This window comes from Melospiza melodia, chromosome Z (assembly GCF_035770615.1).
Source record: "Melospiza melodia melodia isolate bMelMel2 chromosome Z, bMelMel2.pri, whole genome shotgun sequence".
Lineage (NCBI taxonomy): Eukaryota > Metazoa > Chordata > Aves > Passeriformes > Passerellidae > Melospiza > Melospiza melodia.
In genome coordinates this window covers 43,188,764-43,260,852 of record NC_086226.1, presented here as the reverse complement: position 1 = coordinate 43,260,852, position 72,089 = coordinate 43,188,764, and the positions used below count along the sequence as shown (strand labels likewise).

Sequence of the window (72,089 nt, the reverse complement as noted above, 5' to 3'; positions counted from 1 at the left end):
TGTAGCTTTCTTGCACTATGGTTTAAAATAGCTGTTCCAGGTACCAGAACACACACCACAATATGAGTATTTGTAGCTCTCCTCTCCATACCAAATAAACCTTGTTACCACGAACTCACTCCCACATCTTTGGGCAGACAGCTGGGCCAGAAACGGTATTGCAACTCTCATTTTAAATTATGTGTGTGGGCTGGACCAACCAGTATGTTGGTACAGGATATCAAACAGGCAGAAACTATTCCTTCCTTTGATCAGTTCCAACATTTCCTCATAAGCAGAGCCCCTCTTCTGTACATGGCTCCCTCCTGTTTTATCTCAAGACTTGGATTTTGTTATCTTTTGGAGACCCTCATGTGTCAGTTAGATTTGACTGCAGCTGACTAACATGTTGAAAACTATCAGAAAGAGAATAGCAGAGGATTTGGCATCCAGGCAGACCATGAGCACACAGAATCTCTTCAGAAGGAAAACAGGCCAGGACTTTGCCAGCAGATTGCTGACAAAGGTGTATGTAAGCCATAAGACATATGTTCTGTACTCAGGAGGGCTGAACTTCAGAAGATACAGCCCCACATACCTACTTTCCTGTTGGCTCAGAGATTTTATTATGAGATAATGAATTTACAGTTATCGTTGCAGGTGTAAGTATTAAGGTTTAAATCACAATTCAGTATATAACTGTACTACAATCTGCTCAGAACAATACACAGTAAAATATTATTCAAGAAAATAACTAGTATTTAATTTGACTGTGGGCAGGAGCTTTAATAGAGAGAAGAAGCATTTTGAATGTGCATATAACAGATATTCCTGCACGAGATCTTCCTTTAGTACATAGTACTGAAGAGTTAATGTTTGCAAGATTACCAAACAGATCTTATGAAAACAAACAGACCGAGGTAACTGTCGGAGTAATAGACAATGAATGTGTTATGAGTATAAAATTCTGGTGTTCAGACCAGTTGTGTTTTCAGGTTTTCCTCTGCAATAATTAGGAAACATAGTGTGGTGCAATACTAGAGCTGAACTTGCGCAGCAACATTTGAGTGCTGACTTAGACAAGTGGCTGGGAAGCCCCGTTTATGGAAGACACTGTAAAAACTTTCGGCGTTGTGCAATCACAGTAGTATGTGGGGTCGTGGAAGGGTATGTGTATGTCAAAGAGGCAGACTGAGAGGATTGTTTTCATGAGGATTGAGAGAAGACCATGAGTTCCAAGAGCAGAAGACACAAAACAGGTCCATAAGCAAAGTTTGTATCAAGAACATGCTTTTCTAAATGGTCTATAAGCTTTAGAAATTGGGTGAAAAGTATCAGCTTTCACTGTTTAATAAAAAAGTAGCTAATGCTTACAGTCAAGGAGATAGAACTGCAGCACAATTAGAGATTGCTACTGTAACTTGTTGGGGTGCTCACAGCCATGAACAGATGTGCAGTGGTCTTCTTGCCACGACAACTGGCCACACATCAAAGAATTATAGAATACAGTGGTTTGGGTTGGGAGTACTCTCCTCTGGACCTGTTCCAACAGGTCCATGCCTTTCTGGCATGAGGGCTCCAGAGCTGGATATAGAAGCCAGAGGGGAAGAATCATCTTCTTCAACCTGCAGGCCTCATGATTTTTGATGCAGCCCAGTATGCAATTGTCTTTCTGGGCTGCAAATGCACCTTGGCAGATCAAGTCCCGCTTTTCATACACCAGTACCGCCAAGTCCTTTTTCAGAGGGCTGTTCACAATCCGTTCACTCAATCCATTGGGAAGACCCTGCGTATGCACTTCCATTACCTGCCTAAGATGAAAGCCAGGATACGGTACCTTTGCCGTCAGCCTCATATTTTATTTTCTGTTCTTTTTTTTTTGGCTCATGTGTCAGACACTTCCTGTAGAGCAGCTGCAGCCGGAGGGCTGCGGGCGTGAGGGGCTGCGGGGAGAGGGGGCCGGCCTGGGGAGCCTGGCGCAGCCCAGGGAAAGGATTCCTGGGAGGAGCCCGTTCGTGCTGGGGGACCGTGAGGGGGCAGGCGGGACCGGGCGGCCATTTCAGCGCCGCTCCATCCCGCCCGCCGTTGCCAGGGTGAGCGGGGCAGCGGCGCCCCCGCCCCCGGCCCCGCCCCGCGGCCAATCGAGGGGCGGCGGCGGCCGAGCGAGGTTCCCTTTGTTCAGCCATTTCGGGGGCCGGAGCGGCGCCGCGCGGAGCTGTGGAGGGAGAGGTCGGGCCGCTCCCTCGCCACTCCCCTGCCGCCGGGCTCTGGGATGGTGTGGGTACGTGTCCGGGTTGTGAGGGGCGGGGTGGGACGTCCCATCCCCGGTAGTCGCCAGCGCCGCCGCGTGCCCCGGCCGATGTCAGGGGCCTCCGCGCTGCTGTTGGGCTGGGAGCCGTGGGGACTCGGCCGTGGGCTGCCTCTGCCGCTCGTACCGGGCATGGATGGATGGAGATGGATGGATGGATGGATGGATGGATGGATGGATGGATGGATGGATGGATGGATGGATGGATGGATGGATGGATGGATGGATGGATGGATGGATGGATGGATGGATGGATGGATGGATGGATGGATGGATGGATGGATGGATGGATGGAGATGCGGGGCAGGCAGCGGCTGGAAGCTGAGGATCCGGGCAGACCCCCGAGATACCCCCTCCAGGTCCCCCTTTCCGCCGGCTCCTCCCGGTGTCACGGCTGGCGCCGTCTCCGCAGCATTGTGCCAAAAAGTGAAAGTCGCTTCAGGATAAAGGAACGTGGTGCTATTTCCTACCGTGTTTTCTGGCGTGTGTAGGGTCCCTGCTGTACAGATTTGCTTAGGCGGGGTTTTAAATTTTTGTTCCGAAGAATTAGAGAGGCGAGAAATCTCGTGATTGTCTAGTACTGTCGTTTGCATGGGAAGGTCGTTAATTTAGGCACTCAGTGGAAATTGACAAGTGGAACTTGTGAACATTCTGTGGGGCGACTGTACAGAGGACAGGAACGCTTTCTGGGTTGATTAGTCTGCAAGATATTTGTCTCCTTGCTGTGAAGGTTACAATTCCTCTCACTTGACTTTCTGCTCAAGACCTGAGAAACTCTCCTACTACTGTGAGGATTGTTCTGCGATGAATTCAGGCCACCACATCTTCTTAACCTGTTTGCTTGTCCTCTTGCATAGTTAAGTAGTCCTTAATGTGGCATTCGAATACATCAAAGGGGTGGTTAAATTCTTACAACCCACATTGAATAAAAATTGACTTTGTTCCTTCTGGAAATTAGTAACTGAACAGAAAAAAAAAATAGACATATACCCAAACTCTTAAAAGGAGCCTTTGATAGAATTGGAAACTGAGCCCATAAGTCTTCATTCTACATCTGCTGTGTGAACTGTTGTTATTTTTGAGTGGTATGTGGGAGGATGGAGGAAAGGTGCCTACAGTTGGGAAGAATAGTTTCTGTATGATCAAAATTATTTAAGAATGCATTTTTCAAGATTTAGCTAGCTTATACTCAAAGCAGGATAAGACAAAAGAATAGTTATGATGGTGTAGAGACAGATTACAAAAGCAGTTCATTGACTGTGTTAAAGGAGGAGAGCTTAGGTTAGAATTAGTATTGACTAAGGACCATGATTACTGTTGGATACAGGCGATGACACGTTTCATTGACTAATACAGGTGCAAGCACAGCTGCTTTATGAATGTAGACTTTTACTGGATTATGTGACACACTTTTTCCATTATATTTATTTAGAATCCAGTATAGAAGTCCTGGTATGTGGATATTCCATAAAGCAGATATGTGTGCCTAATTTTTAGCTTCAGGGGTGGGGCCTGAAACCTCTTGTAGTCAGGTGATAGGTATGCACAGAACTGTTCAGCAGACTGGCAGAGCTGTGGTAGAGTATATCCTGTTCATACTTCAGGCACACCCAAGATGCTGTGGCTACAAATGAGAGTGGAGGGAAGGCCAAGTATAATCCTCCTCCATCAAAGCTGATGTTCAGAATCTTTCCAGTTAAAGATCAGGGCTGAAATAGAGACTGATATTTTATCTTTTAAATGTCTATTAATAATAAAGATCTTCTGTCATGGATCCAATGTTGTCAGAGTCATAAAAAAGGTTTTTGTCATAAAAAGTTTTACAACAGTTTTATGAACTTGATATGCACTAATCAGTGCGTTAATATCAAGTTGTGCTGGTAACATGAAATAGGAAGGATTTTTTCTTTGTTTTGTGTTTGAAAGGCTAGGACTGCTTTTCCATTACTTTCATGCCTTAATATGTTGTGATCAGTTTTGATCACAGAAATAAATTTTACCCATTAATTTGGTTCCATATTCTACAAGTATTTAAGTACATGTAACAGTAGTATGTTTCAATCACTGAATCCACTGCTTTCCACTCACTGTTTTACAGTATTGATTTGGATAATTGAATTAGCTTTTCTACATACATTGATAGATTTCAGATATATACTATACAAGGTTTTTATTGCATGTATTGTACATATATAAATAATAATATATTCATATACAGAAAGATACTAATATAGCTATATTATGCAAGTCATACTGAAATTATTTTAAATGTCTCATTGAAAGAGATATAGTTGTATAGATCCACTGTTTGGTTTATGTATCTGACCTGTCATGTACATGATAAAACACTGTTCATATTTATGCATGTATACATGGATGCCTTGGAATATGGCTATTTTTAGTAACAATATGAAATAAACCTCCAAATATCACTTTTAACCTTTAGGGGGTTTTCTTTTCCAAACCAGGCTCCAGAATGAAATTTAAACAATTTAAAAACAATTGTTTGTTAATTTCCCATGTACTAAATGCATTTGAAATTTTGAGTTTGTATATATGTCTGCATTTAGTGTGTATGTCCTTGTCTATGTGAGTCAAATCTCAAGGCATAAAATCAAATAAAATTTGTGTTTAAAGAAAATTTTTGCTTTTTAAACCTTGACTATAGAACAGAATCATACTCTTAAATTATTCTCCTATTAAGTAATTTAATTTTGTAGAGTATTTTCTACAAGTCATTGTGAGATACCCTTAAACACTGAAAATGTGCTGCTTATGGTGAGCCTTCCACTAAGTGCATTAGTATAAATATTAGGTCAGTTCTATATATGAAAGAAGAAAAGACAAGACAAAATGTTTTTGTCAAAGAATAGAAAATAGATAGCTGGTGGTACAAAGATGCAAGAAATTTTATTGTCTTATAATTAAAAAAGAACATACTTGCAGGAATGATGGTGTGATAGTACAGACCAGACATTCCCAATCCTAGTGGGTATATGATCACCGTCAGTTACTTCTGGCATCCTGGGTCATGCTTTTCCAACCATGCCAAACCAGAGCCTCATCTATGGCTCTTCTCCCACCTTCCCTACTGCATGTTCCTATCATTCAAGCTAGGATTGCAGTCCAATGCTCACATTTAAGCTTTTCTTGCACCCATAAAAGTTTAGTCTCTATTTCAGACTTCAGTCACATAATTTCTCTTCCACATGCCCGTGTCAACAACCTTCACTTCCAGAAGGAAAAGTGGAACCTTGGCTTCCCTTGCATTCATGTACCTCCTTAATCCTGTTCCTCCTACTTTACCAGTCGTGGTCCTCTTCCTCTGTCGTGAACCAGAAGCGCACTCTGTGTGGGGACAGCAGAGTTATTCATTGTGTGTGGAGTGGGGGTGGTGGCTGCAGTGGTTCCGAACTGTTTCCTTGGGTTTTGCGGAGGCCAGGGGGCCATTGCTGTGCTGGCTGTATAGGAGCAGTGAGACCCAGAACCTGTGGCTCAGTTAAGCTTTCAAACAGTCATAAGTGGCATTTGTGCTACACTTTGGCCACTTTTTTAATAGGCCAGGAAGAAAAATCAGTAGCAAACAAGCATGGAAAGGCCAGAGTAATTTTCATCAGAGACTAAAAAGCACACATTGCTGCTTCTACTAGATAAGCTAAATCAGTGCAAAAATCCAAACAGATATTTCAGTCTGTTTTACATCAGTTTTGTTTGAGTCAATTTATCAGGAAAAAAAGCCAAACTTAAATTAAAATAAATTATTTTTTCTTGTGCAGACAGGCCCCAAGACATGTCTTTGGAAATCATGAGTGACTGCAGTCCATTAAATGTAATGCAAATAGATGAATTTTGCATAGGAGGCAGAAGCTTCAGTTGTTGAATCTGGCCCATGAAAAGTAGTTAAAATCAAACAAGACAAGCTTTGAATGAGAGCTTTTGAACAAATGGGTATCATATTAACAAGAACACAAGATTCATGTAATTGCATTCTTTGCTTGCATGTGAGAAAACAGACTCCACATTAGTGTCTGGAGCAGAGATACTTTTGGAGCTCCTTGAAAAAGAAATGGAAGTAGGTCAATTGATGAGGGGAAATGGTTGGTTTGAAAAAACTTAATTCTTAATTTTGTTTCATTATTCTCTGTAACACAGAGAGCACATATGCCCTAAGTGCAAATATATTTCCGATACCTTCCTGTCTTAACATTTTTTAACCTTCTGTAAGTAAAAATTTTTTGGTCATTTGATTACATTGACAAATGACTTCAGACACCCTCCTTCCAAAATCTTCCATGTATCTGTAGAAGACTTGGTATAGTCTCCTTCTGTTTCTCCACTAAAAAGTAGATAACACACTGTAACTTCACATTCTTTGCTTCTGGAGAATTCCTGTTCCCTCAGGAGATAATTCTGTTCATTTTCTGAGCAAATATGTACTTGCCATATATTTTACAATCCGTGATGGTAGTATGTTTTTCAGTTTAGCAAGGAATCCTATCTCAAGTATTGTCCATTCCAGTGGTTCTCTTAATTTCTTGGTGATTACACAGAATCAAAATAGCAAACAAAAATCAAATACAGCACAATTGGCAGTATTCAAAGCATTTCTCATTTGCATTGTGCATCTCAAGGTATGCTGTGTTTTGGTTGCTACTTCCAGTTGCAGTCTTTCAGATGTGGGATGGAAAAGATGATGCTGATAAGGGAATTCTAGGTTAGTCTTGAATGTAAACACCACTGAGTTCAGCTGTTGGGTGGATTGTTTTGTTTGTTGGTTCTATTTTTATTCTCAGCTATTGTTGCATAATGTTAAAAAAAAATTATTTTAGATATGAGAAAATTAATATACTATTTGAAGATGCATTTGTAATATTTTAAATATTTTTAATAGTTAATAATATGAATTTTTGTATCAGCACATGAGATTGAGAATTACCAATCATTGTGAATACTGTCCTTACCTTGTATCTTTTGTTCTATGTAACACAGCTAATGGATCATAGTGAGGCTTTGACAATTTTGGCTCCATTTTGGGGTGTGATTCTCTCTCTTTTTTTTTATTTTATTTTTTTAAATGAGATAGCAGAGGCTGCCTGTTGACGATCTCTTTGTAGTCCTGCTTTGGGTAATAGTGCCAATTTAATTTAACATAAGGACAATTTCTTAACCGCAATTATTTCTTGGAGCATAGGAGAAATAGTATACCCCAGAAACAAATAACTATTCTGAATTGTATGAGGACATACAAGTTGGACCTAAAATGTGGTGGAAATTTTAAATGTTGACCAGTGAATTACTCATAAACTGATTTGGTATTTTTGCAAATAAAAGGAGGTATTTCTATATATTTGGTTCTAAAATTTTACAAATAGGAAGAACAATAATAGAAAATAATATTTTTTTCTTCACATTTTCTTCTTGCTCTTGTTTTATCAGATATAATAGCAAAAATCCTAAGTCTTAGAATTAAGTGTGATAAAGTGATAAATAAGAAAGTAAGACATTAAAAATTAAGTTGAGAATTTGATATTGCTGATAAAATGTTACATGTCAGAAGGAATTCTAGAGAAGGTGCTGTAGTACATGGTTCTGAGCTCTACAACATCCCTTCTAGTGTCTTCTGTGGAGCTTACAAAGAGGTACCTCAAGTTCAGAGCAGTTAGATATAGTGTAATATTTTCATTGCAATTTAATCCTTGGGTCCTCCAGAAGATGATACCAATGAAAGATAATAAAATTGATTATTCCGTTGCAACAGTAGTATGTAGATTAATTACTTCATCCCTGTTATAGGTTGGTCTGAAAGAAGGCAAACAAATATTTACCTTAGTGAAGTTCAGCTATCCTGTTCACATTTTCTGTAAGTGTTAAATAGAGAAAACTATTTATTATGCAAGCATCCTTTAAGATTATGCTAATTTGGTTGAAAATGTGTTTGAAGCTAACCTCTGTTTTCCTCAGTTAGACTTTTCTGTTCGATTTTGAAATTCTGAAAAAATATTAAAGTCAATATTGGTTTTATCCATGCTGAACGGCCTTAACACTCTTAGTGTTAAAACATCAGGCAAGACGATTTTATATAGAAGTGTTTTCATTTATATATATGACACCTTGTATGTAAGACATTCAGTACATTGTCAAACACTCAGTTTTGTTATTGAAGCTAATTTAAAGGAAGTTAAAAAACTTGGCCGCCTTCTTATGCAGAAAATAGCTTTTTTTTTTCATTTTAATATATAATTTTATATTTAATTTTTACTTATGGTAGTGCCCAGAAGCCAAACATATGTAGCTCTAACATGTCAGATGTGTAACAAAACAGCCCTTTCTGCATATGGTTTACAACTGAATTACAAAATAGCATATAAATGTTTTCCAGTAGGCAAATACAGGGAGAATAAGAAGTATGAAAGAGACTTAAGACCTCTGTGAATATTTCACCTAAAGAGAATTTCCACATAAAATGTGAGAAAGGTTAGAAGGTATCTTGGAATGCCTTTTGCATTACACATTTTAAAGGGTATCATATGAGAAAGCATGGTGCTAGGGTCAATAAATTGATCCTCAAGGTGAAGATCATAAAATCACTAGCAGGGAAAAAAGACTATTATGATAATGTATAAGAACTGTTATATAGGGGAGCGATATTAATTTATTATCATGGCTATAGCCAGTTTAGCCTGTGACTGTAGTTTAAACTTTTCATAAGTTTATGTTTCATGTACTGATTGCATTACTTTTTTAAGACAAAGATGATATGTAGAGTGCGAGTAAATTTATTTAGTGGAGTTGGTGAAGTGATTTGAAACTGGTTTTTATTAAAAATGTATTTAAGCAGCCTTCAATTTATCATATGACCTATGCATTTAAGGCAGATTGAATTATTTTGAATTACAGTTTCTCCACTAAATAAATTTCTTTTATCTTTGTGCAAGGAAAAAGAAAACCAAACCTTTAAAAACCTTTAATTTTTTGTTGTGTATTAGTTGTTTTGTTTGTAGCATTTTAAGGGAATTAATTTACATATGTATCATTTAGACTAAAGAACTGATCTCAGCAAGTAGTCTCTGATTCAAATACATTTTAATATCCTCCACAAACCAACATAAAAGTATTTAAATTACTAAAATATAAAACCTTACAACTTAAATAAGAATTACAAATAAATTCCTCATCAAATAAATTCCTCATCCTCAGCCTGAGTTGTATTTTTACATGTTCAGATTCTTTAAGCTTGTGTTGCTTTTCTAACCCAAATGCATGATGTACTTCTAATTTAATTTTTGGTTTCTAATGTTTCTTCTTTCATGAAATGCTGCATTTTAACCAGAAAGGTAAAAGAATTGCTAAGGAGACTGGCAGCAAGTTGATTAAGGCTGCATTAAACTGCCCAAGGAATTTTATGGGATCATTCATCTGTAGAGTAACAATCTCTCTCTGTGCAGAAACAGCTATGTAGCCACTTCAGCACAGGAGCTTTAGGTAAGGTGAATTGCTTGCCTTCAGACTTGCTTGCAATTTCATTTATACTGGTTTGACATTGCTTCAAAACTGATCTCACAGCTACAGTTGTGAGAATACTTTAAAAAAAAAACAAGGCTAGAAATGAGAGAATACAGTAAGAATTAAACTGTTGTAGTTTTGGTTTTAAATTGCTTCCTGTATTTGTGCCTTTTTTTAAACTAGACAGTGTAAGTCCACAGTCTACCTGTAATTAGTCAGTGATCTCTTAACGCTCATTGCTGGAAAGGGCCATGAAGATGTGTGTAGAGGAACTCCTTCAGTTTTCTTCTGTGATGTCTGTTGGCTTCAAACTATAGCAACTTGAATATCTTGTTTATTTGGAAATCTGAGACCTCTCTAAAACCTCATCTTCAGATGTCATATTCAAGAGCATTTAGAATATGACTTAATATGCTTAAACTGAAAAAGTTTAAGCATTTTTCCAGTGGCCATTCTATTAGATATTCACTGTGCATCTAATAATTGAAACAGTCTTCACTCCTAAGATCTTTCCTTGCCACAATATTCAGTCAGTTTTATTTCTTTGGTCAGATGAAAACTGGAAATTTTCCTTAGGAATTTTTAATACTGTTTTAATTTGTATCAATAATCTGTCTTTAATAAGACAGACATTTCTCTGTTCTTTTGTAGTTGTCTCACAAAATTTCTGCCAAGTTAATCTTGAAGCACTTGGATTCTAACTGTTGTATTAAACAATCATACATTCAACTCATGTAATTTCTTACCATCTGAAAATTCTGATATTCAGAGAAGGCAAAAACATTGGTTTTGTTGTGTCTGCAAATTCCTGTGTATATAGATGCAAAAACTGTGTATATAGATGCAAAAACAGTTTGGGGGTGGCAGTACTTCTGCCTTTATCCACCATTGTTTTATACTCCCTTGTTCATCTGAGGCTTCCAAAGGAGTATGCAGTCATTTTTTAGCATTTTCATTAAGATCAATAGGTCCTATTTCCTTATTTACCTTAAAAGTTTTGCTTCTCTGATTAGGGTGGGTAGTGTGTAATCCTTTTGTTTATGTGTATGATTGGAGCAGTTGAATGCTCTCACTGATGAACACATTCTCTTTTGGAAGACGCTCCATTCCAGATCAGTAATTATTTCCTCACCCTTTTCCACAAGGATGTAATTTCAGAATATTTATCTGACATTAGAGACTAGAGAGCACCCTGAACTCAGGCTTACTGGATAAGATTTAATTCCAGTTTCTTTCTGAGGGTTTCTGTAGATCTTCCATTTGTGTACCTGCCTGCTCATATATGACTCCACCCATTTATTCCTATGCAGGACAGATAACTACATGCAGGGACTAACTAATAGAAACTGAAATACTGCCATTTCTATGAGACAACAGCACCTTAAGAACCTTAGATGAGCCAGTCACTGCAGTAAGGAAATTCATCAGCTATGCAGGGAAAAATACACTAGCATTCCATTACAGTGACCAGTGATGATGTTTCAGCCAGCACTGTTGCTGTCAGTATTGCAAGTATCACCAAAGCACCACTGTTGTTGCCAATGACAGATCAGACAGTGGTGGTGTCACTGACAGGTGCATGTCCTAGTGCATGTTCTGTGTGTAAAGGTTTTAAAACACATAAGAGTGTTCAGAAAAGGACTGGGAGGAAAGTAGATGAGTGTGTGGTTCTGAATTCTGTGTACCCTGGGATGCAAGGTATTTTGCCAAGAAGTAAAAATAACACCTAATCCTGATTAATCAGGTCTTAAGGCTCCCAGTATCATTTTTGCCTTGAACTCTGTACTGAATTCCAAATTATGCCTGATGGGCTTTCCAGAGGAGACTTCTCAGTATCTTGAGTTTTCTTTACAGTTGGTTTCTTTATAGTGGGTGCATACTATGAAAAGACAGTGATATGATTTAAACAGTGTAAAATACCTAATTTTAATAATTTTAATTGGAAGGCCAAAAGATTTAATTTTTTGTATTTGGTTTTAATTTAGCTTTTCCACAATAGATTGTTTTTACCTCATTTATGCATCAAAACATACTTAAAAATACATATGCCATTCGAATTGTATTTGTTACTTCTTTCTACTAGCAAAAGTTCTTCAGCACCTTTACAAGTTCTCTTTCTTATTTAGTGAGATTCCTAATTTTTACCCTCTTATGTGTTATTATTTTTTACAATTGTTAAGACAGCATTGTACAAAAAGGAATTTAAATTAGTGAATTGTTTCATGGGGTATATATCTGTACTTTATATATATTTTGCACAAAACTTGGTTGGTTTATAAGCACCTACATATTGGCAACAATTAGAGAACTATGATGTATTTTGGTTCATCATTGTACAGATTTTTTTTAACACTAACTTAAAAACAGATTGCCACTTACTTAGATTAAGTTTTTTTTAAATAACGGTGAATAACCTTATTTTAAATAAACGATGCATTCTTTTCAGGGCCAAGAACTTCCCCAAATTTGTCACCGTTCCATGATGAAGTGTAATCTCCTTTACATTTGCTGTATTTAATTTTGGCATGATTTTGTCTGCAAACATTATTGTAAAAGAAGAGCAGCAGATGTTTATCATGTGCCTGTGCCACCAGGGCTCATGCACAGGCCCTGTCTGTCTTGCCTAAACCATTGTGAGAGGAAAGGGCACCATGGAGTCTCTCACTGTATGACATACCTTCCAATATTTGCAGGGACCACCTGCTCAACCATGCAGGAAGTCAAAACAGGAATCATGCATCTGTTAGTGTCTTTATTTTTATTAATCTCTGTTAGTTGATAAGAATGAATGTATACCTGAAAGAAAGTGAATGCTAGAATTTCAGGGACTGCATCTCTTTTTTCACAGCCTTATACCCATCCATGCATATGGTTATTTTCAGCTGTAACTTTGTTTGTAAGTTAAATCTACTAATTTCCTCAGATGTTTTCAAAAGTCTGCATTCTGAACTATCACAAGGAATAGGTTCAAAAGCTGTGTATCATTTTGATTTTTGTCTGCATCTTGGGGAAGCCTGAATTACCAAGTGGAAAAACTGAAGTTCAGCAAAAATCCTCCATCAGATACCATTTGCTTTGCCTCTTACAGCTCAGACAAAGAAACCTTACTGTATACTGTAAGCAGGGAGTAGAATAGGGCTCATATGCACTTGACACTAATAATGCTTAAAACAATTTTAAGCAGGCAAAAAGCACATGCTGGATTTCAGACAAAATTTGACAGTAGAGTTTTAAATAAGACTGGACTTGCAAGAATGATGCCTTTCATCCTTTGTACACTCCCTCTACCATTTAAGATTTTAGCTGATTGATCTGGTAGTCTTTGTCACAAATTCATGAGGTGATGTTTTTCTCAAACAGCTCTCCACTGAGTTTTAGGTTGTTTTCTGACTGCCAGCATTAAAAGTATGTATTTCCATTGTAGTATCCAATGTGTGTGATTGTAGTGGGGCAAATCATTTTCCACTTGATATCTCTAGCTGTGGAAATGAAATGATCATAGAATCATAGAATCATCAATATTGGAAGGGATCCAAAAGCTCATCCAGTCCAACCACCTATCCAGCAGAACCACTGTCACCACTAAACTACATCACCCAGTGCCAGGTACAGATGCCTGTTGAACACCTCCAGGAGTGGTGACTACACCACCTCTTTGGGCCACCTGTTACAATACTTGACCACCCTAACAGTGAATTTTTTTTTCTAATATCAGAATCTCACCTGTCTCAGCTTAAGGTAATTTCCTCTTGTCCTCTCATACTGATACATTTGAAGAGATGGTGCATCCTTGTCTAGATTAGTTGATCAAAGGCATTTTAAGTCTAGATCTTTGCAGTTTTGCACTGTCTACAACTTCATTCAGCTGGACATTTCATTAATGATAACAGTGGTGTTATCATTAATGTGTTTCATCCTGTCAAAGCAGAATTTGAAATCATTACAAAATGGTTGTAATGATTTTGTAGTTGGTGAAAGCTTGGCTGATTTTTGTCCCTGTAGCTGAAAATGTTGTGTGTCTAATTGAACCTATGAAACAGCAAGAGATTTGGGTTTCAGTTCTGACCTGTAGTAAGCCTGTGCTATATATTGGTGTTTGTTATCCTAATTTGAATTAAGTCTTAATTGTTCTATGAAACAAGGAATATTAGCACATGCTGAGGCTGGTCATCCATTTTATCTGCATTGGTGTGATGGTTTTGTACCTTCATATATGTGGAAACTGTATTGCTGTGCTCTTTTCTCTATGCTCATTTGATGCATAAGAAGCAGAGGTATTCATTAAATAAAGAGGGAATGTACTTCTGTCAGTAGAGTGGAATTACAGGCTGACGGTTTTCCTGAGTACTATTTCATCTGTTCAATGGGATTCCACAGTGCAGGCTTTTACAGACATTATCTGCAAAAAGAAATACTGCTCCTGAAATCATGGATGGCGACTGCAACAATAATGAGCCACAACAGCTCTTCCTTTCACACCAGAAACAGTGTAACAAATTTCATGAGCAGATACTTTGTTATAACTGTAGATACCCTCAGCAAAAGTCTATCATCAAATTGATGGTATTCTACAGGCAGCAAACCCATTACAGATTTATTTGCCTCGAATATTGAAATCCCAGTGCTCTAGGAAATCTGAGTTCAGCTTCATTATGAGGTGTTGTACTATGGGAACATTTGTACACATACACAATTTCTAGTTTCATACACAACATAAGACAGAATGAACTCTAGCTGGAATTATCTCAGGAGGGTAGAAAGCTAACATTTCTCTCAGTTTCTTCAGCTTATTCAGCTCCTAGACCTACTGACCAGAGAGAATGAATAACAGTAGGAAACAAAGGTCAGTTAACAGTACACAAATCTGAAGTTATATTACTTCAAAGCCCAGATATTTGCTGCTTTGAATGTTGTTGTCAAATTGCTCCTCAGAGGTAGAAGAAGTTCTGTCTATAGGTAATAAAAAAGTTATTTTTTAAGATAGTCTTAATCCTACCAATGAAGCACATTCTTAGTTTGGTACATTTCACAAAACTTTTTTCTTTAGACCAAGGCTTATGATTATATGATGCATCATGTTGAATTTGGTTAATCTTTTGCTAGATGATTTTCCTCTTGGTCTTTTGTCATCCAGTGTGACATTGAAGAGCTCTTAAAAATTAGGGGTTTTTTGCAGCCTTAGTTACGAGGAAGAGATTCCACTCCATTTGGCAAGTTAATACCCTTTGTGCTAGTCTTAACCACAAAGTTCTACCTTCAACAGAATTACACTTGCAGTAGGGGAATTGCTTAGTGTTGCATTAGAAAACAGGAATCTTCTGTCTCTGATTTTTATACAACACAAATTAATGGTGAGACTCCATCTTAAAAATATTGTTCTAAAGTTTGCTTTGTTTCTGTTTAAAACAATCCTTCTATCATAACCAATCAGCCCTGGAAAACTAGAAAATTAATTTCATAGACATTTCAGTGAGGCACACAAAATCCTTTCAAACTGTCTTCATAGTATCTCCTTAGTAACCTCTCTGATGTGCTTCACAGGGTCAAAATGTCTTCTTCCTAAGACTATTCAAATTAATTGTGTAGTAAATGTTAATCTCGTATCATACAGCTGAACTCAGACTACATCAAATGTTTCAGAATGGATGCTTATTTATATGTTGAATGTGAGGTCTACCAGTATTCTTCTTAAGTGAAAGCTTAAGGCATGTCTCCAGGCACAAAGCATTGCAAAATAGTATAGCAATAGCTATTCTGCATGAGCTCCTTCACATAAACACATTTATTCTGTGCTATGAGAGCTTTTTTCCTGCTTTTCTTAATCTACATCACTCTCAGCTTGACATAAGAGGGTTTACACAGAAAGCTATTATGGAATATGTGTTATTTCCTTGGTGCATATAATCCTTTGCAGAAAAACAGAAATTTGTGCAGAAATTCAGAAGGCTGAATTTTAGCAATTGATTGAATGATTGATTACCATTATTAAATACCAATATTATGGGTTACAGTGCCTGAATTTTATGGTAAGAAGAACGCTATTAGAATTCTCTCAAAATTTTAAAAAATATTCTAGTATTACCAATGGAATAAAACTAAAGAATGGGAAAAATTTTCTAAATGATTAAGTGGCAGAAACTGTCTAACAGTTCTGAAATTAGGACTGTTTTGAGAATTAATTTTTCCTAGAGAATAATTACTTGAAACTAGTTTCAAAACCACTGGCAGTGAAAAGTTGTAGTTTCCAAATGTACAGCTTGGAATGATGTCATTTGAGGGATGGAACATCTTTCTAGCAGTGCAGATCTCAGTCTCTTTTCTGGTTGATTTTTGGGAGGGATTTGCACCAGTTTCCTGTTTCTTTTGTAAGTACACTGAGACTGGAGGGATGGGGTGGGTATTCTGTTATGAATCTCCTATTTGTTCTGTCTGTATGTGTTTTGACTGTCAATTAATACATGTGGCTGATCAGAAACCAGATTCTAATCCAAGTTCCTGTTGGCATCTGTTTATAACATTATGAAAAGCAACAGGAGAGATTAAAAGACCTAGAACCAAATGCTTTCCAATGTGATGGTAAGGAGACTTTGCAGAAAAAAAGTTGGGTTAATCATCTTGGGAAGAAGCGAGAATCAAAGCCTGTCTCATGCATTCACAGCTACTACTCTAAGAAACCCTGGATTTTGAATAATTTAGCAGCAGTACATATTGTAGCCATTTCTTTTGTTTCCTTGTATGCCAGGTATGTGTCATTTCAGCCTTAATGGGGAATTCTGGGAGGGAAATGGAAGAGGTCAAGAAAACAGAAGAAAAAAAATTGTATAGGCTTTTTGTGGACACTTATGTAGAAAATTGCAAGGTCTGTGAAGAGATAAATATCTTAAAGATATAGGTGTTTGGGCATGTAATTGTTTTGTTTGTTTTCAGTATCACACATTGTGATAATAGTGGATTATGGTTAGTGCATGACATCTGAAGTCTGGATAACAGAGAAATCAAATATTCCTCAGCATTAATAAGGCTTCTCTCTTCAGAGAGCTTCTGTAATCTTAAATTTTATAGATGAAGTGTGTCAAATTTAATTCTGCTGCATTTTGCTCATCAAGTGGGATGAACCAGGCTGTGTTTTGGAGGGTAGCATTCATGCCTTCGGTACTTTGTTTAACATTTATTCTTATTTCCTTTCTATACAAGAAGATTCTTGCTTGGGGAAAACAGGTAGTAGAAAACAAAAAAGGCATAGCATACAGATATATAAATGCAATACAGAAATAAACCATTTTCTCTCTATTTTTCTGTAGTGCTTTCAACTCAAAGGTTTTTTCCTTGTCTCAGTCAAATTATTTCGATTTCTGCTTCCTTACATAATTTGAACAACTAGAGATAGGTTCCTCTTCCGGCTTCATACAGGTTTCAGAAGCTGAAGGAGACACCTCATCTTGCAGAATACCTCATCTTGATAATGTCTCATAAATTATTCTAACCTGTCTTCGAGGATGGTCATGTAAAGCTTCTGTAGACGCTCCCATTCATACTTCAATTTGTAGGCTTTTTTCTGTCCTTTCCACTGCTGAAGTGGAAATTCTTACCAGGACTGAATTCTAGTTACATTCTTGGAAAGGAAACTTATCTTCTTCTTGGCTATGGATCCATGCCATGCTTCTCTACCTGCTCTTTCCTGTTCTGTCTCTCAATCTTCCTTTCTTTCCCTTGTTTCCCATCTTTAATGTTGTTCTTCTTTAGCACGCTTTGTTTCCAGATAATATTAGATATAATCCTTGTGTCAAAATTTCTGAATAGTAACTTTTGAAGCTCTAATCAAGTTCAAACTTGACAGATGTGGGAGAAGTCTCAAAGAAACATCAAGTTTCTACAACCTTACTTCTAATGCACAGTTAGGTGAATGAGCCCACATTAGCTCTTTCCTGATTTGTTGGACTTCAGCTTTCATCTGTTAGAGCTATGCACACATCCCAGAAAGATCTTTCCTGCCCATACAGTGGGAGCCATTAACATCAGTTTTAATGGTGTGTATCAAAATCCTTTTGTTTTGACATGTTCCTATACTGGGGGGAAATGAGCGAAGATTCACCCTGATCAGAAAAATCTCATGTAAATTTTGTGCCTATTCTTTCCTACTAAGTAGTGGCATGTCTTTATGTACCTGCCTTATTGACTTCATCTTTAGGTACAGCAAACTCTCAAGAGGTGCTCAGCTTTTGTTGTCTCCCAAAAAGTCCTGTGATAACTACAGCACTAGTTGCAATACTGATTTTGTCTCCGTCAATAATATCATCACATAGTAATAGAAGAAAAGTTAGCTAAGGACACTTCTTAGAACCTTGGACTGGACAGTCAGTGTTGGGGAGGTGAGACAAAGAGGCATGCAGCAAATTATCTGGGATGCACCCTAGGAATCAGTAGTGTTCCCTGTCCTCAATGCCTCTGAACAGTTGTTACAGCTGAGATTGTAACGTTTCAACTGAGTTCTGTACTGCAGCAGAAACTAGTTTTCATGTCAAGTGAGGTGCTTACACAGTGACTAAAAGTAAGGTTATAAAAACCAGGGAATTACTGTCTTTCACTTTCACGTTTTAGACCAGTTTTAAACAGCATGTATTATTCTGTTAGTATATTACATTAAAATAACTGCATACATACATGTGTAATGCATATTTTACATATATACATATGTATCTAAATTATCAATTTTAACTCGAGATCTCCCGTGATATATTTTGGGTCTAAGTTTAAGTTACAGTGGATATTCAAAGCAATTTCTCCGGAGTTTGCACGCCCCAACCTCCCCCTACTTCCATGCGTACTTTGTCCTGTTCCCCCTTTACATGCGGAATTGGGAACTTCTGAGATCTGCCCAGCGCTCAGCCAAATGACGTAGATGTGCAGCAGGTACCACGTTCCTGACCCCGGGCGCTGATTTCGCGCCCGCACATCTCTTCCGTGGCAAGGCGGGAGCCTCGCACTCGTTGCCGGGCGCTATCCCAGGGGGCTGGGCCGGGCCCGGGGCGTTCCTCCGCTCTTCGCCTGTCCCGTTCGCTGGAGGTTTCTGTCTGTTCTCGGGTGGGCGGCGTGGGCTCCCCGTTTCCCGTCGGCCAGGATTGAGGTGCTCGCGTTCTGTCGCCCGCAGGCTCCTGGCAGTGTGGGACGCAACGGGGAAAGGCGGACGGCGGCGCCGGCGGCCCCGAGGCGGCCCGGGCGGGCGGAGCCGTGCCCGGCGCTAGGACCCAGCAGGACGCGAGGCGGCTCTTCGGGCCGGATCACAAATTCGTCGTGACTCAGTCTCTGCTCAGCGCGGAAGCAGCGGGAGCAGGTCGGTGGCCTGCGTCTCTCCAGCGGCTGCTGGGGTGCGTGGGGGCACGAGAGCCGGAGCGGAACGGAACGGGCACTGCCGCGCCCCTTCCCTGGCCCGGCCTTCCTTCATCTCCGCCCGCCCCCGCCCGGGCCCTGCCGCGCCGCCAACCGCGGCCGCCTGTTGTCTGCTGTTTTCCAGACAGCCAAGATGGAGTACGAGTGGAAGCCCGACGAGCAGGGGCTCCAGCAGATCCTGCAGCTGCTCAAGGAGTCCCAGTCCCCGGACACCACCACGCAGAGAGCCGTGCAACAAGTATCCTTGGCCGAGGCTGGCGGGGCCCCGAGAGTGGGCCGGGGGTGGCCGTGGGCGGGCGGGGGGAGCGTGGCCTGCGCGGCAGCGGGGCCGGCGCCGCGGCAGCTGGGCCTGCCCGGCTCGGCCCGGCCGGGGAGCCGCCGCAACGCGGGAGGCCGAGCCCTGGCCGGAGCGGGCAGCTGTGGCGCGGCGTTTGAACCGCCGAGGCGGCCTGTGGGCCGCGGAGCCGCCTTCACCCGGCGGGCCCTGGGCACCTGTTGCTAGCCCAGAGACAAGGGCCGCTTTGGGTTTGACCATAGGGGGCCTTTTTTCAAATTTATTTATTTATTTTCAAAGCGGGCGCGTCTCCTCCGATATTCGCCGCTCTTTCGGGTTCCCCCGCCCAGCCCCCAGGGCGGCCAGGCGGGAACGGGGCCCTCGGCCCGGCGGGTCCCGCCGAGGGGCCCGGGAGTGTCCCGCGGGGTGTGCCCGCTGTCCCCGCGGCAGAGAGGGGGCGAGCTGGGGCCTCTCGAAGTAATCTGGCGCCGGGGTTCGAGGTGAAAGCCGTAGCTGGTGGGGGTAGTGCCGCTGGCAGAGCCGCTGCCTGCGCGCCCTCGTGGGCCTGCTGGTTCTGACACTGCGCATTTTGGTGCGTGGTCAGGATGTTTTTATTTGTCTGGAAGCTTGATCCTGCAACTCGGCTCTTTAAAATTCACGAAAATGAGGAGCCTTACAGTATGTAGTTTCTTGTACTGCTTTGATTTGGTGTTGTGGATTGATGTTTTTTCACTCCCATCCCTCCTCTTTCCCTTCCCACCGCGGCCCTCCCCCCCACCCCTCCCTACTGGTTACTCTTCATTGTGGAAGTAATGAATACCAAGGTTTTAAGGGGTAAGGATTGAGAAAGCAAAACCTTAAATTAGGACTGATAGAAGCGTAGGCCTTAAAAAGTAAAGGCCTCATTTATTGTTTCCTGCTCCTTGCACTAGCCATAAGTGCTATGAAATTTATAGAAGTGCTGAAATTCTATGAGGAGTTTGTTATCTGGATCTCTTTTTATTTAACGCATTTTCTTGAAGGTCTCCACAGAAGGCAACAGAGTTTATTTAAGTAAGAACATATGTGTGTCTGTAAACATTTATATTAAGAGTTTAGATTTAAGCCAAATTTGCTCCACTTCTAGACTTTTGTAGCAAATGCAGTGACTGTCAGGAAGGTTTCTGCTCCTGTCTGAAAAGTGAAGGTCAGTTGCATCTTGATCATCTTGTTCTTTCAGCTGTGTTCTAAATTTTTAAAATATGATTGCTTTCTTTAAAAAATCCTAAACAGAAGAGTCTAAAGAAGTAGTCTTCTGATAATGCCTCAAGCTTAAACTGATGCTCTTTAGTATTTAACATATCAAAGTGTTTATAGGAACAATGTTTATAATGTAGCTTTACTGTAAAATTACACTTTAAAGCTTTGCTTCAAGTAATTTAATTACATTTTGTTTGTTTATTGAGCTATAGCATCATATATTCATGATGGGCAGTATAAATGATCCTGTCTGTCTTGATGATGTATAGAACTTAACTGAACAAAAGTCCTTTTAACTGATGCTTGAAATTCTTTTTAAGTGATAGTGAAAACTCCCTGCTATGTTGATATTGGCTAGTAAAAGTTAGTGGTAGAAGGCTTTGTGTGTGTGTGTGATTGTGGTGTCTGTTCCAGGATGCTGTTTAATAGCATGTCCAAGTGGGGTTGCGATTAATGGTTTCAAATTTAAAGTACTTAGTCCATAATTTTTTGTAGAAAAATCAAAAATTTGTGCGTTTATTCTGCAATGCTGTTTCTTTATGATGCTGTTTTAGCACACTTAGGTGTTCAGGTGTCAAATACAATGAAGTGGGAAGTATGCATTAGCTAAAACCGTTTGTTAGTAAAGTTATAAATTAGTATGGTTTCAGATATTTTTCAATTTAATTTATTGTATGTTTCATGGAATGAAAATGGAAAAGTTAAGTGGGTGAAGAAGTTGCTAAGAAAATTGGTCCAAGAACTAGTCTTAATTTCATAGACCAATTAAGTGTTTTCTCATTAAGTTTCTCTTAAATACTGCTCTTTTTGTTCTTTCTTCTCCTTTCTGTTACATTTTGATCCTTTTGACTGCACAGTTGTTGGTAATGTTCAGCTGCCTGTTGCAGTGATACAGCTTTACAGGTATCTTTAAGGATCTGTTAATTTTTATGTCTTCCCATGGATTATTTTTTAGACTTCCCCACAACTAAAAGCTATTGCTTCAGTGAGAAAATTACATAAACTGTTTTTAGGTTGTTCATGTTCTGTATGTAATGAGCTTATAGTCACAGCTGATTGAATTGATGTAGCAGTACATAACAAATATAACAATCTTCGTATCCAGAAAGCTGTAAATATTGTATGTAAAGATTCAACTTCCTTAACAGTTTTTCTCTTCAGAAACTAGAACAACTTAATCAGTACCCAGATTTCAACAACTACCTGATTTTCGTTCTTACAAAGTTGAAGTCTGAAGGTAAGTCCTTGAGAATAGTGACTTTTATTTTAATTTTTTGGTGTTCGAAAAGAAATTTATTGTTTTGCTTCAAATAAAGCAAGAGCTGGCTCTAGTCAGCTTCTGGATTGGTTGACCTGTCTGTAGTCTTGTAGAATTCAGTGCACTCAGTGGTCTTCGTGGGGAAAAAAATCTGGTAACTTATTAGTACTTGCAGTATCAGCCTTAGACTGGAATCCATTCTAAATGGCCTGTGAAATCTTCTGAGAATGTTAGAGCATCATGCCTCTATTGGACTGCAGTAAAGTTGTGGATTAACTGTGGTGAATCATGACTATATACATTCTAAAACATACTGCTAAGTTCAATTATGATAATTATCTCTGTAGTAAGGAGACTGCTAAATACTTTGAAGACTACATATTTAGAGTTGTCCAAAGATGTCTGTCATAATCGTCATTCTGAAGATTTAATTGGAGTAAAAAAAGTTAGAAATCAATCATGTTGTTCTATTGTTATGGACATTACAGTACAGACTGTATGTGACATAGTGTATAGCCTTTACCAGTTGGTAAATCCAACCAATTACTTTGTGTTCAGGGTGTGTGAAAGATTGTCTTCTCAGTGGACTGGAGCTATTGTTTTGAGGTGTCTTTGACAGAGAAAGGAAAATTTGTTTCAAGATCTGCTTTAGCACATCTGTTTCTTTGCGTGTGTTTTTAATTGTGTTTGGTTGTTTGGGTAGTTTTCTAGGTTTTTTTCCTTTAGTGTTTTGCTGCTAGTGCTTTTTCTGCCACTTGATGTTTCACATCTTTGTTTGTGAATGCTTGCTTTTTCCCTTTGAATTAGATTTTACTTATGTGTGGCCCTGTAATGTTCAAAGAATTGTCAAGAATGTTTGTCTACATTTTAAGTGCTGTTTTGGTTGTATCAGCTTGCTTCAGGAGGAGGAAAACAGGAGGACTATGAAAGTATGTTTTCCTGTTTAAAGGCTAGATTATATTTAAGTGCTTTTGTATGTTCTGTGTAGGAAGTCACCTAGTAATCTGTAAAGTCTCTTTAAGTCTGAGAACAAGACTTTTCAAGACTTGAGTCAGCCAGGATACGGTATCTTTGAATAAGGTGCCAGTGTAGATACCATGTCCTTTATACCATTACCAGAAAAATTTAAAGCGAAGCAGTTCCAGTAGTGGGACATGGAATCTGTACAAAGGATGTGACAAGGAGGATGTTTCATTTTTTCTTTTGTCCATGAATTTGTTTTCTGACACTTACACAACTTCCTGATTTCTCTTTCTTCATTCACCATTTGAGCCTGAGATTCTAGATTGTCATAGATGTTTGGTGTTTAGTGGCGTGTCAAAATCTACCTTCCGAACAGAACTATTTTGGTTATTCTGTAGTCATATTTTCCCTTCCTTGTGTTTAATCACATCGACCTCTGTAGAATTTGATAAAGAGTAGGAGCTGTTATGGAGTGTAAAGCTGTTTCATCTGAGGGGAAAACAGCAGTTTGCAGCAGGTTGAGGGGCCAAGCAAGCTGGGAAGAGTAGCAAGTTTGCTTCCAGAGAGCAGTGTTTTGGATCAGATTGCACTGATATCTCTCACAAATACATCAGGTATATTGTGAGACTGTTGAAGAACATCTGATACTCTGGTGATGATCTTGTCCAGCATCATGACATTTTTAGGGTCATAACCTTTTGTCTAAAGCAACAATTTTTTACATCTGTATCTCTGGTTCTGGAAATTTGCAAAATTGGAAGGTACCATAACCAGGTCTGGTTGGTGTTTTTCATAGTGTTTGCCAAATTCCAAATTCTAAATATTTGAATTTGATTGTCTTGCTTAAGTAGGACTAATGAAGAATAGCAGGAGGCTGTTGATTGGATTTGCTTTGAATCCACCAACAGCCCTTCACCTTCCCTCATGCTCAGGTAAGGTAATGAGACTATTAGAACTGCTGACCAGCAGCTGCAATACTTGGACGGACTCATCCCAGTAGATAGCTGACTTCAGTACGACTGAGAAAGCATTCTGTTTTCTTCCCTGCTGAAGTGGTTCTGTTGGCTGTCTGTCTCTACAGCCTTGCCACAGACCAAAGCATGGATATTCATACTGTTACAAGTTTATGTTTTTTTTGTGTGCATACTATTCCAGCAGAAGGAGCCATGAAAATAGTCTTGTAACATATTTGACATCTTTTTCAATAAAAATTAAGGTGTTTTCATAGTCCATGAGAAAAAGATCTTGGCTTGGTAGCAGATGGAACTGAGATTTGATTCAATTTTTGCTACTGTTGAAACTTCTGCTGAGAAAATAGTGCTTAAGGATACATTTAGGTTACAGCTCCTGAATGTGGGAATTCTGTCGTTTGGTTAGTTGAATTGTGTGTTAAACAGTATCATTCTACTGCAGTGAAGATTGGTCTGTCTTTGACCTGAGTTTTGCACCTCTGTGGACAATTTGCAAGAAAACTTCTACAACGCTTCATTTACAAAACTCGCTTTCACTGAGCCCTGCCTTTAAGATACTAAGGTAACCCTTATGTGTAGCTTTACTAAGGTAAACCTTTATTTTAGCGCTGTTACTATTCCGTTGAAAAAAACTGTTACCTTCTTTTCCTCTAGTTATAGTTCCATCAGGCTTCTTTTTCTGAATGCTTATGACTTACTGGTTTAAGACCTATTGTGATAATCCTACATGTAAATAGGGGTTTTCTTGGCTTTGTTTTTAAATTTTTCTGGGCCCTGTCAAAGCTTATTAAGCTTGGGTCTTCCTGGAAGCAGGAATGCCCTGTTGCCATTTCATCAGTGAAAAAACGTGGTGTACTTTGCTGCTACAGCATATAGCCCAAAGTTTAAATACTTCATTTTTTCTTCTTGTTTTTTTTGGGTTTGGTTGATGGATTTTTTGGGGTTGTTTGTTTGTTTTGGTTTTGGTTGTTTGTGGGGGTTTTGTTTGGTTTTTTGTTTGTTAGGGACTTTTTCGTTTTTGTTGAGAGTTTGTTTTGATTATTTTAAAATTATTGTGCATTTCTAAAGACGGAGTTGGGAATTTGAATGAACTTCAGTGCTAAAAATATCACAATATAAAACTTGTTAAGGGCACAGCATTCAGTTAGACAGTGGGCAGGGTGATGAAATAAAATAAGATCCCAAGCCATTAAAATTTAAGATATAGATCTCTAGATTGTAGTTCCCATGAAGTATGATGCTTAGTGATCTTCCTTAGGTAGATAAGATGGAGTCCAGATTAACTGAAAAGTAGTTTGAAAGAAAAAAAGAATTGTTTTGTTAATTTATCTGTAAATGGAGATATTACATGTAGGTGCTGTGAGTCTAGTTGTTCCTTCTTGGACTGGAAGGTAAAAAACCTCACAGGTAATGTAGTAACACTGCGCTGTCGTTAGTGTTTGGTTTGTGGTTGTGTTCTCCAGTGTCATCTGAGGTAAGCTCAGAATTCTCTAGTCTTCTGTATTTTGTTAGTAATTTGTTTTCTGGAGTGTTGTGTGCATGTTGCTTCTCAGATAATTTTCTGGTTTTTGTGTGTTTGACTGAAACAGTTCAGAGTTACATGGAAGCATCAGTTCTGCTTGTTGCTTTTTTCATTTAACTACAGCTTCCCTTCTTTGATCCAAGTCATGCCACCTGTATCCCCCTTTCCTTGTTTGCATTATTGCATCCCTAGTCCAGGTATGTTTCTTTGAAGGAAAGTATGAGAATGTATTTTCCTAATTTCAGCCTCTTTGCTGTCTTGCTGAGGCCTGTTTAGCCTCTGCCTAAGGTGTGCTGAGGTAGTTCTCCAAGATACATGAAGCCTGAGGCAGGTCAGAACCTCTAGATGTCATAATATGGACAATTCATGCTGCAAGCAGAAGCACTGAGTTTGTTTCAGACCTTGCTGACTGCAATGACGAAATTTCCAAAGTTGCCTATATGAAAACTTTCTTTGTATATGCCTTTTCTAAATCAACATTTGTAAGATATTTCTTTCTCCTTCTACTCTAAATAGACAGAATTAGCATCCTTCTTAATTTGCATTGTCCTATTGTAGGACAACTGCATTAGTTGGTGTTTTCTGCTTAGTTTCAGTCCAGAATTACACCACACTTTTATTTCAGACAGCATTCTGAACTTTGGGAATGGGAGATGGATGTGGCTTGCACTAAACTATGAAAAGATTATATCCATTGTTATTTAATGGAACATGTTAGTTTTGCACTATTTCTATAAAGTTCTGCATTCACCTCCCCCCCTCTTGTCTGCTGGGCTCTCAGCAAGTACTTACGCTAATAGGAAAATATAGAGAGAAATGCATCATGGTCCTGATAATTTCTGCTGGCTTGTAAAACTGCAGTTGTCTATTCTGTTGCAGTTACACAACTGTGATCTTGTGAAGGTGCTTTAGTGACTGACTTTTCACCCCATCCAAACATGGGAACTCTAGTATTTATTCTCCGCAGAGTGTTATCTGCGTGGATTGATTGGTCACAGTCTGTGGTGTAAGGCTATTGCAGACAAGGATCAGAGTCCTTAAAAAATGGTCTTTTACTGTGAAGGTGAATGAGCTGAAACTGAGAACACTGCTATAGTGCTGTTTTTGTCACAGGCTTTAAGGATGGTCTTTTGAGCTTATTTCCAAAATACTTCAGATTTTTATAAACCAGTTGAAGATAGAAGAACATGGTCTCTGCAGTTCTTGGTCTTGTTCATGTGATGATCTAGTCACTCAGAGTACTTTGATCTGAAACATTACCATGGAGACAGGTCCTGTCCCCACCCTCCTCTCTCCCCTCCCTCCCCCTAGTTTTTGTTTCAACAGAGGTTTTTACAGATAGTAATTTATGCTCTGGTAATCATGACACTAATAATTAATCTAGTTCTGCACATATAATTCAAAACGGCTTTTTGTCAGATATTACTGAAATCTGAAATGTTTATGTGAGTTTGATGTGAATGTTTTCTGCTGAGTGTTGAAATTTAAACTTGATCCAGAGAGCAGTTTTCATGAATCCATTCCATTAGGACCTTTCTTGGCATGTTGGTATTGAAAGATAATTGAGGCTAAGCAAGAAAAAGACCGTGATGTGAGATTACATGTAAATTTGCCAGTTACCCATTTCAAGAAGATACCTTTGAGAAGGATTAATCCAGAAAAGTGATTGAGAAGTTTTAACTGTTAAATTAAAACAGAAGCTCCCCTCCGCAGCCACTTCCCTCTAGTACAGTCACCCTACATATAACTATTAAATATACAAAAATAATTGTCAAGCAGTGAAACTGATTGCATTACCATTCAGAAATCAAGTCAGATTAATCTACCTTTACAGTTTAAAATGCTGCATGCTCTGTATAGTGTCCTACTTAACAACAGCAAACTATTCTCTGAAGTTCAGATACATGAAGAATTATGAAAAGACTAACTTCTGCTAATGAGTGGATAAATACAATAATTGAGTTGCCTAAAACGGGAAAGAGTAGAATCATGGAATATCCTGAGTGGGAAGGGACACATTCACAAAGTCACGAGTCCACCTCCTGGCTCTGCACAGAATACCCCCAAGAATCACACCATGTGCCTGAGAGCATTGCCCAAACACTTCTTGAACTCTGTCAGGCTTGGTGCTGTGATGACTTCCTGGGTAGCCTCTACCAGTGCTCAGCCACCCTCTGGTTGAAGGACCTTTTCCTGATATCCAACCTAAACCTCCCCTGACACAACTTCAGGCCATTCCTGTGGGTCCTGTCACTGGTCACCACAGAGAAGAGATCAGTGCCTGTCCATCCTTTTCCTCTCACCAGAAGAAGATGTAGGCTGCAATGAGGTCTCCCCTCAGTGTCCTCCAGGCTGAACAGACCAGGTGATCTCAGCTGCTCCTCACAGGGCTTCCCCTCAAGGCCCTTCAGCATTGTCATGGCGCTCCTTTGGACACTCTCTAGCCTTGCATGAGGCTGTTGTGGCACCCAGAGCTGCCCCCAGCACTCGAGGTGAGGCTGCCCCAGTGCAGAGCAGAGCAGGACAATCCCCTCCCTTGCCCGGCTGGCCATGCTGTCCCTGATGCCCCAAGGACACGGGTGGCCCTCCTGGCTGCCAGGGCACTGCTGACCATGTTCAACTTGCCATCAACCAGGACCCATTGGTCCCTCTCTGTGGCACTGCTTTCCAGCATCTCATTCCCCAGTCTGCCTGCACATCCAAGGTTGCCCCATCCACAGCTGCAGAATCCAGCACTTGTTAGAACTTCCTACAGTTGGTGATTGTCCAGCCCTCCAGTTTATTGAGGTCTCTCTGCAGGGCCTTTCTGCCTTTGAAGAAGTCAGCAGCTCCTCACAGTTCAGTATCATCGGCAGACTTACTTAGTAGACATACTATCAGATAATTAATTTTGTAAGGTTAGTAGAAATTCCATGACTTTCCCCAATGTGTTAACTAATTACTCCTTTCCATGCTTCTTTAGGGATTTTGTAGTGCAGGTTTAAGTAAAGTCTTCTCCTATTTATTTTGAGTTTTGAAAGAAACTGAATTTGATTGTGGATTTGTTATGTGATTCAGTGCTTCATGAACACTTTCCTGGAGCTCTTTACTTTAAACATCCAGAATAGAGAATATGAAATGTCCATTGTTATTTCTTTCCTTGTTCCTGAGGGCCACGGAAGGAAAGAATTGCTATGTCATTGTCTGAAATTCAAGTAGTCTTGGATAAGATATGTTTGCCTTAAAATAAATCTTTAGGTGTAAGATTGAGGTATTTAATCAGCTGTTTCAAACCTTTCCTTAATGTTTCTTTACAGGCTGCAATGAGTATTTCTTTATATATTTTAAAAAGTAAACTCTCATACTCAGTGATGTTTGGTTGTTTTTTTACATCAAACCTAAGTGTACTTAAAATGCCAGTATGAAGCATTCCTGTGGGTTGTTTTCCTGAAGAAAGCCAAAGTTTTGCTGGTATTTCTAAAAGAATTCTGTTCAAACCAACACCAAGCATTGTTTGATTCAATGCAGTTCAGAGGTGCCGCCTATTTGGAAGGCTGGAAGCAATATCGCCACCTCTTTCTAGACTTTTAGAAAGCATACTTACTGTTAAGCATTGGGATGATAAAGCTTTTCAGCATGTATGTTACCTTGCAGTGCTGGGCCAGATGCAGTTGGACAGTGAACCATTTTATAGCACCAAATCTGTTTTAGTAAAGGAGTGCCCATTACCACTGTTCATGTACAAGTTAAACATCTTTCCTTTAATGTCACAAGTGAGTGGAACCTGGAAGAAAGAAAGCAAAATACTTTTAATACTATAAATAATAGCATCCACAGTATGTTTTACCAGCTCCAGAATTGAGTATCTTTACTGTCCATAGAAAGGGCACATCTAGACACCACAGTTTCATGCTAATACCAGTAATAGGATATTTCTACGGCTTTTGCAAAACATTTTGAACTCCTTTCTTCTCCTTCGGTAATAACATAATACACATTCTTTAGAACCCTGATGAAGCTCAGGCCTTGTGCTTTCAGTGGGCATTCAGGAGCGACTGTGCCATGTCAGAGCTACATAATCATCAAAGAATGATATAGTAGTTTTGATTGAAAGGGACAGTAAAGATTAATTACAACTCCCCTGCCATGGGCAGGGATGCCATCCACTATATCAGATTACTCAGGGCCATATCTAACCCTTGAAAAATTTCAAGGATGAGGCATCCACTACTTCTCCGGGCAACCTGTTCTTTTTCCTCATCACCCACTGAGTAAAGCATTTCTTCCTAACATCTAATCTAAATTTCTCCTCTTTTAGTTTAAAAATCTTCTCCTGTTTCTTACCACTATCTGTCAGTGAAAAAAGTCACTCTCTCTGCTGAGAGGCAGCAATTGAGGTCTCCCTAAAGTGTTCTCTTCTCCAGGCTTTACAACCCCAGGTCTCAGACTGTCTTCACAAGCGAGGTGTTCCAGCCCTCTGATCATCTTTGTGGCCCTCCTCTGGACTTGTTCCAACAGGTTATTGTCCTTCCCGTGCTGGACACAGCAGAGTGGATGCAGCACTGAAGGGGGGGGCTCATCAGCACAGAGTAGAGGGGCAGAATCCCCTCCCTCACCCTGCTGGCCACGCTGCTTTAGATGCAGCCCAGGATGTGGTTGGCTTTCTGGGCTGTAAGCAGACTTTGTTGGCTCGTGTCCAGCTTTTCATCCTCTAGTCCTGTGCTCTCACTGGTTTCTTCTCCCAGTCTGTACTCATCTAGGATTTCCCTGACCTAGGGGCAGCACCTCCCCTTGGACTTGTTGAACCTCATGAGATTCGCATGGACTCATTTCTCAAGCTTGTCCAGATCCCTCTAAATGGCATCCCTTCTGTTTTGTGCTGTTCAGCTGCACTGCTCAGCTTTGTCATCTTCAAATCTGCTAAGGGAGCACTCATTCCCAGGTAACAATGACTGTAGTCTGCACTTAGACTGTGTAGGGGGTTGATAACTGCTTTGGCCTATAGCAGTTGTCTGCTTCATCTAAAGTGTCACACGCTGGCACTTCAAGCAAGTGTCAATTCAACGGGACAAATTTTTAGTTTGATAGCTCCAAGGAAAAAGCATTCACATAACTTCAAGTGATGGATGTTTTTCTCTGAATCAGTAGATATACTACTGATCAGAGAAAATTCTAACTGGCAAGCTGTAACTCTCAGGAGCTTTGAACACTGCAAAATAATAAGAGCTCCCAGTTTTCCAAATGTTCATTCCCCTATAAAGAAAGAAGACTGATGAAGTCATAGGTGGAAACTGAAAACTGAAGAGACTAAAGATGGATTTATAACTGCTCAGAAGAGCAGCATGGTCACCCAGCAAAGCATCTCAGATAAGTCTCATTTTCACTGATATTCTTAACCTTCCTAGTAAGAACTCTTGTGTAGCAAAATTAAAAAAAAAATCTGAGGTCCTAAAATCATAACAATAATGAAATATTAAATGTCTGAAAGTGTATTTTCCCTATTTTAGCTAGGTACACAGCTGCTTAGGAAGAACACCTCCAGTTGTGCCAAACCTATGTTTTGATGTTAACCGGAGTGTAACCTAACATTTTTAATTAAGTGTCTGATGATAATGTTCAGAAAAATCAGCCAGAATGAAGGGAAGAAGAAAAAAAAAAAAAGCAAGCACACTGAGTACAGACTTAGTAAATAAACAGGAGAAGGTTTTCCTTTCATTAAGTCCTTTCACTAGGGGAAGAAGCTTTACTGGCTGTTAAGGGCATCAGAGAAACAAAGCAGTATGGCCTTAGAACATTTACATTTGTATGCTACCACACAACTTTCTGTTAAACTATACCTATAGGATATAGACAGAAGGAAAACTAATCAAAATTTCCACAGCACTCTATACAACACCAATGTTGTATCCTGTATTTTGTGTTTCCTAATACTCAGCAGTTTGAATATGATTCTGAATTACTCTTTTTGATAACACAGTCTTAGTTTACTCATTCAGGTAATCCTTGTGTACCAACAGCTATTCAAATAACAGATTATCACATATTTTAAAGATTCACCTTTGATATATTCAGAGAGTGCCAAAACCTCTACTCATCTGACAAGGCAATTTCTTCAGATAGATTAATGACTCTAAATCTGTATTCATTCACTGCCAGGTGCTGTCTAAGCAAGTTCCATTGGGAATGTCATAGTTTCCTTTTCCTGTGCACTTGACTAAGCACAAAAGTCCATGTTGTCATCTTCCTCCTCACCCTCAAAAAGTAAATGCCAGAGACGTGACATTATTTTTGAATGTAATGTTCTTAAATTACAGCACTGTCTTGCATTTGTTGTATAGTTTGGGACCTTTCAGTGAATCATGTTCTCATCATGCTAAATGCTAATTTCTTAATAATGATTATTCTGCTCTTGATAAAATTCTGGGAGTGGTTTAGCTGCTGAATCAGGAGACAACACGAGACTTCATAAGAGAGGAAAAGTGCTGGGACATCCAGGAGATTATTGATAGACAAGCTGAAAGTAGAAGTGAAACCAGATGATTAGTTCTGTAACCTTTTTATTTGTTTTGTAAGTTTGTAGAGATATACAGAACTTGGCCTTTTGATTGACATGTGGTAATTATTGGTTAGAATACAAAACCTTCCAAAACTAATTGTAGTGGGTTTACCTGGCTGGATGCCAGGTCCCTGCCAAAGCTGCTCTGTATTTCCCCATCTCATCTGGACATGGAAGAGAGAATATAACAAAAGTCCCTAGATTTAGATAAGGGCAGCGAGAGATCATTTGCTGATTACTGTCACAGGCTTGGGGAAATAATTTTCTCTGTGACCAGTCAAATCAGATTAGGGTTTTGACAAATAAAGCCAAATCTTAAAACCACCTTCCTTCCACCAGGACCTAACTTTACTCCCACTTTTCTCTACCTCCTCTCCCCCAGTGATTCAGGGGGACTGGAAATGGGGGTTGTTATTAGTTCACCACATGTTCTCTCTTGCCACTCATTCCTCCTCAGGGGGAGCAGTCCTCATACTTTCCTCATGTTCCAGTGAGAGGTTCCCTCCCACAGAAGGAAATCTGCCACAAGCTTTTACAACATGAATCCTTTCAGCAGGTTGCAGTTCTTGCCAAACTGCTCCAGTGTGGATCTCTTTCATGAAGTGCAGTCTTTCAGGAGCAGGCTGCTCCCGTGCAGGCTTCCCACAGGGTCACAGCCTCCTTCGGACATCTACCTGCTCAAGTGTGGGATCCTGCATTGGCTGCAGGGGGATATCTCCTCCACCATGAAACCTCCATGGGCTGCATCTCCTGCTTCTCCTTCAGTTACCTTAATGTCTGCAGGCTGTTTCTCTTACATAGTCTCATACTTCTCTCTACTCTGGCTACAATTGTTCTTGCATAGTAATTTTTTTTTCCCTTCTTAAATCAGAGAATCATAGACTATGCTGAATTGGAATGGACTTGTCAGGACCATAGAGTCTAGCTGGCCCAGCACAGGACATCCCTTGAATCACACAGTGTGCCTGAAACTGTTACCCAAATACCTCTTGAACTCTGTCATGCTTGATGCTGTGACCACTTCCCTGGGGAGCCTCTTCCAGTGCTCAGCCACCGTATTGGTGAAAATCCTTTTCCTGATATCCTGCCTAAACCTTGCCTGACTCAGATTCATGCCATTTCCTCAAGTCCCATCTTGAGAGTGAAGAGGTGGCCGCCTCCTCCTCTGCTGTTTTCTCACCATCGCTGATGGGCTCAGCCTTGGCCAGCAGCCAGGTCCATCTTGGAGCCATTTGGCACTTGTTCTGTTGAACTTGGGGGACGCTTCTTGAAGCTTCTCAGAGAAGTCACCTCTGCAGGTCCTACTCTGTACCAAATCATTGCCACATAGACTCAAATGTAATAACTAACAAGTTTATTTTTGGGAAGCAGTTCAATACTTCTCCCATATTGTCCGCAGTTCAATTTTATTTACACCATCATCTTAAGAAGCATAACTTACTCTTCAATAAATAGGCAAAAATCAGTATCAGCAGAACATTTCCAACTTTGTTCTGGTCTCTTACAGACATTCCTAAGCTTAGGCAATTGAGTTAAATTATTTTCCATGACTCACATAAGTCAATGGAGAACACTGATTAACTTCAGTCTAGTCACAACATTTCAAGGTCATTTATGTGTTGACATTACTGAATGTTTTGAAATACCATCACTCCACTCCTGACGTGATAGTAACCATAATCATTTATGTCAGAAATATTACACTTAAAGCATAGTCCAGTATAAAAAAAAAAAAAGGCAGGACTTTTTTTCTGTTAGGAAGCTTGTGAAGCTGTTTTTGTGCTGTATTCTTATATATTAGGACAAAAGAAAATGTTCATTTTCCACTTCCCATATTACACAGTTCTGGTGGGATTCTTATTTTTTGGGTTTTATCTCTTTTAAGTCAGTCTTATTAATACATCAGAAATTTTCGTGTGCAACCGTGACACTAGTCATTGTCAATGCACATTGTGTATATGTACATAGTAAATCCATATTGATAGTTAAAATGCAGAATGACAGCTTATTTCTAAAAAAGGCTTTACAGCTTTAAGATGGGGATTGACAGACAGGCAGTTCTGCCTTAGAAAAAGTCTCACCCTCACGTCTAATGTTGCCAATATCACAAGATATCAGAGCAAAATAATAGCCATGCGCATAAATCATTATATCACAGCTTGTGAATGGAAAAATGTTCTCATCCCAGTCACTCAGTTCTTTTAGCAATCCTAGCAAGTTATGTTTGACCTGCTCGTCAAACTAAAGGGCAGGAAGGAAATGCACAGACAGTGGAAGTAGGGACACAGCACGGCAAAGACATGGAACAGGTCTAGAGGAGGACCACAAAGACCATCAGGGGGTTGGAATACTTGTGCAATAAGAAAAGGCTGAGAGAGCTGGTGTGTAAATCGTGTGTGTCCAGCATGTAAAAAGTAAGACTTTGAAGAGATGTTATTGCAGATTTTCAATACCGGAAAGAAGGCCTGTAGGGAAGACAGGGACAAATTTCTAAGCCAGGCCTGTTGTGATAGGACAAGGTGTAATGATTTTAAGAAAGAAGGATGGTTTAGATTACATTTATGGAAGAACTTTTCTACAATATGGATGGTAGAACACTGGAACAGGTTGCCTAGAAAGTACTGAGTGCCTCATCACTTTAAACGTTCCAAGTGAGATTGGATGTTGCCATGAGCAACCTGATTTAATTAAAGATGTTCTTGCCCATGGTGAGGATGTTGGATAAGATAACCTTTTTAAGGTACCTCCCAACCCAAATCGTTCCATGATTCTAAAAGGCATGGTGAAGCATGTGCTTACCTGGGCTTGCAGGTGGGCTACAAAAAGCTTCAGGCTTCCAGATACACAATCTTTGTTGTACAAACCCTTGGTAGAGGAAAGGTGGCTGTTTGAGGACACACTTTGCTTCTTAAAAGCACTGCAGTAACCCTAAAATAATTTGTGTAATGTGGCTGTGCATCCATTTGCTCTGTGTGTTGCTAAAATTTGGAGCTAGTATGAGAATCTTAAAACAGAATTGAAAGTTTACTGAGAAAGAAATGATAATTGTTACGTGGTTCTATTTTAAAGTGAGGCAGTGTGGGAGAGAAATCTTCAACTGATGAACTGATTTGGCACCAAAGATGATACTAAATGCCAGAGGTCTGCTTCACATTCCTTCCTTTTCTTGTACTATATGTTCTTGTCAACTCTGTACTCCAAGTTGACTGAGACAAAAGGAGACAAGACTGTGAGCTTTTTTGATGGGAGAAGCATATGGCTGACAGAACTAATCACAAAATTTATGAAGACTGAGGGGTATCTTACCCAGCTCTTGAGCCATCTGCCTATAATTTTGATGTTACAGCAAGAATTCCATCGAGACCTATATTACTGTCTTCTGACAGTGTAGCTGTAAAGTTGTTGAACAGCCTGTATTCCATAAATAACCTTGTCCAGTCATATCTGAATTTTTTTTCTTAAACTAAGACTTTAAGATGCAGTGTTATATCTTTATTTTAATGCTTGGATATCAGATTCTGGGCTGCTTCTCTGTCTCAAGTGGTTGGTGTTTGTTTAGCACAAAGTCCTTTGTGACTTCTGCTTGTCTGCTCTCAAATCTTCGATACTTATCAAAACTTTATTAAAGGTTTTGCTGTTTTTAAAATTTTTCTTCTCTTTCTCATTTTGTTACTTCTTTTTCATTTGTCAGAGATACCACTTCCATTATGAATCCCATGAAATCTTTGTTGCAGATATGTGGAATAATCACTTCCCGTGAAGACTAGTTTTTCTGTTGTCTTGGCTAAAAGAATGGATTAAAGATATTACGTACTTCTGCATACCATAGAATAGTTTGTGGGGAAAAAAAATGGTCCTGAAGTTTCACGTGCATGTGGTCTTTCTTTTTATCTAAACTGGTTGTCTAATCCGTGTGGTTTTGACAAAAGTAACTTTATAATGTGTGTATCTCTGCTTGATTAAATTGAAGCTGTGGCTTTGTCCCACTTGTAGCTGTAGCCGGGCATTCAAATGGATTAATGTTTTTCCATAATGCAGTGTTTAATATTTTCATTCTAGAGTATATCCTAATAGTGACTAGCCTACTGTATTCTAATCAGACATTGGTTCTCACTGATTTCTTTCACACCAAGAAGTTAGTGCTGGATTATAAGGAGTTACAGTAACTACTGTGTTTGGTGTCTCTGGCTGTTAATGATAATGGGGGTTTTTGTGGTTTGCAGGTTTTAAAACATGGAAATTAAAAGAGGACTCCTTTGGCTTCTTTTCTCCCCAGGCACAATTTTAAATCATCATAACAATTTATGAGTGACTGAATTTCTTAAAGATGTGTGTACCTACCAATGGATGACAGTTATGTAAAGCAATCAGAGTTTGACATACTTTACTGGTCTAGAATTGAAGTGAGGATTTTACTTTTAATTTGAAGACTATCTCAAAGTTACTTGATTTGACTTTTCAAGTAACTATAGTAATACTTGTGATGGCTCACAACTGAGTTGTGAGGTTGAGAGAAGTTTGTCCACTCATACAAACTTTAGTTTTTTATTTAAAATAATAAACCCTCTTTTCCCCTCCTTGTCCCAGAAAAGGTGCTGGCAAATGTAGTGCTGAGCAAGTGAAGTGAGTTTTATTTTTTATGTTGTTTAGAAGTTGGTATTTAAATCATATAGCGTAGGTAAAGTTGTAGAATTTTCTCAAATATCTATTCATTGGATGAGTTCCTGGTTTATAAAGTTATTGAATTCTAAAGGATGTGTTTGTTTCTATATCAATACCTTTGTAGTTCCAGAGCATTCTAACTAATGCTTCTTTATAACTGAAATATGTACATAAAAGACAAGATTAAAAAGTCTATGAAGGTACTCTGCTCTTGGCACTCAAAATCAGTTGATAAAAAATGAATTTTAATTTCTGATCAGCCAAACAATCCCCTATCTTCTGAAAAGCTCTGTTTCTCTTCCAACTGGCATAAAGTGTCCAATGTCTGTCAGTCAGCTGTCAGTCAGACATTGCAGTATTGTGAGACTCTTGGTGTTATGATGCAGTAACTTTAGTTTGAAAGCACTTTATATTTGAAAGTCATATATCTTATTTTGCTTATTTCTGTTAGGTTAATAATAGTTTTGAAAGGCAGGAATAGATCCCTGTGTGGACTAGTTCTTGGCACAAAGGAATTTCTTATTTTGTCTAAATCAGGACTTCATAGCAAAAATTCAACAAGTGGCTAAAATGCTGATTAAAATTAGCTTCCAGTGTTATTAGGGTTCCTGTAAACTAAATTTAAATTTGTTTATATTGTCAACTAACCCCTTCTATATAGAACATTCAGATCTTTCACTTTCAGCATGTTCAGATGTAATACCAAGTTACTCATGTCCTTGGTTAAGAATGAAACATGAATCTACTCCATTAGAAATGGAAAATCTAGACTGTTCTTTTTCCATTCCTCTACTTGGCTCAGTGTCTTAGAGAAAGCTCAGTGACCAGAACTGAAACTGTTGCCTGAACTTAAATTCTTACTCAATTCAGGTCAGTTCTGGTTGCATTTATTTTTTAGCTCATACTATGTAACACTTTCCCATTAATATTGTCTAAAGATTTTTTTCCTACTTCCTCTAATTATTAATTTAATATATCCGAATTTGGCATTTCTAAAGGTATTGAAGTCCCTTACTTCTTAGAAAAATTGAACACTATATTCATGTGGGAATAGGGGTAGAGTTTTTACTGCACAATCACTACATCATTTCCATATCCTCCTGTGGTGAAACCGGGTACGTGACCAGTTCCTTACAGTGAGAGTATAGCAGCAAGCCTGTCAGTATAACCAGAATGTCTGAATGTCTTTGGCTGACAAACACCTTTAATAGATTTTCTTATATTGCATGACTTCATATCTGTTCCTTGCTTGTATGAATATTCAAAACTTTCTCTTAAAATGTAAAGTTTGTAATCCAACATTCTAACTTTGTATAAACAGAAATAATGTATCACAGAATCACACAATATGTTGAGTTGGAAGGGGCCAACAAGGACCACCAAGTCCAGCTTCTGGCCTTCATAGGACACCCATGTGCAGAATCACACCATGTGCCTGAGAGCATTGCCCAAACACTTCTTGAACTCTGTCAGGCTTGGTGCTGTGATGACTTCCTGGGTAGCCTCTACCAGTGCTCAGCCACCCTCTGGTTGAAGGACCTTTTCCTGATATCCAACCTAAACCTCCCCTGACACAACTTCAGGCCATTCCTGTGGGTCCTGTCACTGGTCACCACAGAGAAGAGATCAGTGCCTGTCCATCCTTTTCCTCTCACCAGAAGAAGATGTAGGCTGCAATGAGGTCTCCCCTCAGTGTCCTCCAGGCTGAACAGACCAGGTGATCTCAGCTGCTCCTCACAGGGCTTCCCCTCAAGGCCCTTCAGCATTGTCATGGCGCTCCTTTGGACACTCTCTAGCCTTGCATGAGGCTGTTGTGGCACCCAGAGCTGCCCCCAGCACTCGAGGTGAGGCTGCCCCAGTGCAGAGCAGAGCAGGACAATCCCCTCCCTTGCCCAGCTGGCCATGCTGTCCCTGATGCCCCAAGGACACGGGTGGCCCTCCTGGCTGCCAGGGCACTGCTGACCATGTTCAACTTGCCATCAACCAGGACCCAGTGGTCCCTCTCTGTGGCACTGCTTTCCAGAATCTCATTCCCCAGTCTGCCTGCACATCCAAGGTTGCCCCATCCACAGCTGGTACTTACCCTTGTTGAACTTTATATGGTTGGTGATTAATTTGTGTACTCTGAACCTGAAAAGGTATGCTAGATGAATTGATGGGTGTAGCTGGAAGGAGAGATAAGGAAATGAAGATTAATATCTCTATATAAGCTTTGATCTTGTGGCATTTTCTGAAAATATGTTTTATTTCTGTGAGCCGATTGAAGATTGACTGTAATTACTTTCTGTTGCAGATGAGCCAACACGTTCCTTGAGTGGTCTTATCTTGAAGAATAATGTAAAAGCACATTTTCACAACTTTCCAAATGGGGTAACTGACTTCATTAAAAGTGAATGTTTGAACAACATTGGTGATTCCTCCCCCTTAATTAGAGCTACTGTAGGTAAGTTTGTTCTTAATGCTGTCCTCTGCATACTGAAAATGTTTCTTGTATAGGTGTAACTGTAGTAGGGATATAAAGAGTTACTAAATTAGTAAAATTTTTTGTTTCTCATGATTGTCACAACCTCACCATGCTTCAATGAAATTTTTCTTTATTGTGGATATAAAGATGTCATACTTTAGATTCCTGTTATCTTAGAAGTGATGTAGCAATTCAGTTCATATTTCTTGAAATGTAAGATTTGAATCTTCCTAAATTGAGCTTGCTGCCAGCTTATATACCTAAAAACAGGAACACGGTAAAGGCCTGACTTAAGAGCTATTGCAGTGCTCTGATTGCATTAAAGAAATGCTTCTGTTAGCTGATTTTCTGCACCTCACTCCCTATATGCACACATATGCACATCCTCTCACAGGATCATCATACCACGCATAAGGCATTCCCGTAAAGAGCTTCTGTCAGAAAACAGTAGGTAGGTGTAGTGTACAGAACTTCATAGTATCATAAAATCTTGAAATGATCTCAGAAGAGGCCTTAAAGGTTATCTAGTTCCAGTGAGAAGTTTTATTTGTTACTTGAATTTTTGATTTTGTAAATACCTTGTCTTGATAGACATCTTTCATAAAATACGTATATTTGTATTTTTTTTTACTTAGTTCAAGGTGAAGTTGCTTTTCTGTCTGTTATTTGATAATATGATTTCCTTCAATGTTATAGTAATTTTCCTGGTCTGATCAAAAACTAGAAAAACATAAAGTATGTGTTTGAATACTGAAAATGGGTATGGATGTCAGTTCAGAAAGAAATTCACCTTTTCTCAGATGACTCATCTTTTAAAATAATCTGTCAGTTACTATTTAGAATAATTTCCTTTTTCTATAGGATTCCTTCTCCAGGCATTCAGGTTATGGACTAAAGACTAGAGGAAGTTACTCATTTCTTAAAGTAATTTCCTGCTGTCTTGCCAGTTGTGAAGCTGCTTTACTATGAATTCTATTAATGATCAATGTTCCTAATGAGAGTAGCAGTAAGTCTTTGAGTGGCAGGTACTCTTTGAATTTCAGGTTGTAGAAGTCACGCTTACTTCTTTGTTCATAGGAGTTCTCAGTGGAGTACAATAGACCTAGCTAAGGAACGTATTCCAGCTCCATTTGTTTTGCTGTCTTAGGGTTGTTTGGTGATGGTCTGTGGGGTATTTTTTGAGGGAGTTAGAGGTTGTTTGTTTTCAAGCAGTTACTCTAATTTTTCCTGATGGGAGATGCTTGTGGATTAGTAGCTTAATTATTGTTCAGCTTTAGGTGATCTTTGCAGGGATTATTAGGCATATATAAACTCTGAAGATGAATAACAGCTGATGAACTGCATGCTTGCATAAATGTTGCTGTTTTGCATGTGTTTGGCACCTTTCTGTTTGAAGTGCTGGATCCTTGTAGCTATCTGAGCTTGATCTAATACCCACTGGATTTTAGATACTAGTGAAGTGTAAAGAGGTTACTGTCTAGCTAGACAGCCTTCTTAGCATGAGTTGGCCGGTGGAGATTAGGGCTGCTCTTTCTGCTGAGTGCGTGTTTTTGCAGTTCAAGCACTATCAATTTAATGTGTCAATTGCAAATAATATCTCAGGAATTCTGAGAGCAAGAACATCAAAATGGCATCAGAGAAGATTTAATGCAGTATTCACTCTCCTTTGTGGTCTCTAGCATCTAGTGCTAATCAGACAGAAGGTACCTTTTCGCCCAAATGGAGGCAAGCTGGTTAATCCCATCTTCAGAAGTCACCTTGCTGAGGAGAATGAGCACATGACTTGAGACCAAATGATAACTGCACATTGTTTTATCCTGACTTAGCTTGTCCTTATTCTAATCCCCAAATGAATAACACAGTGTATCTTCTCTGTGCTGTTCACCAGTTGTATAGGTTTTAAAACCCCATGTGCTAATTTTGAAATATAGATTCAATCTGCCTTTGTTGAGGACCCACAAATCCACGAGGATGTAAATACATCTCCTAAGATAAGATAAGTGTGTGCAACTGTTCTTAAAATTTTTCTAGGGACTCTAGTCTGGGCAGGACCTTAGTATAATTCCTGATTGAAAGCAAGGAGGGTAAAGGGTTTAAGTGTTTTAAAGTAGTGGAGGAACTGGAGAGTTGAAAGCTAACAATTGCCCTTTAAGGGGGAATTTCATTATGAAGTTGAGCTTTTAAAAGTTAAGAAGTTCAGAAATCAGCTTCAGGAGTTACAGAGGCAAAGCACCATTTATACAGAAAGTTTATAATGGCATGTATGGCCTGAATTGCAGGCCAGACCATTTTTCATCCTCTGAAACCAGTTCTGGGACCTTGAAAAGATCCAGCATATTGCATCAAAGGAATAATGTGAAATATTTATTAATTACTTTGTGTCCTGTCCAGGATGTCCTTTGCTTTGTAATGCTGTCCTTTATTCTTTTGTATTTAACCAGAATTTTTGCATTTTATTCCAAAGAAAAATGATATATTGTGAGTAGCTCAAGGCAAAAGCTTGAGAAACTTCTTCCATCGCATTTTGCTTGGGAGATTACTAGTTGTAGTAGTGTTGACTTCTTCTGTGTAGTAACTGCCAGTAGCATTAAGGATTGTGCTAGCTGTTACATTTTGCATTGAGGCAAAATGGACTCATACAAATTCAATTCTAGTTTATGAGCGGCTTTCTCTATCCCTGTCACTTAATTGGTTTTCCCCAGGATTTCTATATGTGCTGGAAACACAATTAGTGATTCTTTGGGCTGACCTGTGTGTTTGCTGGCTCTTACAGCTCCTAACTGGCTGACCTGCCATAGTGTTTAAGCTCTTAGTAGGTACCTTGTCCTTAATGTTCTGCATGAACATAGTAAAGTTGTAAACATGTAATTTATCGCTAGGTTGTAAGTTTGTTGAATGACAGATTCCCACATTCATGCTTTCATCTCGTAGTAAAAAAGGAAGTAACTTGGGATGGATATTCTGTATTTATTAAAGGTCCAGAGTTGCACAGTGTTTAGTAAATTTAGAGCCAAAACTGCCCTGCTGTGGTATAAATTATACAGATATATAAATGTTATAAACTACAGTTTCCTTAAGTGAGGTTACGTGGTGCTTGATTTGTAATACTTGAACCCTTCATAGCAGCAGGAAGGAGCAACCCACCTTTGCTGTTCAAAGCCCTTCAAATAGCATTTGCAATTAAATGTACTTCCTCTTCTTATGCTTCCCAGTCCTTAACAAAACTATGACTTTTTTGCTCTTTAGATATTGAGGGGAGAAAAATATGAAAAATATATATGAAAGAAATGAACGCATGTGAGATCACATTTTCTCCATTCTTCTGTTTCTTTTAGGCATTCTGATAACAACCATTGCCTCAAAAGGGGAGTTACAGAATTGGCCTGAACTCTTGCCAAAGCTTTGCAGCCTGTTGGATTCTGAAGATTACAATACGTGTGAGGTAAGGAGATTTACAGAAAACAGAAGAGGCTCCATCTGAATGCCATGATTTTTTTCTCTCTTTGGGGACACTATGTATATGTATTGTGTGTACGTCTGTATGTATTTATACATGCCCATGTCTTCTCCTTGCAGAATGGTGGCTCAGATTTGATGCTTTTTCTTCTAAATGTGCTCCATGTTCTTACTGTTCAAACAAATTGATTTTCTTTGCATAAAAGTGGAATAAGATTGCAGATGGATAATCATCATATCTCAGCTCAGAAGTCTCCTGAAATTACTGCTCTGTGATGCCTAATCTTTTAGGTGCCATTAGCATCATCAAGCTGGTGTTGACTTTTGTCTTTATATATAAAAGTCCTGTTCATTCTTTTTGTAACTTAACCTGGAAGAGTGATCAATTGCTATATCAAGGTGAAATGAACTGTTTTGTTTAGTCTGTATGAAGGGAAATAAGTAAATAACAGTTTTAAACTAATAAAAAATATAAAGCTCTGTCTGGTGTAAAATAATTAAGATAGTGATCACAGCATTTGAATTACTTAATAATGTCTTCGTGAAAGTGTGAAACATGTAGTATAAAGTGAACTTCAGAGACAAATAATGATCCAAGATGCCACATTGTTTTGTAGGGTTTTGTACTTTTTTCTCTCTGGAAAAAAACCCCACATTTGAAAATTAAACTCAAATATATCTCTTTTGTCCCATAGTGAATCATGAAAGGAAATACAATTATATATGCAATTAATTTGGATACTTCTGCTCATCCTACTTACTTCTCAAATAAAAATTAACTTTTAAGTGTTCTTTGAAGTACATTTAGATACATAAGCATCAAATCAAAATAAAATTATCACTTAGTCATTGCTGACTCCTCCAGCTTGAGAGCTGACAGATGCTCAGATGCTGGTTTAAATAAAATGCCTTTAAGAATATTTCAATTTAATAATTAATTAGTTATCTGCATTTACACTATTAATTAGCTACATTTACTGTGTTGTGCTAAAATTACCCATTCTATATGAAGTCTTAAATTTTGTTTTCTTCAGAATGCAAAAGAAGATACTTATTTGTTTGTTCATTTTTAAACAGGGCGCTTTTGGCGCTCTTCAGAAGATATGTGAAGATTCTGCTGAAATTTTAGATAGTGATGTGTTGGACCGGCCACTCAATATCATGATACCTAAGTTCTTGCAGTTCTTCAAGCACAGCAGCCCAAAAATACGGTAGGTTTATGAGTTGTACTTACAGTTACCTGTTAAAATTCTTTTACATTAGCAGCAAGGCTGCTGTTTTGTAGATCTCTAAAACCTGCTTAGCTATTTTAAATGATCCTGCAGAAACCCACAGAGATTCCATGCATCAGTAATTTTCATTGTATCTTTGAATAAGCTAAACTTAAACTATGGAGGTTATCTTGATAGTTAATACAAGAATCTCACCTGTTCATACAATCAGTAAATGAATCCAAAAATCAAATAGCTTCTTTTAAGTTTTTGCATATTATTACAAAAAATTCAGTGCTGTGCTTAGAACTTTTTATTCTGATTAGAAATAACAATTTTACATTCCTTTTGTAATGGCTTCAGCAATGGGAGAGTGAAAATTCTTTTGCTGACAAAAGTTTCTGATTCTGACGGAAGAAAAAATTCTGCATTTAACTGAACTTCCTGCTGAATCAAATTAAATGGATTCATCATCCCTACACTGTAAAACCGTATTACTCTCTCCAAAGTAACAGTATAAAACAAAAATTCCAGAATTAAATTGTATTCTGCTAGTATTCATTACAAAGAACAAAAAGCTTTTACCCTGAATTGAGCCAATGGAGTGCCCCTGCCATAAGGAAGGCTAATGGTATCCTGGGCTTGAGTATTGCCAGCTGATTTAGGGGAGGTGATCCTTACCTTATTCTTCCTGGTGAGAACACACTTGAAGTACTGTGTCCACTTCTGGGCTGTTCAGTGCAAGAAACACATGAATATACTGGAAAGACTCCAGCAAAGGGCTGTATCAGTAAGGGTCAAGAGAGTTGGGACACACCAACATATGTAAATACTTTAAGAGAGTGAGAAAATAAAAAAGCACAGGCTCTTTCCATTGGTGCTCAGTGGCAGAACTAGAGGCAGTGGTCACAAACAGAAACTCAGAAGTTTCTTCTGAATATCAGAGAACAGCTTTTTACTGGGAGGATGACCAGTCACTGGCAGAGGTTTCCCAGAGAGGTGGGGGAGTCTCCATGCTTGGAGATACTCAGTAGCCAGCTGGACATGGCCGTGGGCGAGTGGCTGTAGGAGGCCCTACTTGAGCACAGGCATTGAACAGATGACTTTCAGAGGGGCTTTCCAACCTCAACCATTCTATAATTCTTTGTAATTCTGTGAAATGTGTTTTATCTTCTCTTTGAAATTATATTTGTCAGATTTAAGGTGGCAATTCTTTATTCCCAAGAGTAGTAGATAGTGAAGACCAGGACTAACAATAGAACTCTAATACAGTTTAGAAAGTCATCTATAAAAGATGCTCGCTGAAGTCATTATGAAACAAAATGTGAACTTGGTTTTGTGGAAAGATAATAATTATCTGAAGCTGGGAGAGAGGCAGAAAAACATGCTTTTTTCCTCACCACACTGTACAGTCTTTTGCTTTTTTCCTGTGTTGCTATGTTCATGGCTTTGGTACTTAAACCAGTTTCAAGTTTAAAGACTACCTGCCTGCCCACAGCCTAGTTTCAGTAAGTAGTGCTGAGGTATGAAAAGGACTAGTAATATCAGTGCAATACTTTAAATCTACTAAAAGACAATTTTTGAACAATGTTTTATGACACAGTCTTTCAATAAATGTCTAAACAGAACAGAAATTTGAAGTTACAGTAGTAAAAATACTGTAATGACTCTGCAAAGGGTTCTAAAGGTAGTTTTGCCTTATGTCTCTGACTTGAGAATTTGACTTTTGTGTCTGAGAATGAAAAAGACCTGTAAGTAATGGCTTTGCATGAAATGGAATAGAAGAACAGTGCTTCATTTCTTAAAATGTTTCTTCCACAAGTGTTGTAGTATGTAGCCAACTGCACGTGTGGTTTTTTTCTAAGCTGCATCTATATTGTAAACACTTTCTGGTCTCAGTAAATTGTAAACGTATTGCAAAGACAGGTGCATACTTAACAACAAAGAAGGTCAAGCTATGATACTGCCATATTGACTTGTATGGAATTATTATTATCTGAGAAGATCACAGTCTTAAAATGCTCAAAAAGAACATATATACAGTTCAGAAAAAATATGCCAGCTGTAGTCATCCTAGCCTATTTACTGAATACTTTATTTTTAAATATTTATTAGGTATATCAAAGTATACCTAATATATAAAAATTACTACATATTAAAATTTAGTTTAGTAATTTTTCTTGGTAATGCTACAGATGCACAGATTTGTTCTCTCTTGCCTTTGAGGATATTTGGTGTATGCTTTTGATGCCTGAGTACACATTAAAAAATGTTCTAACTCATGAAGCATATATATTTTAATTGTTTCTGTTGTAGGTCTCATGCAGTGGCATGTGTCAATCAATTTATCATCAGCAGAACTCAAGCTCTTATGTTGCACATAGATTCTTTTATTGAGGTGGGTATATATTCTTGGTTGGAGGTTTAAGTCAAATTACCTATCTGATTTATCAAGAGGTTTGAACTATGTTTTACAACCACCTCTACCCCTAAACTCTCCATTTCTTATTGCCTATTCTTAGCTTAAGCCTCCATGGATTGAAGTTCACTCTATATACTTGTGCTCAGAGCTAACTACAATGTAAGCAAAAGAAGTAGGTGTATTTCAAAAGATGTTTCCTTTTCCTAAGTAGGGAAAGCTCTTGTTGTGTAAAGGCACAAAAGTAATGGCAGCAGTCTGTCCCATACCTGTCGTGAGAAGTGCATGTCACTAGGCCTGTCTGCCTGTTGGAGTAATGTTACAGAACTTGGATGAGAAGGTTCTGGGTTGTCTAGAGTATTTTATTTGCTCCTCTTATGTACTGACACAATTTATATTAGGACCAAATATAATCCAGAAGTACTGTTCTTGTGCCAGGATTAATACACAGTGTCATATTGATGTATAAAAATATACACTGAGAGACTGAAGAGTTAATTTGCTAACCTGTATGTCTTTAAAAAATAAAATAGTATTCTAAAGTGTGCATTGGACAACTACAGAGATACATCTATCTCTTTTAGTCAGCCAGTAATGTAAATTCTAATAAAATTGAACACGATGAATTGAGGTTTTTCAACTGTTATTACTTTCTAACAGAATCTTTTTGCACTGGCTGGTGATGAGGAGCCTGAAGTACGCAAAAATGTTTGCCGTGCTCTTGTAATGTTGCTGGAAGTTCGAATGGATCGCCTCCTTCCTCATATGATTAGTATAGTTGAGGTGAGTCTCATTTCCTGGATGTTCTGCAGATTCCCCTGTTTGACATTGCAGAAATAATGAACAAAAAGCATTCATCAGAATGTTGTTGTTCTTGCACTTGCTAGCTCTTTGTTTCCCTTTAAGACTGAGATTGCAAAACATTTTTCTTATATAATTGCAAATTGACTTTGTATTTCACAGGCAGTGCATATGGCAGTTGTTTATTCTTTGTTAAATCAATTATCCCATAATGCCCAGGATCACAGCCAGGCATTGCATGACCCTAAGTGCAAAGATTGTGTTAAAAAATCTAGCACTAGTGCTGAAACTGCTAAAGTTTACACATTGAAGCTGTCACTTTTTCGGGTGTGTTGACCATAACAAGGATAAAGCATGTTGTTTTACACTGCTGAGGTGCTCTTTGAACTGCTAATGAAAAAGATTGAACATAAATGTTCTATTTTATACAAGTAATTTATTTTTATATTGTGTAGTACATGCTTCAGAGGACCCAAGATCAAGATGAAAATGTGGCTCTGGAGGCATGTGAATTTTGGCTGACTTTGGCTGAACAGCCAATTTGTAAAGAGGTATTATGTCGGCATCTTACTAAGTAAGTATCAAGAATTGCAGCTCATATTTATTTTCAGACAGTCCTCTTAAAATTTCAGTTGACTTGTTCATGGATACTCTTAGAGACAGTGTATATGGCTTGCAGTATGCTTAGAAGAATTCCATAGCTAGTTCTTGTTCCTAGTAAAATTGAAAAAACTTCTGTCTGTTTCAGACCCTGTGAACTCCAGAAACAATTTAACTGTGTCACTGTAGTGCTTACTTCAAATTTAATAAGCTGTTACACTTCACATGAATGCAAAATGCACTTAAGTGAACAACTCTGTGTGACATTACCCATAATATCTCATGTATGAACATGTCATCTTGACTACTGCTATGTAGGCATCTCTATGCAGTGCTTGAATGTGCATTGTCATGCAAAGGGTTCTTCATTTTAAAAAGAGCATAAAATAAAATGACATATCTTGGATTTAGGAATCAATTTTGTATAAATTACTCTTACAAGTTAACTTGAAGAAAGCCTGTACAATTTGTTCCTTCATACTTCTGTAATGTGATGATTTGAGTTTCAAAACCTACTTCTTCAAAGTTTCAAAAAGTCTTCCTATGCCTCAAGAAACAGATCTTTGATTGAATGGGAGTAAACGTCCATGTGTGTAGTGTAAATCTTTTTTTTTGCAACAGTGCTTGCAATTTCCTCCAGACTAATTTGAAATCTTTTACAACAGGAAATTAGTTTTTCAGTGTTGCATCAAATGAATACTCTCTTTTCATTTATGAAGACTTTTTAAAAATGGACAGAGTTCTGTCAAAGTTTTGAGTGGAAGAATAGAATGACAGGAGATGCATCCTTTTCAGCAGAAAATATCATTATAGATGTGAAGTAATTAAAAGAGAAAACAATTTTTTTTTCCTAACCAATTAACAAGTAGAAATTTGAGATTAAAACATGTACTGTTGCAGAGAAAGACTAGGAGTTAAAACCAGAAGAATAATAAGTGTTACAAGAAATTATTTTAAAATTTCACAATGGTCTGATTTAATTCCTACTTTTTTAGTTCAAAAGGCAAAAGAAGTCTCTACACACACCACATAGTTAACAGCTACTAGCATTAAATCTCTTTTGGCCTACATGAGCCTTGACACTGCAACAGCATCACACTCATTTTTTTAAAAAGCTTTTAAATTTCTACAAAAATAAATTATTAAAAGTCACATCATGTTTTCCCCAAAATCTTTCAATGTCATGTATGTTTAAGGCAACTTATTTGTTGGTGAGTCCTGTTTGACTAGGAAGCTATATAAACTTGTCAGTATTTGATAATCTTAGAATTTTGTATGTTAAATTAAAAGTGGGACAGGATCTTCTTAAAACTTGTTCATCTGGTTTCTAATATCTGTTCCATTTAATGCCTAGGAACTTCTTTATAATATGTATACTTCACAAAGTATGCTGCAGAAATGCCAATGATAATATTTATATTTACTATTCCTTCATTTAAGGTTTAGAACATAATGTGGCACTTCAGTGTGTGAATATTAGAGCAAGCTTGATACCTTCAAAAACAATACTCACCTGCAGAACATAGCAAGATTGAGTCTGTCATTGTTGCTGTGTCATCCCTGGTTATTAGTTTCATTTGGCTTATATGTGCTTACTCTTTTTTTCTTTTATTGAGGTGAACATGTTTTAATGGGAAGTATTTGACTTTTTTCCTTAGTACTTTTTTAGCTGTACATCTGTATGGTTGGAGCGTTATAGCCATAACCTGTTAATTAATTAAGTAAATCTTAATATGGATTAGTCAAGATTTCTGCAATGTTGAAAGCTTGTCTTACTGAAGAAATCATGAGTTGATAGGAGAGATTGATGTAGTTAGGCCTCTGTCTTTAACAATAGTGAGGTAGAGTCTTCATCAACAAGTAAATAAAGTGACAAGCACTATTGGCAAGAGTCAACTTATCACACATATTGTAGGAGTTTGAGTTCTTACTGAAAACCTGTAGATGTAATTTCTGAAAGGTGTTTCCGAATAAATTAATCAGTTGTGCCATTGGGCTACTTCTATTTAAAAGTTTGTCATTTGAAATAACACTTTTTCTCATTACAAAGTGTTGATGAATCTTATGACATAGAACTTGGCCTAGGTAATAGCTCTTTTTATCAGGCTAAGGTATTTCTCTTATGCATTGGGAGGTGAGGGTTACAACCAAAATTATGGCCTATATAAATTCAAACCGTTTTGCTTTTATATGTGTTACTTTATCATGTGTAAATATTTCTTTGTAGGCTGATACCTGTGCTGGTAAATGGTATGAAATATTCAGAGATTGATATTATTCTGTTGAAGGTGAGCATGTTTCTTTTACTCTCTTGGAATACTTGCTTAGGTTCTGACCTATAAATCAGAATGGTTCAGGTCAGAGTGGGCAGACCTAGCCTACCATCTCTTCAGTGAAGAATTAACTTTCTGGGGCAAAGTAGGCTGTTCCAAATACTAAATGCAACTGATGCCATGTTTGTTGGAAAATAATCTGTGGCTCTCCTGCTTTGTCCCAGTCTCCTCTCATGCAGCTTAGGCAGAGCTGGGATACTATTACCATGAACTACTTCAAGAATTCAGCATTAAGAAAATGTTCAAACTAATTCTAATGCCTTCCAGGTTGAATACATAGCTTTTTCCATCACTACTTATGTCTGTGTATCAAAATTTCTGAATCACTTCTTTATATTTCATTCCCATTGAGTAATTTTTTAGCAAGAAGGTTACTTTAGGGGTGAACATACCTCTCTTCCTTGTAGCTTTCTATTGCTTTTCTGGCAAATGCAGCAGTAGAACACAGAAACAGTGGCATTTTTTTGGTTGAGCAGCGCAGGTGGGATGTGAATCTTTTATGCACTTACAAAATCTTGAACTAAAACTACACTGTTAACTTCCTTAAGCAATACAGTTGAACTAGTTTATCTAATAAAACAATTTGGTGACAGGGGGATGTTGAAGAAGATGAAGCTATTCCAGATAGTGAGCAGGATATAAGACCTCGTTTCCATCGTTCGAAGACGGTGGCTCAGCAACACGAAGAAGATGGTATTGAAGATGATGACGATGATGATGATGAACTTGATGATGATGATACTATTTCTGACTGGAATTTAAGTAGGTGAAAGTCATGTGTTGAATGCTTTGAACAAGAGCTACTTACGTAGTACAAGAACCACAGTAAAAAGACAAGGAATACGAAGGCTTTTTTTTTGACTACACAAAAACCTGCTGACATAATTGGTGGGTTTGTTGGAGGGGAGAGCCTTTGAGATGTCACTTTGACTTTATTACTATATTGGCAAAAGCTATCCATCTGTAAGCTTATTTTGAGTATGGCAGATTGAGTTACAAATATCTATTTGATACAATTCAATGGAGCTTTCAGACCTAATATTTTAATTCTATGAAATAATAGAAATCCTGTATCACTTGGTTAAATTCAGTTTAAAAAGAGAAAAAAAAAGCTTTGCACATTGATAACTGGAGCAAGCTTAATTATTGCTGTCTTTAATTTCAGTCTTCCCTCTAAAATTGGTTTGTGTTTGATTTGGTTTGGGTAATTTTTTATTTCTATGTGAACATTCTACTGCCTATAGCCCTTACAGGTATTTCTTTTCTCAGTGAGGAATTTGCTTCTCAGTACAGTACTTTAGTTGTGAAGGTAAGAGATGGTTCTCAGGAAACCAGAGTTCAGGTGTCCTGTTTTGGGGGTCATAGGACCTTTAAGTTAATAGGCTATGTTATAAGGAAAGAAAACACTACAAACTTCTTTTTTAAGTTCAGTGACAGAAAATAGCTATTGAACTTCTGACAACTCTGATTTGAATTTGCTTTGCAAACAAACTCATTGTGAAATAATGCTTTGAGATGTGGACATAGCTACATAGGGTCTTTCCTTCCCAAGACCAGAAGTTTTCACAACAGGTGAATTTCACTTCGGGCTTATGCCTGAACAATTTTGAGACATATCTGAAGAGTTATTGCTCTTGAAAATATGCATGCAAATATGCTTGTTTCTGTAAAGCTGCATCTTGGGAAAAAAGTGTAGTTTTATATTCTTAATATTCTTTTTGTCGCTGCTGTGTGTAGAGATTGCAGAATTAAATATGCATTTTCTGAGAAAGAACTCAAATGACATAAGGTACCCTGTGATGCACAGTTTTGATTAAAACAGTGAGAAAGCTGAAGTTGTTCAGGAATGGTGGCCTAAAAGAGAAAGAGTAGAACACTTCAGAAATCTGTAATAACATATGTTATCTGGATTTGAAAAAATTTGTATTATCTGAAAATCAGAATTGCATGCCCTATTTCGTATCTAGTGTTCCATATTTGACTTCCAGTTTGAACAGAGATGAAGCACCAGCATAGCTTGACAATTACCACTATTGCTGACTAATGAGACCAGTGCAATTCTTTATGGCAGATTAAGAAAGAATTTATATTAAAATAGCTTTCTAAGAGCTGTGGCTTTGCTCAGGAGCACAATGGATCCCCCTGTAGTGTAATGGAGTGGAAGTATGTTCCCTCCTAGTGCACTGAGAATCCATTTGCAGCTCAGAGTTAAAATGGGGATTATATTGCCTAACTACAACTGTTTGTATAATAAGCAGAGATTAACGCTGTTAATTCCCTTCAGGGAAATGTTCTGCTGCTGCTCTAGATGTGCTAGCTAATGTATTTCGTGATGAACTCCTACCACACATCTTGCCACTGTTAAAGGAATTGCTCTTCCACCCCGAGTGGGTAGTTAAAGAATCCGGTATCCTTGTTCTTGGTGCAATTGCTGAAGGTAAGGCGACAGTTCGTATCAGGTTGCTGATTTTTAAATTGATTCTAAAGTAGCTCAGGTGAACGTACTAATGCAAAAAAATGTGTGTCCTTAGCTGGTTTGGTTTTGGTGAGTAATCTCTTCCATCTACTGATAGGTGACTACAGTTATTTTATTTTTAATTTTCAAATTTATGCGTATTTGAGAGGCTAAGCAGATTACATAATTTCTTTTATTTCTCATTTTCTAAACATTACAGTATAGAGGTGTTGATGTCTCTCAAAATACTAGCTTGATTTCATAGAAGATAAGTATTTAATAAATTTTATCTTTGGATTTTAATTGTTTTCAGAAATGGAGAAGACCATTCCTGTGACTTCAGTACACTAAGATGCGTTTTTTAGATGGTCTTCCAATTAAAATAGGCTAACTTCCATTCTTATTTACTTACAGTCTTGTTTGGCTTTTGCCTGAAGCTCCAGCATCTCTGATCTCTGTCCCTTTTGCAAGCTGAAGAAGTAGATTTGTGTTCATGCCTGGATTATCTTTTTTTTCCCTTACTGTCTAATGAACATAGTTTTTTTTACAGTGAATAGAAAAGTTTTAGTTGGTTTTGATCTGAAGTCCAGCGAGGTGGAAGTTAGTACTTCTGGCAGATCTCAGTGTCTAATTGCCCTTGCTGACTTGAGGCGTGCAGCTTTTATTCGTGGTCAATATTGGTATGATTTTAGGAAAAATGAAGAAATTTGAATTTCTTAAGGAATCCTTTCTCATGTGATGATTTGTTGTCAAGACAGTCTTTCTCTGCTTGGTGTTTTCTTGCTTTTTCTGAGTAGACTGAAGTAGGAACTTAAAGCTTTAGAAACTTTATTTGTAGTACTTGCTGTACTGCATTCAATAAAGCATTTCTGGAGATTCGGGAAGCACTGAAGTAGAAATGTAATTGAAAATAATGTCACTTTAATTGATGATGCAATTGTTATCTAATAATTTTAATATTTTCATTATTATGCAGTGTTATAATAATTATAATTATTATTTATGTAAGAGGAATTTTTTTAGAACCCTAAAAAAATATTTTAGTTGCTTTGTTAAAATATTTGTATTTTTAATTGCATGTTGTGTTCCTATGTGATAGAGAATGAAAATATGTCTCTCATAGGGAACAGAAAACAATGGAATTTTTCATTATTTCTGGTACTGCAATAGCTATATTTTTCTTTCCAGGCTGCATGCAGGGTATGATTCCATATCTTCCAGAGCTAATCCCTCACCTTATTCAGTGCCTCTCTGACAAAAAGGCTCTTGTGCGCTCCATTACATGCTGGACTCTTAGTCGCTATGCACACTGGGTAGTTAGTCAACCCCCAGACACATACTTGAAGCCATTAATGACTGAGTTGCTAAAGCGTATCTTGGATAGCAACAAGAGAGTACAAGAAGCTGCCTGCAGGTAAGCCAAAGCTTAAGCAAATGTCACTATCCATTACACTGCTTTTTTCCCATAGGAAGCTATTTTCATGCCCTTATCAGTCAATGCATGACTCCATTTCTAGCTCTTAACGTATTCTTCCTCTTAAATTAGAGTAGATGCAATTTTCTCCCAAATTGTAATAACATGAAAAAAGTTAATGTCTATTTCTCTTATGCAATTTGTTTGCAGAGTATCTAAAACACCAGCTTAAAAAATTTCTTGTATTAAATTAGCTGTTTGCAACACTTACTTTCAGTGTATGCTGTTTCATTGACCAGAAATTTGGTCTTTTTTAAAAATGTCTGTGAACATGGTCAGAACTGAATACAGTGGAAAGCTGTCCTATCGTTAGATTACTTAAAATATTTGTACTTAGCGTTACCAAAACATTTTGCTTATGATTATTTCAAGGGATTTTATCTTTCTCTTGAAATGATGTGGTGAGAGGTAAAATGCCCTTCTCCTCCATGTCTACTTCTTAAAAAAAAAATTGATTGCTTAATTAATGGATGCAACATTAATGGAATGGGAATGTGTGCACCCTCTTGTGCGTCAAAAAAATTTACATGTCTGTTTTTGTCAGACTGGAGTGTACTCAGCAAGCTTTCAATGTTTCTTCATGAAGCAGTTACATGTGCCTCTGAACACCTGAAACATAATAATAGTAGTAGTAGTAGTAATAATAATAATCGTAATGACAGCTACCCCCAAATGTCAGTAGTGCCTAAGGAGAGTAATGAGTTCAGAGTTCTTGGGCTAAGCTTTGCTCTAAAGGAAAATATATCCTTGCCTGAGGAAGATACAATGACTTTGTGAAATGTACTTAATAAAATTTAGGAATTAAACCCTGTTTCCTTTTTGTCTCCAAATGTCTGCAAAAATTTGGCTAGCAAGTTTGGGTAGCTTTAATGTCTTTTGTCTTTATTCTATTAAAAAAACCCCAAATGGAAAACCCAAGAAACCAAACAAAACAAACAAGGAACCAAAAAAAATCCTCAAAGGAAACTTTTCCACTTCTCCTCAAACTTTCCTTGTCCAGAACATGGCTGAAAATCTGCATTTAGTCAAACACAGCTGTATTGTGGTGTAGTTAAATAACCTCACCTGGTGCTTATGCTAGATGTGCAATGGGACATGGAAACCAGGAAATCTAGAATGGAAATACTAAAAATTACAGTACACTTGTTTTGTTTTTTTTTTATTATTATAAGTCCATTGTCAGACATGGAGTGTGTTTTGAGATACTTTCTTTTGAGCAGAAATTCACTAAAATTACTGTTACAACTAAAAATAAACTGGGAAACTTCACTGTAAGGAAAATGTAGTTGTCACAAGTCAAAACGTATTTATTAGCTTTTTTAATTGTAAGGAAATACAGTGAACCTTCTTCGAAAACAGCAAAGAGCTTCATCCCAGCACTGAGTAGTTGCATACATTGTTTATGTCTACCAAATTGAGGACTGAACACAGGATACTGTATGTTTTTGTTCCTAAATTCAGTATGGTAGCAGATTTCTAACATTCACGTCTGTACTTTCAAAAAACTGCTTCTTTAGGTGGCGACACACAGAATGATATTTTACTGAAAGACATTTATTTTCCTGCTCAAGTTGTATGCCTTTCTGAAAGAATACTTCATAATAAAATAAAAAATAAATAATTCAATAAATAAAGTAAGAAAGCTATCTATTTAGAGTTCACAGTTCTCTTTTGTTAAAAAAAACTGGATTTCTCTATTTGGTAGCACACAGTGGAGTGTTCATCTCTTGCAGTGGTGCATGCATTTTAGTGCAGATACTAGCTAATAATAATCTTATTGAGAGAGCTAGGCCAGTATATCTTCAATAGCTCAATAATTCTTTCCTTAATGTTTCTCTGAAGTGGTGTCTCTGGTGTGGGGGAATTTTTTTTATTTTTTTTCATTTTGGATGGGTTTTCTTAATGCTGCTGCTGAAACACTGGACAGACAAGCTGAAAAGTATCTAGGATGTCATGATGTATGCTTTGACCAAGAGCAGCTAAAACTGTTCATCCGCTGTATTGGTTTTAGTTTTCCATGTCTTTTAATGTATTTTTCTATGTCATGAAAAACTGACAGTACAAGGTGATGTTTGCATTGTACTGGCACAGCAGCATCAAAATGTCTAGGTGCAGCTACTGCAAACATTAAAGATAGTGGTCCATTTTTAACTTAAATAATCAGCTTTTGTGGTGCTTCCTTCTATTTTAGTTAGTATATTTTAACTTTTTGGCTAATGCTTTTCTTTTAAGTGGGGGACTCCCTAAGGAATTTTATGGCAATACTTCAAAATTTTGTTCTTTACAATGTAAGAGCTGGATCCTTATGGGAGATTTTGTTAAAAAAGATCAAAGTTATTTAAGTACCACCTTTTTGGAAGTATATCTTACGTGAATTTGAGGACTTAAATATAGCTTTATGTTTAAACAGATAGAGGTTAAGTAGGGCATTTGGGGGGTGTCTTGCTTCATTATTTCCAAGATACTAACCTGTTTTATTGTCCTTCAGTGCCTTTGCTACTCTAGAAGAGGAGGCTTGTACAGAGCTTGTTCCTTATCTTGCATATATACTTGACACTTTGGTCTTCGCATTTAGTAAATACCAGCATAAAAACCTGCTCATTCTTTATGATGCTATAGGAACTCTGGCAGATTCTGTAGGACATCATCTAAATAAACCAGTGAGTATACCTTATGTTCTGTGGAAGGACTTACTATATTTTAAAAACTTGTTCAGTGTTTTTTGTAGTGTGCTTTAGATGTTATAAACTAGAAATGCTGATATTTCCATTTACCTTTTATTAGTACTACATGCTTACTGATAAAATACATAGACTTCACGTAATTCTCCCACTACACAAATATTTGCCATTTTGAGTGAACAAGCAAAAGTCTGTGATTTGTTGTCAAATGTGCTGTTCATCATGGTTTTCTACATGCTTCAAGTTTTTTTTAGCTCAGAGGAGATATCACTATAGATACCCCATTTGGACAAAGCACAGATAATACACAGGCAAATGTGGTGGGGTTTTTTTTAGTGTACACGTATTAATTAGTAGAAGATGCATATGTCATGTATTTGCATCTTATGATGGTTATTGAGACTTGTTTTAATTCTCTATAGCGCATCAAATTACATATATGCCCTAGAAAAAAAATATTTTTCATTGTTTCCATTTTACTTGCCATCTGCACCCCACACCAGCAAAGGACCTGTTTTGCAGTCTCTCTCTGAGCCTGGCAACCTTGATATTTTACAGTACCAGGAGGAAGCTAAATGGCAGCTCCTGATGAGGGTGGGACTTTGTTTAGTCAGTTAGAATTTTGTACCTTTGGACATAGCAAAAGCAGTTGCCTCTTTGGATATCTTCTGCATGCAACAGTACTTTAGAGATGCCTTGCTTAGTGTCCTTGTGACTGTGGCTGTGTTGTGGCAAGGAATCCAGCTTTATATAGAAGGGCTAAGTGCCTTCTTCTCGAGAGATAGGAAATTACTTTCTTTGTGGATTGTTAGTTTGAGGAAGAAGTTTCAGAGAACTTGTGGTCATGGATCTAGGGTTGTAGCATCAGGGCAGTAGAAGATGGTTGAGAATAGCAGATGGCACATGTAGAGCCACAATGTAAATATAAAAATGTTTTCTGCATGCCTTGTGGCAACCAGATAGATAACCTGGGCAGGTATGCTAAAACCAAACCTGGAGGAAAAGATTCCCTTTGTAAAGGTACTTATGTGCTTTAGGAAAAAATATCAAATGCAAATTGTAAAATCTAATATTAAAATATTTCTATGAATTGCAACAGTGATTGAATTATAGTACACCTGTCTGTTCCTTCATTTGAAAAAGTAGAATATATCTCAGTTCATTTTAAACTTTGAAATAGAATAGTATGCAGTAAAGTGTTTTAGCAGCATTCTCATTCTAAACAGGAATATATTCAGATGCTAATGCCTCCATTAATCCAGAAGTGGAACATGCTGAAGGATGAAGATAAAGATCTCTTCCCTTTATTAGAGGTAAATGTTAAGATGTGAATATTTTTTATAAAGTTTTCTAGAGACCAATTTTTTTACTAAAAGTGTTCCTTCTAGGAAACATGACTGTAAAAGCGGACATTTTTAGCTATTTTCCGTTAGGGAAAAAATATTCTGACCGTGGTAAGAAAATTTTATGACTGAATAAATATCCTTAGGTTTAGCAGAAATAATTTAGGGTTTTTTTCTGCCATTTTGGAGTGTTTTCTTTGATAGGATTCTTTTACAAAAAAAGGATTCTATCCTCCTTTTGTTCTTGTCTTCTCTCTCCTTGCTCTCCCTTCATCCCTCCATTAAAACTATTGTCAGACAAGCTGAAGGTATGAACCAGGCCATGTAGTTTAATGCTCTCTACTTGCTGAGTGTGAAGCACCTCTAGAGGAAAACACCTCTAGAAAAATTAGTTTTGTAGCTCTTAGGTTATATTAGGGCTTGTTTATGGTCAAGATACTGCATCTTAGTGTAAGTGCTGTCTGAACTCTTGTAACTGGTTTTGTATGCATTTTCTTGGCTAACTCTTAAGAAGATGCTGCTGCTGAGAAATTTTCTCAACTGGTGTACACAGGAGCATGTAACAACTTGTTGATAGTTGCCTTGGCTCAGCTAAATCAATACCGCCTTTCTAGGTTGTGTTTGCTTAATCAGTTAAATGTTGGTGTACTTAAAATCCTAAGTTCCAAATTCCTCCTCCCAAGTAAAAGACTCTTCAGGCATGTGAAGAAAAGTAGTGACTGCTTTCTCTCTCTCCGTTTTTTTTAATTCCAGTGCCTGTCATCAGTTGCTACTGCCTTGCAATCTGGCTTTCTTCCATACTGTGAACCTGTGTACCAGCGCTGTGTAAATCTGGTGCAGAAGACACTTGCACAAGCCATGGTATTTTGCTATAACTATTCCAATGTTACTTCGCTAAACCAAAGTGTTAGCTATGTAAAATTAAGATGTGCAGGGGAATTGAATAGCTGCATGAAGGTGCAGTTCTGCAGCTTTTTTTTTGTACTCCTGAGAAAATCTAGTATAATTTTGAAAATGTGTACTTATTTGTTGCAGTTGCATAATGCTCAGCCAGACCAATATGAGGCTCCAGATAAAGATTTCATGATTGTGGCTCTTGATTTACTCAGTGGTTTAGCTGAAGGACTCGGAGGCAACATTGAACAGCTAGTGGCTCGCAGCAATATCCTGACATTAATGTATCAATGCATGCAGGTGAGATGATAAGCTATCTGATCTACACATTTCCTTTATTCAGAGAATCAGAAATTCTTTTAGAATTGTAACTTTTTTCTTCCTCTCTTTAGGACAAAATGCCTGAGGTACGGCAGAGTTCTTTTGCTTTGTTAGGTGACCTGACAAAGGCATGTTTTCAGCATGTTAAACCTTGCATCGGTATGTTTCTTTTACGTGTTTATTAACTTGTTTTTCAAATGTCTAAGAGGTTGTATTAGCCATTGTTATGCACCCTGTCCTGTGGGTTGCCTTTTTATTGTGTGATACGTGGTAATTTTCTGCAAAAGTCTATAGTCTTTTGTCCCTTTAATTGTATGTTAAGAAAGTATGTTCCTATTTTTATGGACAGTGCAAAAGTTCATTTTTCTTCTTTATTTTTATAGCTTTTTTTGTTCTACTTGAATTTAATTTTAAGTTAAAATATGTCTAATATAAATCCAGAAATGGGGTAGAGAATAAGGTTTCACTTTGTTTTTCTGCTTTTGAGATCTGTGGAAAGTAGCATCAGTGATACACTTCCACAATGTTTGGTCTTTCTTCCCACAGATAGTGTTGAGATGCACTTGCCAAATGAGTGTTTGGATAGGCTTGGAATTTAAAATTATTTGACAGATGTTATGGTGACCTTTTCAACTCACTTTTCTTAAAATTTAATCAAAGATGTAATTGCCTTCTAGTCTTTGTTGTTTTTTCAGGGGTAGCTGAATACGTAGTTATCCCAGTGATTTGGGGGATGTTCAGTCATATGATAAAACTAGTGCTTGTGGCTGTGGTTTTTTTCTTCTCTTCCTCTCTCTCCTCTCACCTGAGAAAGGGAAGGAGAGAAGATTTCTATGGAGAAGTTACATAAACGCTTTTAGGAAAATTCTAAAATCATAATTTGAAAATATTTGAGTTTATCTGCTTAGGTTCTAAATTCCAGGTTAATCTGATAAATAGCTGGAATATAGCTGTTGTTAATCTGAATGTAACACTTTCCAAGTATTTAAATAAGCTTACATTATCTTTTTCTTAAACATTCCTTCCTTCCCCCCCCCCCCCCCCCCCGCAATCCTAATGTAATGAGACAAGATGGTTTTATTGTATGATGAGTTTTCAAACTGTTGTTGTTTCTAGCTGATTTCATGCCAATTTTGGGAACCAACCTAAACCCTGAATTCATTTCTGTGTGTAACAATGCCACCTGGGCAATCGGAGAAATCTCTATCCAGATGGGTAAGATTTAATTTTTTTTTAAATCTCCGTACACGTTTGGAATTATTTGTCTGGGTGTTTTGGGTGAATTTTTTTCAAGTGATGCCTTTACATTAATATTTAAATTACATTTGTGATCCTTGTCCTTGTTAATAAGTTACATGTACATGTTCGGTTTACATTATGTATATTAATGGTAATTTTCTTCTATTTTTTTTAATTGTTGTTTCAGGTATAGAAATGCAGCCTTATATTCCAATGGTCTTGCACCAGCTTGTAGAAATAATTAACAGACCCAACACACCAAAGACGTTGTTAGAGAACACAGGTACCCAAAAAACAGCCTGTACATGGTGAAGGGAATGAAAAGAGTTTTTTTTTAAATAATTATTTTTTGAAATTGCATAGGGGAACCGCACCAGAACTGATTTTGTTATGTATTTTGCTTTTATAAGCAAAAGCAACTCTGTTTTGCACAAGCTCTTACAAGTCTCAGTCTTGCAGCAAATCATATATCTAGATTCTAATTGCTTTCTCTTTTTATAACATTTATTATATCTATTTCTCATCTATTTAATCATTATTCCAGTTTTATTTATGTATGAAATATGACAAATGTATGCAGTAACACTTAAAACTTAATTTCTCACTGATTTTGATGTATGCATGTCCTTACACGTGTACTGTATATATATGTCTAATGTTGGGGAAAATATAATTGGCCTATATAAAACAATGAACTCTTTGACTTTACAAAAAAGTACACTTTTATTGTAGGAAAAACTTACAATATCATACACAAAAATCTAGATCTGTGATGGCAGTTTTACCACAACATAACTGAAATAATGTTTAATTTCTGTTACCTGGTCACTTAGTAGCAAATTCCTGAAAAGAATTCAAATAATGGCATGCATATTTTATGTTCTGACTTTGCATTTCAAATTGGGAGTAATTCCCAAATGCCTTACTGAACTGGAATTTCTGAGGCTTGTTTCTTTTGCATTCATAGAGGGCTTGTTCTGGTATGAAAAGCACCTTCCGTACTTGAGCAAAAAACCATAGATAATGCGATGGGTTTATTGTTTACTATTTTACTAATTGAGGATTTTTTTTCCTTCTGTTTGAAAAACATTTTGTAAGCAAATGACTGTTTAGTTGCTATTTCTGACATGGTTGGATATGATGCAAGTACAATGGTTCAGTTATATTTTTGAGCAAATAAGAGATAATTTGGAGAGAGATTTTTCAAAGCATTTTTTTCTTTCTGTATTCTCTAAACTTAAAAGCTGCATGTTCTCTGCCCCTCTATCTCATTTAGTATGGAAGGTGAACTTAAAGGAATATTTACCTAGTTTTACAGCATATCATAGGGACTATTTTTGAAAAGAAAATTTTGAATCAAATACCTAGATATGAAATACACCATGGAATAGTGTAGTAGAACAGTATAATACTGTACTAGTATAACCGTATAAGATTTTCTTACCCCTGCCCTGATTCTCCTCCTCTGCACTGATGGATGTGTAATACCTGTAACTGAGAGGCATTCAATAGTTTTAAATGTATGTATGCTTCCATCATTAAGAGAATTTTTGGAAGCATCTGAACATTGATTTTTTTTTTTCAATTATCTTAATAATTATTTTAAATGTGGATGGATAACTGCAAATAAATGTTGAGTGTGGTGTACTTATTACAAGTTTGTTGTGGGATATTTTGTTGTGTGCCACTACTATGTGCAAGAATAGTACTGGTTTTGCTGTAGTTTGCTGTGTAATTAATTATTAAAACAATTGTGAAAACACACTTCAACAGAGATTTTTGTTCCTTGTTCAGGCTGTAGCTGTAAGAATTTACAGATAAAACTTAAAATTGTGTTTTCATTTGAACTTCAGTGAAGCTTTGTAAGATGCTAAAAAATTCTGGACACTAGGGAAGTTGAGTAATACCAGTACATTAACAGTGAGCTGCATCACATGAAATTAGCATGTTTGAGACTGCTAGTATATCCTACACCAAACTTTTATTTGAGAAAGCATCATCTGCTTTATTGCATGTTTCATGAAACTGTTCACAAATGCCTGTTAATTAGAGTGTTGCATAGTATGTCCCTTGAACATAGGTTTCCTTTTTTCGCTTCATACAAATCTGCTGGATTTTAGTATTATTCATGTATTTTGCTTCAAGTAATTCTGATACATTATTCCCCACCCTCTCCTTTTTCTGAAGATTAATCTTTTGTGAGTTGAGCAAACACCATTAAAACACATTTGCATCATTGTACTTTCTTTGGTCTGTCCCTCGGAACAAAGAACCAAACTACCTGATCATGTGATGAAGCAATTTTGCTTTTTGTGTGTCCTCATGCTTTGGTATCAGAAGTCAGATTCTTGTACATCTTATGAAGAAAATTTTTGTGTGCAGGAGAAGTACTAGGATTGATGAATTAATGTTCTGCAGTCAGTTGCTTTGAGTTAGCAACCATTTTAAATTAAATTGTGAGATTATGAAGAAGACATAAACATTTGAGAAGTGTTCCATCCACTTAGGATTTTCAGACAGACCACAATATATTTATGTAAAAGTATTTGGAAATGTATTTTTACTGATAGATTAGGTCTATAGAAACCTTGAATTCTAAATATTGGATAAAATAAAATGTTTAGAATACTTGATACTAATACTGAAAATTATTAATTTCCTTTTAAAAAAAATATCCATTATAGTGCATTTCAATAAAAACTTCAAATGTGTAGAGGTAAATTTACTGTAAATGATTACTCTGAAGAGGGACCGAATGACTGCTTACATCAGAGAGCCTTTGAATTTAAAATTGTGTTTTTGGTGTTCTCTCATACTTCTTTAATTTTTTCTTTTACCTTGGAGAGTATACCATATATGTTGCTGCCTCTTATTTAGGGGGTGGTAATAAACAGCACTGGTGAAATCTTATGTTTATTATCATACACAGATTCTGTTGGTTTCTGTTTCTGAGTTATTTGTTGTTTTTTCTTTATTTTTTCTCCTCCCCCCTCATTTGCTCATGTCTTGGTTGGCGTTTGGTGGTGTATAACCGTGATTGCGTTACCTTAGCAATAACAATTGGTCGTCTTGGTTACGTTTGTCCTCAAGAGGTGGCCCCCATGCTACAGCAGTTTATAAGACCCTGGTGTGTATTATTCAATCTTTTTTTTTTAATTCATTTTTCTTCACTCTCTTTCCTTCTTTCTTTCTTTCTTCTCTCTATCTCACTTTTAGATATATTTTCAGTTGGTTACAAAATCTCAATCCTTAATCATTGCCAACCATGTGACTAATCTTGTCCTATCAGGTTTGTGAGTTTTTAGTAGCACCGTCATGTATTCTTTATGTTGTGGCTAACGACTAATTTATGCATGGGATAAGATTGTCACATGCTTGCTGTGTTAAAGCTTGACTATGAAAGAGCATTTTAAAATCCACCAGAATGATAATACAATGCATGCAAATATTGTAAAATTTATACTGTGCATTACCTAAAATTCAGTCTTAGGCTTGAAATGCTGTAAGGAATATATGTTTATAGATTTGTTACATATAAAATAGCTTGCTTGCTGCTGTAAAAGTTCAATAACTGTTCTGTAAGTGGTATCTGACATAATTCATACTGTGACAGTATTTTATGTTCCGCTTCTAATAATGATAGTTTCTATAAGTATTTCAGATACATGTTTCTTTTGTATTTAATGGAATAGAGGTCACACTTTCTGACTACAGTATAACAAAAAAGCCAGATTCTGGAGGTGATGCCTAATGGTATTATGCTAGTAAAAACTGTGCAACAAGTGTTTTTCTAAGTGTTAAAAATTGTGTTTCAGATAATCTTATCAGTGTGACTTATTCCATCAGATACTGTCATCTAGTTTTGACTTGGTTGAAGAAAAGTAAGTGATATAAGTTTTGCTTTCCAATTTGTTAGGTGCACCTCTCTGCGAAACATAAGAGACAATGAGGAAAAGGATTCAGCATTCCGTGGGATATGTACCATGATTACAGTCAACCCCAGTGGCGTAGTCCAAGTAAGATACATTAATAGATGCTAACTTTTCTTTACTTACGTGAAATTTAGTGAAAGCTGTATATGGAATATGAAAAAGTTTACTTTGAAGAGATTCTCTGCAGTACATGATGTAGCTTTATTTTGAAGTCAAGGAGCCCAAAATGTTTATATTGTGAATGATGTATGTCATGATCCTTCAGTAATTGTCAGCTAAAAAGGAAAGAAGAGAAGTACTGTTAAAATGAGTTTTTCTCTTTTACTTGCAATGAATATGTAAATAATGAACTTCGATTAAAATAACTGTATTTTGATACTTCTGTCAGGTTGTGGTCAGGATCTGTATGCAAATATAAGGTAGAAGTTGACATTCTTAGCCCCATTTTCCACATGTAACCTAGGTTTTTTAAACAAGAACAGAACAAAACCAGTAACCACCCCTTTGTTCTTAACACTTGGGTAGGGAATATTCTGTTTCTGTTGGATCAATTTTTCCAGGAGTCAGCATGACAATGAACATGCAACTCTTTAAAAGAAATGGTACAATTGAAGAATAGAATATGACTTGATCTTTAGTCTCCACATCTCTAAAGTAAAGCTGTATCAATGTAATGTTTTTTAAGAAGAAAACAAAATTGATCTTTCCCTTTTCTCTGCCTGGAGTTCTTCTTCCTGAAACATAAGAATTGAGCATTTGCCTTGTTCAGAAATGTGTGGTTCCTTTCATTTTGGCCTTATTCTGTACTTAACATTGCAGTCTTCTATTGTCTGTTCAATCGCATAGCTTACAGAGAGGGGTTAAATAAGGACCCATTTCATTAACTCATCTTTTCTCTCTAATCATCCTCAGTTCCTATTTCTTGCATTAGCAACATTATTTTCAAAGACTGGTGTTCTGTTGGTGTGGGAGGAGGTAATGCATGACAGCAGATGAATGGGGTATAGGGATTTTGAAGTGGCTTTAGTTTTGAACCTGTATGATAAATGTTCTCTGTGTCCCAGAAAAAAATTACTTTAAGGAATAAAACAGATTTTTTTTTCCCTGACTGGAAATGTGTGAGAGATACATTTGTTGCTTGTGAGTAAAGGAAGTAGATATTGCATTTGTAGGTGTACTGAAAGAATTAAAGTTATACTAGTGTGGTGCAGAGGGGAGAGTTATGGTTGTTTTCACTGTGGTTTAATCTGAGACACTCAGCAATTTCTGTAGCTGACCATTTAGGCATGCAGTAATTTATCATTGTCTGAATTAAGTGGAAAATAAATACATAAAAGCAAAAGCAGTTGTAAATTAGGATCAAAGACCATCCACTTCACAGAATGAACATCAAGCATTGTTATCAGATGTATAAATTGAGGTTTCTAACCTATATGATTGTTTAATCTTGTAGGACTTTATTTTTTTTTGTGATGCTGTTGCATCATGGATTAGCCCAAAAGATGATCTTCGAGACATGTTCTGTAAGGTAAGGTTGCTAAGATAGTTGTTTATCCTAGTGGTAGTTGTTTTACATCCTCTGGTTTCTTTCTTTCTGTTTCACTTTCTAGTAAAAGTGCTTTCTAGCACTTACTGTGTTTGTGGTCATGGAGACAAAGCAACATGAAAATCCTGACTTCTTTTTTTAACCTATGTCTTCTTATATGCATTTGGATTATTCCAAACTTTTAAAAATAGTTGCAAAGTTCACTTAAGGTGTTTTTTGAAGTGATAATGATCCTCAAACAGCTTTCCAGCCGGCTATGTTTTTCCTGCATTTGCAAGAACAGGCAAGTTTATACTACATGTGAGACTTTTTTTTCAGGAAATGAGATTTGTATGGTTCGAGACTGTTTTTTGCCACAAAGATGGCTACTTTATTTTGGAGACCTACATAAGTTTCAAATTAAAAATATCCTAGTCATATCTTGTTTCTCATAACTCCTGCTGAAAATAAGAGATTGCTTAATCCTCCTCAGAATCCCTCTTGGTTGAGTAAGTTTCAAGAAACTAACATGCGGTTATACCAAAGAATGGGTATAAGAATTTGCTTATCCCTAGGCAAAGCATCAGTAGAATTTAAACTAAAGGACTGTTTGCCTTGTATTGAGTTAGTAAAAAACAAAAAAGCCTTACCCAGAATGCACTACACTGTTTTTTGGCACTAGTGTCTTACATTAAAAAAAAAAAGAGAGAGAGAGGGAGAAAGTGATTTAACTCACAAGCTCTAAAGTGAAATCCCCATTTTCTGGAAGTTCTATGTCAAAAGTAAGGTTCATGATATTCTTAAAGCAAAAGTTTTTTGCTTTATTCATAATACTTATATTCATGGATAAATACTTCATAAGTACTTCGTATGTACTTATTCATAAGTACTTATTAGTCTCATGGATTGGTATTGGCACTTCTTCTTCAGTTAATGACATGTGTGAGCATCAAATCAGAAACTAGAACTTTTTTATCCCATCTTTAAGAGTAAAGGCAGAAATCTTGCTGTCCTAGTTAGTCTCTCAGATAACCGGCTTCCTTCCAAGGAACATTAGATCTAGAAAAGGTGCAGCTATGAGTATTCTAACATCAGCAGAATGAAACAGCAACTACAACTTAAAAGGGGGTCCGTGATAGAGTCTGTGATGATTGACCAAAGGAGTCTCACTGCATGTTTTTGCATCAATCCTTCGGCAGGTTAAACTCCTCTTTTTCAGATCCTTCCTAAGTCATCCGTTTGGGAAACAATGCATTCAAATCTAAACAGAGTGGTTCTTGGTCACTTGGCAAAAGGACATCCTTGCTTTTTTAAGCAAGCAATTTTAAAGTAGTTTTGTGGGATTTGCCTCACAGAAAAGGAGACAAAGCTTTCTTCAGTGATAACACATAGGGCTTTTAGACAACTTCTTCACGAGTATGTGATTGCTGTAGTACAAGTAGATGTTTTCAAACACTAATTATGACTTCGGGAACAAGGGAAATATACTGGATTTATCCAGGTTTTGGGATTTTCTTTAAAAATTATTTATTCTTTAGTACTAGAACTGCAAGAGAAGATACTTTCAAGAGCATGGGTAGCTGAGCTGCCAGTGTCAAAATCTGACTCGTAACCTTTTGTCTATCACTGAGCATTCTTAGATTTTTCAGCTGGTTAATATGAAACCATTTGGGTTTAGGAAAGAGCCTGCTTGTGAGAGGGAGAAAAGCAGTACGTTCACTGGTTGCATGTAATGCCGTTACCACTACATCTGTTTAAAAGCAGATCTGCTTGACAGTCTTATGTTGAACTTGTTAGCATGAGCCTGGATTTTGACATTACCTTTTATTTGAGGATGTGTTCATGACAGACTGTTCCACAATTCTTTACACTGAATGTAAAAAGGGAAAACAAAACTTTAGATTTTCTTGGTATAATTTTCTATGAGGAACAGTAATTCTTTCTGCTTTTGTCCTTTCTAATGTTTTTCTTTTACTTGCTGTTTTAAGGGATAACATACTAAGATTTATTTTTTTTTAATAGCATAATTTCATTTTCAGGTAGTTTATTACATCCAACAGTCCAAACAGAAACCTGTATTTGTTTTCCTCTTTCACTGGATTTTGAATGCCATTAACTGTGGATCCCTGTTATTTCAAAACAAAGAAGGTTTTAAGAGCTTCATTTTTAGTGAAGTTGTCTTAGAGGTTCTATGCAGAAAACAGAGTTCTCAAAGATTTTATATTTGTGCTAGAAATTGACAGCTATTCATTCTATTAAAAGATGGCTGCCGTTTAACTCAGCTTCCCATAACATACTTCACATCTGTTAAAAAATAAATATGAACAGAGTAGTCTTAAAATATATGTCGGATGGATGGATGGATGGATGGATGGATGGACGGACGGACGGACGGACGGACGGACGGATGGATGGATGAAAAATGAATTGAAAAAATTTATAATTAAACGTTCTAAAATGGCTTAACCCTAGGTTTTAAGTTACCTATTAAAATATATATATATAAATACGTATACATACACTACTTTCTTTGGGTTCTTTATGTATTCTTTATGTCACCTTTAAAGAAATACATTAGAAAGACCCTGCTCTACTTCTTTGCTTCTTTGTAGCATTTCAGTATGATATTGAAGAATTCAAATTGCCACATGTACAACTCAGCAGTTTGTGGCTTACAGCATATGAGGCTAGTAAATAATGTAGCCTCTATTTTTTGCTTATTTTGACTTCCCCTTTCTCATTTGTAGATTCTTCATGGATTTAAAAATCAAGTTGGGGATGAGAATTGGAGGCGTTTCTCTGACCAGTTTCCTCTTCCCTTAAAAGAGCGCCTTGCAGCTTACTATGGAGTTTAACCTCATGCACTGTAGCTGCAGTCCCATAATTAGAGGTAAGCACATGAGTCTTGCTTGCCAGAGAGAACTGGGACTTCCTCCCTGTTTGCATCATATGAAACATCATTACTTCATCAGTGTAGAATTGCTGAGCTACTACTTTGTATATGAAGAAACGAAAGAAGGGATGATAATATACCTAAATGATGGGGATTGTAGCAAAAGCATTTGTCTCATTTTTTCTATTGTTACAGAGAGAGAAAGAAAGAAAGAAAAACTGAGTCTATGATACACACATTAGTTTATCAAGAAAGTTGAAAGTATAGGTATGACAAAGTGCTGGTTCAAGTTTAATAAGCAAAGTGATGAATGTGATCCTCAAGTCTTCGTACTAAAGACACAGGCTACCATATATGTTGTGAATTAATAGATGGCAGATGTGGTCTAAGAGGGAATACTCTACTAGGATAAGAAAGCAGGTTTGTTAACACACTAGCTGTGAGAAGTCTCATGGCCTCCTAACTACACACTAAATGATCTTTCCACTGAATAAAGAATGCTATGCTAATAACTACAGTAACTGTATAGCTTGATGTTTGGGGGAGTCTGATATGTGTTTATTATTGCCATGTTTCATTTTGTGTGTCAGCTTAGAATTGTTAGATACTTGTGTGTGGAGAATGATTCAGTTTCGACAAAGAACAGTGAAAATGGATTCCAGAGTACCTCTATCATTACACCACCTTGTTTGTATGCTACCTGTGTATGCTGTATAAAGCAAATTTCCCATGTGTGATACTGTGAAGAGATTATTGTATTACCCAAAAAAAGAGAGAATTAAATTTATTCTTTTAGTCTTTATACAAATTTGATACTTTTAGTAGAATTTTTGTATTAAAATTATGAGAGTGAGTCATGCAGTTCTGTTTAGTGTTGGAATGGACAATTAGTGTTTAAAATTAAGCCTAAGATTTTTTTCAAAGTCAGTGTCATAAAATTTCATGTTTGATCAGAACAATGGATTAAAAATAAAACAGCTACATACTTATCAATGAGAGTATTTTAGTTCTGACATGAGGATGTTTTCTCTTCCTGATGAAAAGGAAACAAAAGTGATAAAATCCACCATTGTTCTCAGTTTCAACTGCAGAGAAGGTATGGCTATCTTGTTTAATCCACTCAGAAGAGAAGCTGCTAGGTCAGGTGCAGATATGTTTAATATTCTTTTTCAATGTCATAACTACCTCATAATTTTGTGCTAAAAATGGAAAAACTGGTTAGAATATATAGGGTGCTTTTATCTTAAATCTGAGTTTAACACAATAGTGGAATTGTCAATGTAGTTTGAAAGCATGTGTTGTTGTTTCATGAATAGTAATTTATCTGATACAAATGGGCTGGTTTCTTAGCAAACTTAAAAGGGAGCATTAGGCATAAATTCATTTTTAAGTTAGAGGTTGGCACTTAGTGCTTGAAAAAGACTCTGTTTATGTACCTATCTGCAAGAGGTTCCAGGTAAGATTTAATTATACCATTATCTTTTCCCTCTACAGGTCCTTCAGTCTGGGAGACTGTGAGGGAGCCTCTGCACCCAGGGAAAATGTTACCCTTTACTGGGGGGAAGGGTAAACCAGTAGGGAATACAGTACAATCCCAACCCTACTGGGAGGGGCGGGAGGGAGGTGTTGCCGTCACTGTATTAAGTCGATGTTGGGAAATGTTTTAACATCTGGAGCCTTTGTGGGTGGAAATCTGTCTCCTATTACACCTCTGCACTGGATGTGAAGAAGAAAAAAAAAGAATCTAGTCACAAAACAGCACATTCTGGAATATTATGGGGATTTGTACCAAAATAAGAAACTATATAATTGAACCGTAGGGATACGTAAAGAGGAAAAATATTTTGCGCACAATAAAGGAAACCTAAGAATGGGGGTCACAAACAGTAAAAGGCTTTCTTTTTTGTTTTCTGTTTTTTTAAGTAAGGGTTTTCTACATTATTTCATCCTGCTTGGGGATACCTAGATATTTGCATGTTAATGAAGAACTACACAAACGAAGTTAGTACAGTTAAAATGCAGCTTGTGTCTGTATTAGGAACAGGCACTTGCAGTGTACAGGATAGAAACCCCATCATAAAATAATAAAGGTTAACTTGGACAAAATGAAGCAACCTGCTAGCTGCCAAATAAGTCACTCCTATCATTTTTGGGGTAAAGAGAGGTACACTGCAAAGGAAAGATTGACATCTTAATTTTTATGTTAAGAGAAACAACCAAGGTAGTGGATATGATTTTATTATTGTACTCTGTTAGTTTTGATTTCTAGAGTAAGGCATTATTCCTAACTTGCAGTTTAAGGTTCAGGCATGCGTTCTGGCTCATAGTGATCAGAAGTAATTTTAATTAGTGGGAAAGTAGCATGCTTGCATCACATAGAGTGAAATTGGTATACATTTACCTATGTTGCGCCAGTTTTGTGTTGCAGTTTACCAATTCAATATAGCCCTAAATTCAATATAACCCTGCATTTAAAATTCCTTTTTAAGGTTCAGTGGAATTTATTTTTATTAAGAATATAGATATAAAGTACTGTAGTTAACAATTAGGCCTTGAAATACCTTTTTAGGATCTGTTAAGATTAAGATTGATATTGTATTGTGTGTAACCTGCACAATGTGGAAAGCTGATATAGCTGTGCAAAATTTTTGCCTCTGTGCTGTCAGTGTGATGTGCTTTCTGCATGGTTATATACTAGTGATTTTATCAGAATCTCTAAAATGAGTTACATGGTAAGACCCGTTAAAGGCTGCATAAGTGTTAGTTGGCACGTAAAGACAATTGTAGAAGTTGATGACAAGATTGCTATATTTGTGTTTATTCCCACTCAACGTATTATCTTCTACGCTTTCTTTTTGTTCAAAGCATGATCTTAAGAGATGTTTAAGTTAATGGATGTAATGCAGGGTATCTACACTGTATCGGCGCATGTTGGTGGCCCTTTGTGATGTAGTTAAATGCACAAGGGTGCAAGTTTAAAGCTACAGAGTGAAAGTTGGTTTGGATCCTCTTCATTTCATTTGTTTAGCTTTTCTGTTGTGTTTTTTTTTTCTCTACTTACATGTATTCCTGTGAATAAATCCTTGTTAAGTTAACGCTTTACTTTTCCTTCCATGTGTATTTTCTTATGTACTGTGAATGTGAAATCCTAACTGGTACACTTGATCTTGTGTCCATCTGAAAGTGGCAAGTCTTTATTAATTTAGATTGCCTAAAGAGTATCCCATGATGATAAAGGAAAATGGAGAGATTTTTAGCTCTGCTGGTCAGAGGTGAAGCCACACCTTTCCATTTTTCAAGTGCTGCATTATTAATCTGCAAAACAAAATTAAGCCATAACAGCCTTTTTGTAGATTTAGTTTCTCACCTTTGCATTGCAGAATGGATACTGGATAACAGTTTTTGGTTTAGTTGGTGTTTTCTGATTTTTTGTGGGGTTTTTTTTTG

General features: G+C 37.4%; 1 protein-coding gene across 1 annotated transcript; it reads left to right on the top strand.

The window, feature by feature from the left end:
- The first annotated feature begins 19,016 nt into the window (after positions 1-19,016).
- On the top strand, positions 19,017-71,744 carry TNPO1 (transportin 1). The gene is made up of 25 exons (XM_063181072.1): positions 19,017-19,121; positions 19,302-19,415; positions 21,852-21,927; positions 38,895-39,044; positions 42,401-42,507; positions 43,599-43,732; positions 46,049-46,130; positions 46,812-46,934; positions 47,408-47,526; positions 49,780-49,840; positions 50,479-50,647; positions 52,170-52,322; positions 53,529-53,754; positions 56,303-56,474; positions 57,722-57,808; positions 58,592-58,699; positions 58,874-59,032; positions 59,125-59,212; positions 60,170-60,268; positions 60,480-60,575; positions 63,344-63,419; positions 64,209-64,308; positions 65,678-65,752; positions 68,497-68,639; positions 70,137-71,744. Exons 2-24 carry the CDS (start codon positions 19,311-19,313, stop codon positions 68,602-68,604), a joined length of 2,673 nt encoding a protein of 890 aa, XP_063037142.1. The 5' UTR covers positions 19,017-19,121; positions 19,302-19,310; the 3' UTR covers positions 68,605-68,639; positions 70,137-71,744.
- Positions 71,745-72,089: the final 345 nt, after the last annotated feature.

Coding starts and splice junctions, on each gene's coding strand:
- TNPO1 (XM_063181072.1), top strand. CDS start 19,311: ATGGAGTACGAGTGGAAGCCCGACGAGCAGGGGCTCCAGCAGATCCTG. Junction 50,648..52,169: donor TATTTCTGACTGGAATTTAA/GTAGGTGAAAGT, acceptor AATTCCCTTCAG/GGAAATGTTCTGCTGCTGCT. Junction 63,420..64,208: donor CAGCAGTTTATAAGACCCTG/GTGTGTATTATT, acceptor CCAATTTGTTAG/GTGCACCTCTCTGCGAAACA.